The 72,089-nt window shown below is 43.6% G+C and overlaps 1 protein-coding gene across 1 annotated transcript; it reads right to left on the minus strand.

The window, feature by feature from the left end:
• Positions 1–4,250: 4,250 nt before the first annotated feature.
• On the minus strand, positions 4,251–40,567 carry LOC138792890 (solute carrier family 22 member 4-like). The gene is made up of 10 exons (XM_069970952.1): positions 39,877–40,567; positions 26,262–26,365; positions 20,769–20,923; positions 15,683–15,854; positions 13,979–14,105; positions 13,798–13,898; positions 10,555–10,769; positions 8,250–8,432; positions 6,816–6,951; positions 4,251–5,033 (listed from the first exon to the last, which is right to left on the minus strand). The coding sequence occupies exons 1-10, from the start codon at positions 40,267–40,269 to the stop codon at positions 4,943–4,945; spliced, it is 1,677 nt and encodes a 558-aa protein (XP_069827053.1). The 5' UTR covers positions 40,270–40,567; the 3' UTR covers positions 4,251–4,942.
• Between the last annotated feature and the right edge of the window lie 31,522 nt (positions 40,568–72,089).

Consider the following 72,089-nt stretch of genomic DNA (forward strand, 5'->3'; position numbering starts at 1 on the left):
CGTAAATAAAGATTATAAAAAAAAAAGGTGGTATGCTTCAAGCCCAAGGGGGTAGAAGGTGAGCGTAATACCTCCCTCCCTTTTCATCATCCTCACTATCTAGATATCCCACGAGGCGCTGTAGCCTTTCTTTTTCTCTCCTTTGTTTACCTTTACTATGATGTACCATGAGATGTATATGATTATTTTTTAAACACATGATTCGCCCAGTTATCAATTTTTTCACAATGATCGGATAATGGATTATTAATTGATGTATACACACTTACAGACGTATTTAAAGGGAATCTGTCAGCTGTAATTCATGTTTCAAACTTCTAAAACTGTTAGATTGCTGCTATGACAAGGAGACACATGGTATCTTTCATATATCTATCCAGGATGTAGAGACATACTTTTATTATCTGGTACAAAGAGTCAAAGAGGCTTTTCCAAACTCCTGATCTGCTGCAAGCTGGAATGCCTCCTCTCTCCTCCTCCCTGCTTGATTGACACCTGGAAGCGAAGTCCAGCGCAGGCTCAGGTATGGGAGGGGGAAGGAGGAGGTGTTACAGCTTGCTGCTCTTCAGGAGCTCAGGAAAGCCTCTTTGCTCTTTCTTACTATATAAGAAAAGCATTTTTCTACATCCTAGGATCACAGACAGATATATGAAAAGTAACAAGTGTCTTCTGGATATAACAGCTATTTAACACTGTCAGCAGTTTGGAATGTGAATTGCAGCTAATAGACTCCCTTTAATGGTGCGTTCACACCTACAGGATCTGCAGCTGATTTTCTGCAGCAGATTTCAGTTAAATAACTGAACACAGCATCAAATCTGATGCTGTGTTCAGTTATTTAACTGAAATCTGCTGCAGAAAATCAGCTGCAGATCCTGTAGGTGTGAACGCACCCTAAGAGTGTTGTGGGTACTAGCCATTTATGCTCAAAAAAAGGCCAGGACCTAGCCGAAACGTTGCATCGCTAGGTGAAATAAAAGAGCCACGGATTTATTCTCAATGAAGTGCCGTCTCAGCTTGTGTTCATTGCATTTCCAGTGAAAGCGGTCCACTCCGGTGAGGCGCACACCAACAAGAGGGTTTTTTTGATCTGTGTAAAGTACTGCTGTCCTGTTCATGTCAACTCTGAAGATCTAAAGTGTACACCTTCTAGTACAGTGTCAATTCAAAGTGCCCTTAAAATCACTCAACACACAGCCATTATTGTGAGTACACCCCCAAGTGAAAATGGCCAAATTGTGCCCATTTAGCCATTTTTCCTCCCAGGTGTCATGTGACTCGTTATTGTTACAAGGTCTCAGGTGTGAATGGGGAGCAGGTGTGTTAAATTTGCTGTTATCACTCTCATGCTCTCTCGTAACCAGAAGTTCAATGAGGCACTTCATGGAAAACAACTCTGGGGATTTGAAAAAAAAAAAAAAATCTACATAATGATAAAGGCCAAGGGAGTAAGAAGATTGCCAACACACTGAAACTGAGCAGCAGCACGGTGGCCGAGACCATACAGCGGTTTAAGGCTCCGAACAAGCAGGCCTTGCCTATTACACTATAAATCTATAGAGGCGAAGTTTGTAACAGATCCACTGATTGATAGAATGATAGAAAAGTTCTATTGTGTATGTGTATTTGGTGGAAAAGGAGGAGGTTCATTTTAAAACGTTTACCGGAGCATAAAGCTGGTATCAATTTCACATAATCCATAGGCTTTATTCAATGCCGGTCTTTCTTTATAAGTTAAAAAAAATGTTTGGATAATAATTGTCCTATATGTAAGAAACCAGGAACTGCCTTTGTCCATATGATGTGTCTTGTTCTGGTATGCAGAATTTTTGGGAGATGGTGTATGACTCAGACATTACTCAGAGTGTAGGCTTGGAATTACCTAACACACCATGCTTGCCAGTATTAGGGGAGTCTACAAACAAAAAAAACCTCTGGCAATGGCCGACTCTGATTAACCTGTCCTTTTCAATAAGACTTGGTTGGCCTGGGACATGTTTAGGTACGCTCTAGGCTTGATAAGTTGGTTAGCTTGACTCCAGGACTTGAGTTAAATGGGTACTCTGGGCTAGCAGTACTTTTAGTGTGTGGCCAGGGAGGGGGTGGATATAGAAGGCGCCGCTCACTTACCTCCCCTGTTCCAGTGCCGGGTCCCGGATTGCGCCGCTCTGTTCTCCCATCCCGCGGGGCGCTTCCTGGTCTTAGCTCCGGCTCCGGCTCTCAAGGCAGCTCAGCCATCCAGCGGTCCTGGTGGGGTCCCGCCTGGGCCCCTGAATGGTTGAGCTGCATTGAGACATCACCTCTCAAGCCGCAGCTCAGACCAAGAAGCGCCGGCCGGCCGGGAGAATGGGGCGGCGCGATCCGCGACCTGGTGCTGTAACCGGGGAGATAAGTGACCGCCTTTCTATATCAACCCCCTCCCCGGCCACAGACAAAAAATAATTGCCTAGAGTACCCCTTTGAGATGTACCCCTCTCTTCTCTCTCTTCTCTTTCCCTTCACCTCCTTCTGCTTCTTTCCTTTCCTTTTTACTCTGTCTCTTATAGGATTGGCCGTTCCTTACCGCTCCTAAGGTTTATGTGATTGGTTAATTTTCAGACTGATGCCTATTATTTTATATGTTGCGAGGTTATAGACTATTTTCCCAACCAATGTCTTCACTTATCGTACTGTGGATCTTTACTGAGACGTACTCTCCAGTTATAAGCCCTTGTTTGCTCTGTTTTCCATGCTGTGGACTTGTTGTCTTCTTTTTTGCCTATTAGGATTTGCTGCACACTATTCACTTTGTTACAATTTATGCTATGAATCCTGTACTTCATTGGTTTGTTCCATTACGCAAATAAGTCCATTTCCTCTATTTGTTGTTAATAAAAGAGATTTAACATAAAACCTTTAGTAAGACAACAAAGAAAATTTTGAGAATGTTACTTTACACATGGCTTCTGATCATTAGTAAATGGATTGACCAGAGCATCTTTGGTGCTGGCCCTGTAAGGGCAACTTTATTTCGGCCCTTTAAGAGCAAATTCGGTGCCAGAAGTTCAAGAGCAAATTCGGTACCAGCTCTTTAAGAGTGATTTCAGTACTGCCACTTCTGATTCGTCTCTAAAGAGACAGGCTGCTCAGCCAATCACTGGCAGCTGTGTTCTCCCATCTCGGTCAGTGATACAACAACATTACAACATTGTTATTTCGGTAAGGTAGCGCTCTGGTCATTCAGGAGCTCACTGCATCATAATCCTGGCCACTTATTTTAATGTTTAGGCTCTGCTTATCCTGTGTCCACAAGTCAATGTTAAAAAAAGAACATTCTGAATGCAGCATGGCAGCCGGCAGTGTAATATCGTTTAACATCGCTGTTAAACCAAGTGTGAACATAGCCTAACACTGATTTTTCCTTTGTAATTAGTTTTTTACTGATTTGGATAGGAATTGTTTGTTACTTGTGTATTGAAATATTCATGTTTCAATGTTTATCCTCTGTACTGTAATACCATTTTCTACATGATTCCTGTTGACATGGATTTTAACTTGCACTTTATACATGTGTATGTAGCTAGAAGCATTTTATAAGGTTTATGTTACTGGGGAAAAAAAGCTTAACTTCTGGAGCCCACCTTTTTGGGGATGCATTTCCCCCAAATATATACTATTATAAATTAAAAAAGTGTGTGTGTGTTTATATTTTTTTTCTTACAGCAGGTGTGTGCAAATTTCTCATGTTGCTGGGACTTGCTCTTTATAAGGGCATATTCACATGCAAATAATTTTAGTTTACAGTCAGTATGTGTAGAACTGATTTTTAGTTGCATAAATAACACAAGGCCACGACCACATAACACCTTTTATTTGGACGTTTGAAGGACGCTTTTTTTGGACAGACGTCATTTTGTGCCCAAATAACGGTCATTATTTCAAAACAACTTCTGGTATACGTGGAATAAGGGCTGTTTGGTTTGACGTAAAAAAATTTTTTATATGGGTGCAAAATGACGGCTGTAAAAAAAAAACCATCAAACAGCCAAAAAAAAGGTATTGTTCATACTGTATAATGCGCCTATTGTTTCTATAGTAACAACAAAGTTTGTGATAGCAGAGACCCCACTCCATAGAGACAGTTTTAGAGTAATGTACAAGCATGTACAAGCAAGGAGTGCCTGTCTCCTAAGCTTCACCCAGGAGAAGTGAGCAAGCAATAATATAACTTGAGACTTTTCAGACAATGGTAAAAATTTAAACAAACACGGTTTACTTATATAGAAAATCATTTTCTTTATTATCGTTCATTGAACAGAACTGATTTTGGTCACAGTTTGTCTCAACCTAATATAGGCTGTACAGTAGAAAAACCCTTCATCATCTTTCAGCACCTGTGAGCCAAGAACACAAGACAATTGTGCTTTTCAGCTTTCAGGATTCTGCAGTCAGGAATGACTGCTGTAGAAAAGCTAACTTTTAAGCTATGTTCACACAATGTCTTTGAAGCAAAAATACAGGCGTTTTACTTATTACAACTGTAATTTGCATATTACAGCTTTATTCTTGCTTCAAAATATGGCCAAGAAAGGACGTTGTGTGAACGTGGGTGACAAACAAAGAGCTGAAAGATCTGAACGTCAACATAATCTCAATGACCAGAATTCCATCATGTATGAGAAATTAGTGACAAAATCACACAAAGGAAACTTACAAACACAAAAACCCATAATAAACTGAATGAGAAATTTTTTATCAACTTCCAGCACAGCCATGTCAATACGAATTTAGGAAGATAATAGGTAGCCACCAATACATCATGGCACTGCTGTGTATAAGAAAAGCTGTCCATTGGTGGTAAAATACTGTATGGAGGCATTGGTACTGTCTATCTTTCTTAAAGGCACAGTGCACTTAGCAGTACACATGATCCCATACTTTATTATAAAAATAGGCAAGAATGTCATAACTTTGTGGTGATTAATATGGAGCCATTTTTTAGTTCTTCCAACGTTTCTTGAAATTTTTTAGGGGACTTCTTTTTGCAACACAAGCTGTAAGGCAAAATATACACCATTTAGTAAGGATGATAAGTAATAAACATTTTTTATAGTAGTGTTGTCTCATGAAGGCAACCTGATTTTTACCTGATCACTATTGTTTTCACAGGTTATACATTTGCCCTATAGCCTATTGAAGTCAACTGTTGTCCATATAATACATATGTGCAAGTCGGCAAAAGCAAGACGCAAATCACAGAGACACACAGTTATAAAGAGGTATGCAGGATTAGAAAATACATAGCTTCTCTTGCATAAACAGCACCACCCCTGTCCCCCAGGATGTATGTGTTATTACATTACAGCTCTATTCACTTCCTTGAAACGGAGCTGCAAAATCACACCCAAACTGAGGACAAGAGAGGCCCTGTTTCTAGAAGAAAGTGGCTATGTTTCCTAATCTTAAAAAACCCCTGAATTGGTTGAGGTCTGAGTGCTCAGCTTCTCTACGAGATTCGCTTGATTATAAGTCTATGGGGCAGTCGCCTGCCACTAGATGGAAATCTTAGCGAGCCAGAGAGTGAAGCACTTAAAGTGAACCTGACATGAAAGCCAGCTGCTGATTCAGCTGAGATTTCCTCACTTAGGCCATGTTCCCACGTAGTAAGACACTGGCCGTGACCCTTCACTGTCGCTGAATTCAGTTGCCCGCATCTGAATTCCCCACTGCACACAATGGAGCGTTCGGCCAGAGCCGAACGCTCTATTGTGTGCACTGACATATCAGTGTTTTGCACCGCCGCCATGGATCCTGTCCAGAGTGTATATTATGTGAATACACTTCAGCCGGGATTCAATAGAGGGCAGCACAATGTCAGGTTGATATTAATCAAGGCCGTTGTTTCAAATCGGCAACAAAGGCCGTGATTAATATGAACCTTACGTTGTGTGAACATAGCCTTTAATCTGGAAGTTTGGGTCTCCATGGATACGAACACTTGCGTGCCACCCCCATTCTGATTCAATGGGGGTCGTGCTTTATGGCCTCTTTGTGTGTGTTTGTATCCATGGAGACCCAAACTTCCGGATTAAGAGATCTGGCAGTGGGCCATCATGACAGGTACACTTTAACCGCTTACTTTTTTTTCCTTATTCTTCCTAACACTAGGTGGGGGTCTAAACATTTAGACCTTGACCAATCAATACATGCCTCTACAGCATGTCAAAAGTTTTCTCTTATGGTGGACACTTTAAAGTGATTCATTTACCAGGACAGGTGACGTAAGTAAAAATAAGTCTGCAGACACTCTTTTTGAGGAGCAACTAAAATAAAACTAGGGGCCCATTTATTGTTTGATTGTTTGCTGACATTGTGTGCTGCATGATTTGTAACAGATTTAACAACCTGCAAGCAAGTTTATTCAGTCTGTCACAGGAAATACTATGTTTGACCAGTCAAGGTTTGAGTGGTCAGACACTCGCCAGGAGAAGCACTCGGCTTCACTCGCCGGCTTGCGGCTATCTCCGTCTCACTGCAGGAAATGGTCTCCATAATTTTTTAAAGCAACAGTACCCATAAAAAATACAGTGGGGTAGATTTACTAAAAGAATCATTCTAAGACATTGTAGAGGCAGGCCATGCTGTCTGAGGATGCAAAATCTGTCTCAATGGCTCATGCTGTTCGAAGAGAAGCAAGACTTTAATGGTTGGTTCTTGGGAAAGGTGTAGGCCCCAGTTACCCAACATTATCTAAATTTGACTCCAACTGACACGTTATAAAAGCTGTTCTTTCTTAATATACTGTAGCATTAATAAAACAAAGTTTTTTGGTTTACCATTTTATATTCTGTGTCTGGTCCATAGTTTCAGGTAGAGCTCTACCAAAAGTTTCTGGGAAAAACAGTACAAGAAGTCCCATAGTTACTGTCAAGCTTCCCATGAGGATGTAAGGCAGTATCCTGTTATAGGCACCTGGGCAAAACAATATATAGGGTATTAGGTTTTAAAGTTTATGCATTTACATGTTACATTAAATAACCTTGAAGGGACAGGCCACTTTATCACTGATTTTATAAAAGCGTAGTATTTTTAATGTTGTGCAATTAGCTTACGTAGACATCCTCCTGCTGTGCTGTTTTACTATACAAGAGGTACCGCACCAGTGCTGTCTCATCCTGCTTTGTGTGAATGTAGCGGTCCTGTCCATCAGCGTACTGAGACAAAAGCATAATCACATGCTCTTCCATGCTTAGATATAATATGAACGGGACTACCGCATTTACAGAACAGGACAGTCTGGGAGGAGGGCTTCTCCAAAAGCTAAAGTATGATTATAAAAAAAATCTATGATAAAGTGAACAACCCCTTTAAAACCTTCTTCAGAAATTTTGGCCTGAAAAATGCCCCTAAACCTTCATCTTTCTGACCTCTATGATGCAGTTGGTCTAATGTTTATCCCCCCCCCCCAATAGGGTGAATTAGTATATGTGTTTATGTGGATTTTTTTTATTATGTAATTCATGGAATTCTATTTTAGATTGTGAGCGAAAAGATTTAAAAAAAATCTTTAGGGTACAAACCCACTTGACGTATTTGCTGCGTGAATCAGTCTTAAAAATAAGCAGGCAAAACGCAGGTTGGCTTTATACGATTGTTCTGCGCTAAAATACGCAATTGCGTATTTTTGAAGCGTGAAGCTTGTTGTTAGCAAAGCATCAGTTGTTAACAACCTGTGCGAAAAACGCATGTAGCTTCACGCTTCAAAAATACGCAATTGCGAATTTTAACTCAGAACAATTGTATAAAGCCAACCTGCGTTTTGCCTGCTTATTTTTAAGACTGATTCACGCAGCAAATACGTCAAGTGGGTTTGTACCCTTAAAGTGAATTTACCATCAGGTAAATTCACTTTAATTTGACCCTCGGATAGATCTGCACCGGCACGGGGAAGCAGGTGCCGCGGTCCACTTATTGAACACCACAACTGGGTGTAAAAATGCTATAGCCAGAGCATGCCGTGTTTTGCAATGGAAACACAGCTTATAGCTGATAAGCTTTGCTATGACTATGACCACAAAGTTTTTTTTTAATCAGTACTGTGGTTGGTATTGGTAGCCACAAAGAATCATGGAAAGGTTTTTAAAAAAAATCCATGGGTCAAATTAAAGCAAATGTACCTGATGGTACATTCACTTTAAATGATAAACTGAATTGGAGAAAACTGCTCATCCTGCATAAAGCTTTTACATTTAGGATTTTGACAAGCTTACCAAGGTAAACAAAGTATGGAGAGATGACGCTTCCAACTCGAGAAGACATAGAACCAATACCCACACCCATATTCCGTATGACTGTGGGATAAAGTTCCGCTGTGTATACATATGCCATAGAGAAGGCTGCTGTAATTCCAAATTTTCCCACCATCACCAAAATGGTAGACAAGATATTAAGACCTGAAAAGATATCACTCATGGTATATCATATTATAAAACAAAAAGGCTATGCAAACACACCACAAATAATATATGTAACACTATAATCCAATGTAAGTGAATGTGGTAATGACAAACATTATTGGGCTGATTCCAACTAAAGAGAAGTGACTTTTCATCAAGATTTGTCCACCAAAATTTCTTTTCTTTCAGATCAACTGGTTTCATAGAGTTATATAGATTTATAATTTACCTTTATTTAAAAATCTCAAGTCTTCCCATGCTTATCTGCTAAAAGAATTTTTTTTTCCAGATTGACACAATGCTCTCTGCTTCCAACTCTTTCTGGACAGGAACTGTCCAGAGCAGGTGAGGTTTTCTGTGGGAATTTGCTGCTGCTCTAGACAGTTCCTGTCTCGGACAGAGATGTCAGCAGAGAACACTGTCTGGCTGGGTTCACACTACGTATATTTCAGTCAGTATTGTGGTCCTCATATTGCAAACAAAACCAGGAGTGGATTGAAAACAGAGAAAGGATCTGTTCACACAATGTTGAAATTGAGTGGATGGCTGCCATTTAATGGCAAATATTTGCTGTTATTTTAAAACAACGGCTGTAATATTGAAATAATACAGTTATTTACCCATCCACTCAATTTCAACATCGTGTGTACAGAGCCTTTCTGTGTTTTCAATCCACTCCTGGTTGAGGTTGCAATATGAGGACCACAATACTGACTGAAATATACGTAGTGTGAACCCAGCCTAAGACTGAAAAGAAAACACCACTTCCTGCAGGACATACAGCAGCTGATAAGTACTGGAAATTTTTAAACAAGTAAATTACAAATCAATATAATTTTCTGAAACCAGCTTATGTGAAAGAAAAAGCCTTTAGCTCGATTATTTTAAGAAAATACGCTTAGCCAACCTAATGATGCAAATATTAATTTAATTCTATTAAATGTTCCTATGACAACATTCAACTTGCTCAGTTGCCCCTAGCAACCAATCAAATTCCACCTTTCATTCCTCACAGACTCTGGTAAATAAAAGGTGGAATCTGATTGGTTGCTACTGAGCCAGTTTCACTTTACACCATGTTTGATAAATCTCCCCCATTGTCTTAGCCTGTGAGTCCTCAGGCTAAGTGAATCGCACTGTCAATTCACTTCGTTCTGCAAAGCAAATTTCTGCCGATTCGTCAAAGGAATTCGCCAAAAAAATAAATGGTAGTCACACATGCTGTCTGGAGCGTCACTGGGCGGGAGAAAGGGATTAACCATAACCCCTTGTGCCGGTCCAATCAGCTGCAGGCACCTCTGTGATGTCAGCACCTCCCCTCTATATAAGGCGGTTTGGTCGGCTGTGTGTAGAGGAGAGAGCAGGATGGCAGTGGGCAGTTAGAGCAGAGCAGGGAGAAACTAACAGAGTGATATATGGACAGAGAGGAGAGGAATGGTGGAAATTGGATGATTGACTGGCTGATTGATTTTTGACTTTTTTACAACATACTGTAACAAATTCGCCCTTCTGTAATAGTCGCAGTATTGTAGCTACTATAGTGTTGGCTGTTTTAAAGAAAATAGTTAAGATTCGATTCACAAATCTCAATAAGTTTGACCAAAAATTTGTGAAGCTCGCGAAATGAATTTCCATCTGCTTTGCTTTTCTCTAGTATTAATATTAAAAAAATATGAACATTTTGCTCATTGAAGCTCTATCATTTATACATTGTGATAGCCCTCTTAGGTAATGGAGTACATAATGTACAGTCCTATGCAATTTCACAATGTGTTGTAGCAAACAGACTCAGCTCTGCTACATCTGTTTGCCTATGCCCATCCCATTTATAATAAACAGGTCACCGTCTTACAGGCACGCCAAGCCAAAAAGATGGTCACGTACTGTTCACCACATTTATTACATGCTGTTTCTGTATACTCTAATAGAGGATGTGGCTTTGCAAGACAAGGAAGACTATACCCAATGATCTAAATGGTGCAAATTATGGCTGCTAGAAAGTGTAAAATGCACCAGATTTAGTGAACGGTCTGAACCCCTGTCACACATCTGACACATTGTTAGACTGTCATTCAATAGCAGGTATTATGTACATTGTCCTTATAAATGAAATACTTACTTTGTGGTACAAGTTGTATAAGGAGCAGCACAATTCCACCAAGAAGCATTGTTCCACACATCGCATAGCGCCTGGGTACATGTCCAAGGAGCTGCCATGCTATAATATATGATGGCACTTCAATCACAGCCAAAAGAAAGCAGTTCAGAAATGGATCCCCGTGTAAATTTGGAGTATTCAGGGAAACTCCAAAATATCCAATGGATACAATCAACCTGGAAAAGAAGCATTATTGTATATCACCAGGGGATGTGCATTAAAAAGGGTGTTAAATATACAGTATAACATAAACAATAAAATAAGCAAGCACATAAAACGTTAGCTTAATAAGTAGCAGACTGGTAGAGAACAGGTCCCGCCCATCTATGATTGATTTATCCTAATAAAGCTGGTTTACCAGGCAAGAGACAGTGCAGGCTGCCACTTGGATGTTATGCAAAGAAAGACACATATATATGGCTGTATTTATAGATTAATCTAAACTTACTGTCTTTTATCTACAGTGACTTTTGTATATTGTATGACATAATGTATACATTTAGTGTGATCTCCTGTAATATTTTTTGTGCTATATCTAGAACAGTTAGATAAATGAAGACTGGTGCAGTTGAATCTCCCATTGGTAATAACTAGAGTTAGGGTAGCTTCACACGTACCGTATCACTGCTGTTTTTACGCACGTAAAACACAAGAAAATCACAGATCCGCCTTTGCGATTTTAGATGCAAAAAAATCGCATGAATTGACCTTCGTATTATGTATATATAAAAAACGCAGCGTAAATTACGCACATAATACGCAGGTCAATTCATGCGATTTTTCTGCATCTAAAATCGCAGGGGCGGATCTGCGGTTTTCTTGAGTAAAATCAGCAGCAATACGGTACATGTGAAGCTACCCTTAGGGTGCGTTCACACGTACAGGATCTGCAGCAGATTTAATGGTGCAGATTTGAAGCTGCAGATTCAAAGCAAATCAATTCTGGGCCATCAAATCTGCTGCAGATCTGCTGCTGAACTTTGCAGATCTGCTGCAGCTTCAAATCTGCGCCATCTGCGCAGCTGCAGATCCTGTACGTGTGAACGCACCCTCAAGAGCAACTGGAGCAAGCTTGAGGACAATTGTTTGGCATTTGAATACCGATGATTGAAGAGGTTCAGTGTAGGACTGGGGTTTCTGAGGCCCACCAGGGGAAATGATCCAATAAAGAACCAGTGAGAAACGACATGTCAGTCAGTGTTAGTGCAGGCTCTAAAGTTGGGGGCCCTCTGGTGGGCCAGTCCGACACTGAAGAGGTTGGATGCAGCCCTAAGGAGTCCTGGAAAACATGGATTTAGCCATAGGCTATGTTCACACAATGATTTTCAATGGCCATTATTTGATACTCACAAGCACAGCCGTTATGTTGAGTTTTACATAATGGCTGTTATTTAAAATGCTTACATTACATTATTCTGGGTTAGGTTTCACATGACTGCTTTTTCACACCCTTTTGGGTGTGGCTTTTTTAGAGTTCGATTCAAAATTGTGCAAATTGTGGTGAAAGAATGGTGAAAAAAAACTATGCGTTAAATAACACCCACTGTTCACTAAATAACGGCCGCAAATCAATGACAAGAACATTAATTTGACGGCTGTTGTGGACAGCGACTTCAATGAAAACAACGGCCATTATTTTAAATTAAAATGGCAGCCATTATTTTACAGTGTGTGAACATGGTAATATGCTATATCTACGTTTTCCTGGACTCCCTAGCGCTCCATCCAACTTTTTCAGCCTTCGCTCTCCGCTGCTCTCCGATCAAAGAAATGACATGTCAATTCTTTGAGCAAAGAGCAGCGGACAGTGGAGGCGCATAAAAGAGCGGCGGAGAGTGGAGACACCCAAGACATCAAATTGAGATAGTGAGGCAGGCGGGATTCCGAGCGGAGTACACGGCGGGGGTTCCGCCTTGCTCAGTGTGAACAGGCCCTAATGGTCAGTTAAGAATATAAAAGAGAGAGGTATAAGGGTATGTTCACACAAATTCCCTGGTATACATCTAGGAGAATGGGATGCAGACATATTCCACATCATGTCCCTACCATCCCCATTCATATCCATGTGCCGAATCTTACAGCAGCATATACTGTTCGGACACTTTAAAGTGTGGTTAACAGTATACAACAGTATACGCTCACAAATGCACCAAATATAGTAACTTTAATACTACATTCATCACACTGAGAGAAGTTGATCCAGCGGGATATGCATTCAAATTCTGTTCTCCAGGGTTGTCGATTAGAGATGAGCGAACCTTGAGCATGCTCGAGTCCATCCGAACCCGAACGATCGGCATTTGATTAGCGGTGGCTGCTGAAGTTGGATAAAGCCCTAAGGCTATGTGGAAAACATGGATATAGTCATTGGCTGTATCCATGTTTTCCAGCCAACCTTAGAGCTTTATCCAACTTCAGCAGCCCCCGCTAATCAAATGCCGATCGTTCGGGTTCGGATGGATTCGAACCCGAACCCGGTTCGCCCATCTCTATTGCCGATATATACCACAAAAGTTGGTTCTTTATTAGGCCTGAATCTTAATTGATGGGTTGCTGACACCCAACACCCCCACTGATCAGCTGTTCGGGATAGTTACTGCACTGCACTACACAGTGAACGGAGCCAGAAGCATCAGTGTTTTTTATGTGTGTTTTGCACTATTTTTAGTTTCCAATAAAGAAGCATTTTTACTTAGCAATGCTCGGTTGGAGGAGTGCATGTTTTTGCAGTACCTCCACCGTAAGGCAAGTAGTTTACCTGTGCACCTGCACCATACAGCAGGATCACAATGATGTAAAGACAAGCTGTCCGAAAAACTGATTCTCAGCTGTTACCGATCATATTTTACAGGATGCTGGTTGGTGTTATAAGGCTGCTTTAGAATCTTTCTGAAACTGGGTCATGCACCTGTCTTCTGCCTGGGAAATGTGTTCTCTTATTAGGCACTAACAGCAATGGTTACATTATTTATGGGAGACTAGATGAATGCAATGTAAGGGTATATTTTGCTCTTTATGTTTCTTCATGTCATGTTTGTAGATTACAATATCTCTTACACACAGTATCTGAACATGTCGGACAGCAGAGGCAGCCGCAGCCTTAGCATTACTCACTATGACACAGCACTTCACAATGCAGCAAGCAGCAGAGGACTTTGTGACTATAGCCATGTAAACAGGATCCTCTCTGAAGATGGCACTCACCAAAACATGATAGTAAGAATTGTGATGACTCGTATGTTATGGGTCTTCAATAAATCCAAGATAGTATGCCGCCTGCTCTGTCGCTGTTTATTTTCATCCAGCTATGGAGAAATAATACAGTCTCATATCTATCTGACATGGAGCTATATGTCTGCAGCACAGTCACTATCACATACTTTACCTCAGCAGCTTTAAAGATGACGGCAGGTGCAGAAACTTTATTTTGTTTTGCAGCCCTTCTTATTATAGCTTCAGCTTCTTCTATCCGTCCCTGAGAGATCAACCACTGTGGAGATTCAGGAATAAACCTGGAAGACAACACAACAGGAGTATTTGGGTTTTCATACAAAATACCTTTTTGCTTCTTTCCTCTGACAGTACAACAAAATATTGTTATAGTTTAAATGGGGTGTTCCCTGCTGATGGTGTACTCCATCTGTAGTGTTCCAGCACAGGTGTGCCACTAACTTCTTATTGCACCAACCAAGGCAAAGTAACTTATCAGGCTCTCACAGATGGGTATGAAGGTGGAACGATGTGTTATGTGTATTTTCCCCACTAGGTGCCACTAAGTCCTTGTTACCCCCTACGCACAGCTGAAGGAAACAATGGGTTAAGTGTCTTATGTTGTTCTTATGTCCTATCACAGGTACAGGTATTTTCCCTCCTTTCTCTCTCCTATCACCGCTTTCCTTTCTTCTTCACACACAACCCCACCAATCACTAGGAAGCTTAGTTTCGCCCTATAAAAAGGAGGTTAGTTCCTGGTGGGGGGAATTCTCTAGTCAGTTGAGAGAGAGACACACACACCTAGAAAGACAGTTCCTGCTGCAGTGAAGCCAGGGCCTGGCTTAGGCCAGGACCCTTGTCAGGGACCAAGAGACTTAACTTATTTCCTTTTCTTATGCAAGCAACCACTAGCATGCTGTGCTAGAAGCACCAGGAGGAAAGTAAGTCCTGTGAGGATCACCTTGTCCACACCAGGGATACTCTCAACACTGTACAGGGCAGTGACCTGTATCCAGTAAGGCACTGACCCCTGTGGAACAAAGCTGCAACTAGCCTACATATATTTCACTGTATAACAAATGACTGTCCTGAAAGGCTTCGGGAATTCTGCTTCACCCAGGACCTAAGACCTTGTACTACCCTTAAGCCCCTATTTCACGGGGTTGTCTAGAGGAGCAAACGAGCGCTCTCATCGCTCGTTTTCTCCTCGTTCCCCGCTCACTGCCGCCGCTATTCAACGCGGCTGCAGCGAGCGGGTGAGTGCGGGAGGGGCGACGGGGCTGCCCGGGGGATCACTGATCGTCCGGGCAGCCCATAGGATAGAGCAGCGTCTGCTGCCGATGCTCCTATTCAACGGAGCGACGGCAGCAGATCGCTGCTATATCAGTCGCTTGTTTTTCAACATGTTGAAAAACAAGCGACTGCAAAGATCAGTCGACTGAACGATGTCGGCTGATCGTTGCACTCTATTCCACGGGACGATTATCGTTCGTAGCGGCCGATATCGGCCGAATACGAACGATATTCGTTCCGTTGAATAGGGCCTTTACAGGATGGGAAAGCCAACACTGTAGGGCATGAGGCAGTCAGAAACGTGAGTATGAGTTTTCTTTTCCTTCTCTTAACCACACAGCTACAGTACAATATCGCTAGCTAACCCCAACAAGGACCGTCTGGCCCGCTATGCTGCACATCAAAGTGAATGCAATACACAAAAACATCTGTGCAACTGATGAGCAATAGTATCTTCTGACTGCTCTCTATGGAAAAGGTTCACATGCTCTTTACAAGTAAAGTCATACTAGGAAAGAAGTAAGTAGTGATATAATGAACAAATGATTCCCCATTTATAAAGAATTGCCGCAGATGAACTCACCACCACAAGGGGATACATAGCAGTCCAGGAAGAGTCAGGGCCATCAGTAATGTCCTCCAGTCCCGGATGAAATAGGCAAACAAAGGCAGAATCATGTATCCAATCGCAAAGAATATACAAATGCCTAATGTTGAAAAGATGATCCGGGCAGACTTGCCAAGTATTTCTGATCCTATAAAAAATGGCAGTGAAACATAGTAAGTCTAAGAATGGTGGCTTAATTAAAAAAGCATTCTGTAGCTGAGGGATGAGCATATTATTATGGCTTTGATGAATATTCTATAGGAACATCATTAAGAAGAAGCTATATGATTCTCTTCTGGAATGGTAACCCTCCATAGTGCAGTTGTCAGGCAGTGTAGTATGAGTAAGCTATTTGTCTCAAATAATCGTGTTATTGAACTCAGCTGACTTGGCATTGTGCTTAAAGAAATGAGAATGACAATCTGGCAGCAGAAACCTAATGCCATTTCCGGGGTGAAACATCTGGTTATGGTTCTTTCACACTACTACCAACCTCCAAGATCCGAGTCCGATAGAGATCACGTCCTCATAGAATCATCCCCCATACAAGCTCTCATAGAAAACCAGGGACGGCTCACACACAGTGCAGAAACAACTCTCTTATGTATGGGGTAGGTTTTTAGGTACAGAAAATTCTGTAAATAGTATTTAGCCCATCTCAAGTTGAGAATTTTTTGTGTAGGAGAAATCAATGCAACATTATCATTTAGGCTATGTTCCCACTTCAGGAACATAGCGGGGAAAGGTGTCCATTACATAATATAGACGTCAAATATCAAAGATCATGATCATTATAATGATAATGAGACATCTGCCTGTGCCTAACATGTTCCCAAAGAGGGAACATAGCCTAAAGCAGAACTGTATTATATCCGTGTTATACAGTATATTTACTCTTTTTGTGCAATAATCCTGGCAGCCATGTCATCTGACGATTGTTTAAATGTCTGTATATATATATAGTGGGTGATGTTTAAGTGACTATTTACTTATTATTACTTGTGCTGAAATGCCCCATACTGGATTTAAAGGGTGTCATTAGAAAATTACCTGAAAATCACGTTTTTAGGTTAAACATATTTTTTAAGATTTTTTTTACTAATTTTATAAAAAAAATATCCAAAAATAGTAAAAGATGAAGAAAAAGAGCATGTTCCAGTATCTGGACTAATCAGTCAAAAAAATCTAGGTGATACATTCTTCATTTAGTTCCAGCACCCTGAAAAAAAACACAAATTTACCTACCGTGTGAAAACAAAAAAGCCTAGATTTAAAGGGTACCAGAATGTTCAGACATTTTTTCTCCTACACAGGCTTAATTTCAAATTTACACTTGTAATGTGTCCCATACTTTGTACACACACTCAAGAGGCTATAGTACATAAATGTATTATAAATGAACAGCGGTGGAACACTCATTGTAAACTAGCTCAGTTGTTTTTTACAGGTTTAACATCAGGCACTCTCCCTCTTCCTAGATAGAATTACAGCATTTTCTAACTGTAAGGGTTGTATTACACGCCCTGATATCCAGGGTAAGCAAGCACCCATGCTATGGTCTCCAAACTGCGGCCCTCCAGCTGTTGCGAAACCACAACTCCCATCATGCCTGGACAGCTAAAGCTTTGTATTCGGCTGCCCAGGCATGATGGGAAATGTAGTTTTGCAATAGCTGGAGGGCCGCAGTTTGGAGACCCATGTCTAGAGCCTATTATGCGGCTCGATTATCTTGCAGCAAGGGATTCCCAGGCATTGTTTAGGATGTCCATGCAGCCCTTGCTTTAAAGTGTACCTGTCGTTCAATTTTTTTTTGCAGAAATCAAAAGTACAGGCGATTTTTAGAAACTTTGTAATAAGGGAGGTAAGGCACCAAAACTACAGCTACATCACCAGGCTCTCACATCTGACGTCTGACCTCTCTGACCTCTGAATACCCGCTGTGTAATCCTATGTTCTCTGCTCTCTGCTGCCGACTAAACTCTTTTCTTTCCTCCTCCCCCCTCCCCTCTCCATAAAACAGACAGGGGCATGTCTGATGCAACAAGACATAATTTCCTGATAATGAGCAGTGGATGAGAGAGAGGAGGAAGGGGGGACCTGGGAAAAGTCTTTTATCGCAGATAATGCCATATTTGCCTAATAAACCCAATTACAAAGTATCTTAAAATTGCCTGGACTATTGATTTCTGGGGGGAAAAAATACGACAGTGACACTTCAACCCCTTAACGACCGCGGGCGTATATTTACGCCCTGCGGTCGGTAAGGGCGTTCAGAGCGGGGCCGCGCGGCGGCCGCGCTCTGAACCGCGGCGGTCCCGGGTGCCGCTTGTAGCCCGGGACCGCAGGTATTAGCGGGCACGGTCCGATCGCCGTGCCCGCTAATACAGTAATCGGATGCAGCTGTCAAAGTTGACAGCTGCATCCGATTACCGTTTGCAACGTCATCCCTGGTGTCTAGTGGGGAGATCGCGATCTCCGTTTCTGAAGCCGGCCGGGGGCCGCTCCAAGATGGCGCCGTCCCCGGCTCGGCACTCGTTTACTTCCGGCTGCAGCAGCCGGAAGTAAACGAGTGCCTATCTCATGGATCTCTGCAGCATATCTATGCTGCAGAGATCTCTATGAGAGATCAGTGCACTTATACTAGAAGTCCCCTAGGGGGGCTTCTAGTATAAGTGTAAAAGTAAAAAAAAAAGTGTCATTATAAATAAAAAGCCCCCTCCCCTAATAAAAGTCAGAATCACCCCCCTTTTCCCAGGTTATTAATAAAAGTAAATAAATAAATAAACATGTTTGCTATCGCCACGTGCGTAATCACCCGAACTATTAATTAATCACATTCCTGATCTCGTTCGGTAAACTGCGTAAGCGCTAAAAAATCCCAAAGTGCAAAATTGCGCATTTTTGGTCGCATCAAATCCAGAAAAATGTTAATAAAAAGAGATCAAAAAGTGGTATATGCGCAATCAAGGTACCGATAGAAAGAACATGTCATGGCGCAAAAAATGACACCTGACACAGCCCCTTAGACCAAAGGATAAAAGCGCTATAAGCCTGGGAATGGAGCGATTTTAAGGAACGTATATTTGTAAACAATGGTTTTAATTTTTTACAGGCCATGAGATACAAGAAAAGTTACACATGTTACATATCGTTTTAATCGTAACGACTTGTGGAACATATATAACAAGTCAGTTTTACCCCAGGGCGAATGGTGTAAAAACACATATCCACTAAAAACACAAAATGTGTTTTTTTTTTCAATTTCACCACACATTGAATTTTTTCCTGCTTTTGCAGTGTACTTTATGCAAAAATTCAGCCTGTCATTGCAAAGTACAATTAGTGGCGCAAAATGTAAGGGCTTATGTGGGTTTCTAGGTGAAAAAATGCAACTGCAATTTCCTTTTATGCACAAGGAGGAAAAAACAAAATCGCAAAAATCTAAATTGCCCCGGTCCTTAAAGGGTTAAAGGTAAAAATAATAAAAATTTACTTACCTGCCCACAATCCCCTGGTGTCCCTCCACCATGTCTATGGGATTTCCCAGCCACCGCAGCTGCAGCTCACTCTACTGGTCCCGTCTCTAAACTGACAGGCCGCTAAGCCAATCACAGGCGGAGACAGTGACAGCGGCCTTTCACTTTGGAAATGGGTGTGAAAGTGGCAAATGGTGGCTGCGGTGATATCACAGAAAAAAGGCAGAACACCGGGGGAGCCTGGGCAGGTAAGTATATGTCTTTATTATTTTCTATACTCTTGCATCAGCCGTCGGTTGCTTTAAACATGTTGAAAGACAACGATCGTCTAATAATTGACTTCTCAGCTAAGCATTGTCTTCATTACACAAAGTGATATTTCGGCCTGATTCGGCAGATTATCTCTCCATGTAATAGGGTCCAAAAACCTCTATAACCAACTCATGGCTTAGGGTTTGGGATTCCACCTAATGGAAACTGGTTTCCGATTACCATCCTAGCAGTGGCGTGTTGCAGTCTTTTTGCAAGGTGGCTGGAACGACATACTCCTGAACTCTTTATGGTAACCTCTCAACTGAATGCTTTTTTTGGCCTAGCCTAAACAGATGTAGAAATTCTAAAAGAATTAAAAAAAAAAGTCCTTCAAGCCATGGCAATCATTCATTGTAACCATTAGTCACGTCAGGAAATTAAGGGCATAGTTTGCCAATCTTGAGTAAGGTGATTTGGTAGGGCTATTGATATGGACACTCATTGCTTTGTGAGGTTACAGTCTTGTCTATAGTTTCTGCAAATGGTTTTTCTGACTGGTTTGGGGCTTCAGAGGATGGTAGAATAAATTTATGTAAATAATCTTTTTTAAAGAGCACCTTCGGGACTCTTTTGTTATCTTCACTGTTTCCTGTGTATTTCATAATGTGCATATTGTACTTCTGATAAACACTAATAACTATTTATTATTGTTTATTACATTCCTTTGAATATGTTTTTAGGTTCCACCATTTTATTTAGAGTTTTTTTAAACTGTGTTTACTAATTGCTGTTACTTCTTTTTCATGGTGCCCCCTAGTTCTTTTTGACTCCCTTTAAGAACTAGTGGTCACTGGTCACACATGCTCAGTGGCTCTTGTATACAGACAGTGGAGTGATTTCAGCTATTATGTAGGTCAACAAACAAGAAATAATGTACTAAGCAGATCAGAGGATTGCTCTGAGCGAGGAATCAAATGAGCAGCAGAAGCATGGTAACAAGTATGTAACAGCATATCTCAAGGCAGGAGCATTTTTTAAAAATTATTCTAACAAAGAACTTGTCATGTCTTGTTTAATTCCAGAAATGTGATATTTCATCGTTAGGTAACACCTTTTAGCAAGCACTACATGATGTACTTGTAGAATCTTGTGCAATAAAATATCATTATCTGTCTAGACTGCTGTCACAAGGAGCAGTGCTTCTAGTATTTCAGAGGTTTGAGGCGGCAAAATACTACCGACAGATCAAAATGCCTCCCCGTCCATGTACAAGGCATCCCCTTTCCACATTTAAAAAACATCATTTATAAAAGAAAAAAAAAATCTATCCATACCTAATATAAAGGCTGCCACGTAATTCGAGATCTGTCCCATCCCGACAATGAGGAAGAGAATGGCAAACATCTCCCAGCTGGTTGAGAATACTTGGATAATGCTGAAGCCGGTCTGTACAGCCATTGTTGCGAACAGTATCTTCTTTCTTCCAAAGCTATAGAGAATATATAAATCATGAAATAAAGGTTAATATTTTCTGTGGATAAGAATGACATTCTATGCAGCTATGATTACAACACCACCACCACGACTTCCCAGGAAGTATTATTTCAGCTATTATCATGTTTATTCCTGTATGCTATGCCTTGTGCTCTTCATGTGTGCCGCCATGTGATAAGCAGCCATGTGTTACACAAGGGTGGGACTCTTCAGACTTTTTAAAAATACGAGCCACACACACATATTTATATATATATATATATATATATATATATATATATATATATATATACCTTTAAGTGTGACAAATAGAATATTACAGTACATAATGTACATTACTAGAATGGTTGATAGCAGCCATGACTAAATGACTTCATCATTGTCGGCCACACATCTCCTATTTATGCTGGATGATGACTTTTAGACCTTAATAATTGATATGATCAGCTGAAAACAAGCATTTAGATTCTTTAGATGAATCCGTTGGCCCTTTTATACGGGTCAGTTATTAGGAACAAGCGATCCTTCAGCTGATAATCGGCCCATGTAAACTATTTTCACACATGTGGTCACAAAAATTAAAGGTTTCAGCCTCTCATTAGGGCTTATTTCAAGCACTTATCTTGGGCCAAAGGGGTAGTGACTCTACTTCAAGAGAGAGTCCGTCATAAAGACGTGTGGAGACTTACAGCCCATTGCTGCTCCACTGAGAATTCTGGGAAGAAAGGATATGCAAAATAGCTCTCACACCTCTTGAGAAAAGATGTCCCTTCAAGTAAAGTCTTGCTCAGCTAAGGAGCCTTAGAACATTGACTGGGGATTTTATGCCAAGCCAAACAATCTCTCCAGAAGGAAAGATTTCACATCTGCAGACAGCTGTTTCGGGTATTTTGCCCCTCATCAGTGCAGAGCAGGGTGTTGGTTGGCTAGTGAGAGGTCTATCAACGTGGGCCAAAGGGGTAGTGACTCTCCTTAAACAGAGAGTCCATCATAAAGACGTGTGGAGATTTACAGATCATTGCTGCGAGACTTGACTTGAAGGGACATCTCTTTGCTCAAGAATATCCTGTCTTCCCAGAATTCTCAGTGGAGCAGCAATGGTCTGTAAGTCTCAACACGTCTTTATGGCAGAATCTCTCTTTAAGGAGAGTCACTACCCCTTTGGTCCATGTCGATAGACCTCTCACTAGCCAGCCAACCCCCTGCTCTAAACTAATGAAGGGCAAAAACCCTGAAACAGCTTTCTGCAGATGGGAAATCTTTCTTCTGGAGAGATTGTTTGGCTTGGCATAAAATCCTCAGGCAATATTGTAAGGGTGGTATTCCACGGGCCGATGGGGCCTGATAAACAAGAGCCGATCTGCTAGATCGGCGCTCGTTTACTGTGCCTATTCCACGGCCCAAGATTATCGTTAAACAAGGGCTACAAGGACATCTTTACCGATGTCCTTGCAGCTCTTGCTTAACTAGTATACATACCTATTCATGGTGCAGAGCTCCTCTTCTTCTGCTTCTCTTGGGTCCCGCACGCTCCTCCAGCTTCAGGGCGGCCTGTGTCAGCTGACAAGCCGCTCAGCCAATCACTGGCCGGGACCGCCGCGGCCTGTGATTGGCTGAGCGGCCTGTCAGCTGACACAGGTCGCCCTGACGCTGGAGGAGCGCGCGGGACCAGGGAAGAAGCAGGAGAAGAGGAGCCCTGCACCATGAATAGGTAATGTATATTGTCAGTCGCCGGCCACGCACCGCTATTCCACGTAGTGGTACGCGGTCGGCGCCCGACAAATATAGGTCCGGACCTTTATCAACGATCATTGGCTGATCGTTGTCTCTAGTCCACGGAGCGATTATCGCTCCGTGGAATAGGGCCCTAAGACTCCTTGACTGAGCGAGACTTGACTTAAAGGGACATTTCTTTGCTCAAGAGGTGTGAGAGCTATTTTGCATATCCTTTCTTCCAAGCCCTTATCTTCTAAGACTTCATGGGTGAAGATCTTTTGCACTTTACTTCTTACTTCTAGTTCTGCTGCCTTTTTACAAATATTGTTTGTCTTTACCATTGGATCAGGGTGAGGTCTACTGGCACCATATTACTTCTAATGCAATCTACATAGTGATATGAGCAATACTAAAAATGAAGAAGGATGCATGCTAGGTCCAGTTTCATGCAAGCACATTACAGCTACAAGGACTCACAGCATTGTAGATTCCTATGATGCTGTCAGACTTGCTCACTAGATCAGTGGTCGGATCAGGATGTACAGGTGTAATATGGGAAATGAAATAAGCCTGTATTTCACTAAGGCATTTATTTTAAGTTAAAAAAAATCCGTCAGATATTACTTTAACGGGGTATTCCCATTAAGTTTTCCCCTATGGTAATAAAAAGATTTAGATATGTCTGCATAGATAACAGCATTTCATTGTGGCATTTTTTGCTACATTCTTCCCGTAGGCTTTTCTATAGGATTGTAATTAAGTAAAAACAAACACGAGAAAAGCTTGAAATGCATGTCCTTACAGAGGTTATCCCACGTTAGAAAAACATGGCCACTTTCTTCCAGAAACAACACCATGCTTGTCTCCAGTTCATTGGTCACATCAATGGAACTGTGTTGCAAAACCAGCATCCAGCCTGGAGACAAGAGTGGTGCTGTCTCTGGCAGAAAGTGGCCATGTTTTCCTAATGCTGGATAACTCCTTTAGGGTGCCTTCACACCTACCGGATCCATAGCGGATCTCACTTCTGCGGATTCGCAGTGAGATCAGCTGCGGATCCAGTACCATTGATGCCTATGTTAGCACATACTGGCAGCGAGATTGACATCCCGCTGTGACTATGTGCTTTAACCCCCTGGCGCCCACAGCCCCGCTGCTCGCATTAGCCCCGCCACCGGCATCCTCTATCCCCGCCTCCATCATTCCCGCCGCCCACATCCTTTACCCCGGCCCCCCATCAGCCCGGCCGCCGGCATCCTCCATTCCGGCCCCCCCATTAGCACCGCTGCCCGAATCCTCCATCACGGCCCCCCATCATCCCCCCACCCGCATCCTCCATCCCCGCCCCCATCAGCACCGCCGCCCGCATCCTCCATCCCGGCCCCCTATCAGCACCGCTGCCCGCATCCTGTAGCCCGTCGCCGAGAGCATACATTACCTGCTCCTCGGCGCGGCTGCAGTGAGGCTCCCGGGCCCGCTCAGCCGATCAGTGTTGCCGTGCGCTGATCGTCTGAGCGGGACCGGAGCCGGGAGCCTCACTGAAGCCGGGCCGCCGAGCAGGTAATGTATATGCTCTTGGCGGCGGGCTGCAGGATGCGGGCGGTAGGGATGGAGGATGCGGGCGGCGGGGAGGATGGAGGATTCCGGCGGCGGGGCTAATGCGAGCGGCGGGGCTGTGGGCTCCAGGGGGTTAAAGCACATAGTCACAGCGGGATGGCAATCCCGCTGCGGGTATGTGCTAACATAGGCATCAATGGTACTGGATCCGCAGCTGATCTCGCTGCAAATCCGCAGAAGTGAGATCCGCTATGGATCCGGTAGGTGTGAAGGCACCCTTAAAGGGTTTCTACACTTGAGATACTCTCTGTTGCTTTCTAAATATAACAGTGAGTGTCACATACACAGGAAATCTTTTATTCAAAGCTAGGAGTTTAGTGTGGAATTGCCGAGCTGTCATTTATCTATGAAACAATAAAACCTCACAAGGTTACAAGCTTCATTACACTAAGACTTTGAACCTGAGCACAAGTTAATGTTTCCTACACACTCTGATTACACTGCATTGCATTAAATCAGCAGTAATAGGGTCTACAAGGTTTTACAGGGCTTTTCTAGTGAGAGACTACCCCTATCAGATGATTTTGGCATAGGAGGTGCAGCCAGACAGACATTTCTCCAGTAATGTAGTATTACATATTATGCAGGAACAATATCAGTCCACCAGGTAGGGCATTTGGAAAGGGGTTGTCAAGTGAAGAGTGAGGACGGTGTCTTTATGGCCTTGTTCACACTGCCTAATATCCTAATGTCATAATAGCAAAGCCACATGCTAAGCCAAAACCCATCATGTGTGTCCCTAAGCTGTGGTGCACCCTGGTGCACACACCATTATACCATCAGTCTGTGTTCTGCATTAAGAGCTTTGCCTTTGCTAATCAGTAATCTGAGAAATGAGGAAGTAATATGAATGAGGGAAACCACCGGCTTTATGAACTTGAATTTGTAAAATACACCATTAAGATGCCTCATAAAATCCTTCATTACTAAAAGGTATAAATGAATTGCACATTTCATAATAAACTCAAGCTGACATTATTATATGCATAGTAATGTGAATTGACTTAGCGCCAGGGAGCCTAACTGACTACAGGTTATATCTTGGGGACCTTGGGGACATCTCGGCCAGAATGAAAATAAAACAACATACATAGCTGATATGTATGGGAAGACTGGAGATTTTTTTAGTAGAAGTAAATTACAAATCTATATAAGTTTCTTATATCAGTTGATGTGAAAAAAAAAAAAAAAAAAAAAGATTTTCGCTGGACAACCCCTTTATAGCTAAGCATATGCATTAGATAGCTGTCGGCTGAATACTTGTTCAGCCCCTAAAAAGACAAAAATGGATTTAAGCCATAGGCTGTATCTATGTTTTCCAGGACTCCCTAGTGCTGCATCCAACTTCTTCGGCCACCGGTAGTCAAATGCTGAGATTTCCGGGTTTGGACAAACTCGAGCATGCCCAAGTCACTCTCATCACTAGTTAGGGCCATATTACACAGCCCGAATAAAGAGGAGGAAGCAAGCGCCACCCTGTCAGGTCAGTTCTCGTTCCCTCCTCGTTTCCTGCTTGCCGCCTGTGCTATTATACGCACAGACAGCAGGCGAGAGCAGCTGGTGGGGGCCGCATAAGCTGCGGGAGGAGCTGCCCAGACGATCCTTAGATCATCTGTCTGGCCCATTGAAGAGAGAGGCAGTTTGCTGCCGTCTTTCCTATTATGCAGAGCGACGTGCAGCAAATCGTCGCTATCGTGATTGGGATTTTTCAACCTGTCAGCTGACATTGTGCATGGCGGCTGATCGTGGTCTTTTACCAGGTCGGTAATCTTTTGGTGTAATAGGGCCCTTACTTCTTTGGTAGGGGGGCTGGTGTCACACAAAGTAGTTTTTGGAAACATGTAACAATTTCAAAAGGAATGGGGAATGGAAGGGACTTATACTTTTGCCTTGTGCTAGATGCACGTGCGTTTTGGCTCAACTATATCATGGTATACCGCGCCCTCCATTGATACTCATAAAACAATCACTATTGGAGGGGAGGGATATAACCACATTACCTGTCTGAGAGCTGTCCAGAAATAAATGACCCCGTAAGAACACCAGCAAAAAACAAAGATGTTGTCAGCGGCCCCTTCCAGTCATTGTCACAGACTATATCCCACTGTAAAATAAAATGGCAAATGAACTAAAATATGATTTGATTGTGTCATATACTTTTACAGTTTAACAATTTTTACTACTTTGCTGACAGATCAGGTAAGAGACAATTAAACTGGATTCTCACATACAGGGGGAGATTTATCAAACTGGTGTAAAGTAGAATTGTCTTATCAGATTCCACTTTTCATTCCTCACAGATTCTTTGAAAAAAGAATGGTGGAATATGATCGGTTGCTAGTGGCAACTAAGACAATTCTACTTTACACCAGTCTGATAAATCTCCCCCATAGTCTGTAAGCCGAGTCAAACTAACTAAAGAAAGAAAAAGAATGAAGGAGAGATGAACCAGCCATAACAATATATTACAATGCATCTGGAATAATAGAATATAAAGTAAATATTGCTAGAAGTCATAATCTTCATATTGTTTAGCAGCCATGACCATACAGTAATATAATATGTTTATTGTGTACTTTTTGGAATTATTTATTTTTTGGTATTATTTAGAGATATATGGATCACGCATAGAAATTTGTCTTACCTATGTTAAAGCATTCCTGTCATTTAGGCTATGTTTACAAATAGTATTGCAGTCAGTATTGGAGCCAAAATCTTTGCATTTATATATACTGACCAAAATACTATATGTGTGAAAGTAGCCAGTAACTATAGTAACTATATGTGTGAAAGGCCAGTTTTACACATACAGGATCGCAGTGGGTTTCACACTACGAGTTCCACAGAGAAATCCGCTGCAATCCTGTGTCCTGTCATTTTCTATAGGCCTACATACGCAAAGTGGATTTTTCATTACCCTACAAGTATGTAAAGCCCTGTCCCACTTAACCCGGCCCTGCCCGGACCAGTGGCTGCGGCGGTGTAGCGTACTGATTGGCTGACAGGACATCAGGGAGTCGGGGTCCTGAGCAGCAAGCAGGAGCGCGGCCAGGTAATGTATTAGCCGTGTAGGGTCAGGTTACGTGGGATGGGGCTTTACATACTCGCAGCAGAATGAAAAATCCACTGCGCGTATGTAAGCCTATAGAAAATGACAGCGGATGAATGAAAATTGCAGCGGATTCTGTACATGTGAAACTGGCCTTAAAGTGAATCTGCTAGATGAATTTCACATTCCAAACTGCTGATACTGTCAGATGCTGTTAGAGCAAGAATACACATGGCACATTACCTGACAGCAAGCGGGTAAGAGCAAGGGGGGCACGGGGAGCTGCCCGGATGGTGTGACAGTCTGCTGGTCTGCACCGGTTCCTGTTTTATTTCAACATGTTGGCTGATCGTTGCTTTTTAATAGGAGCTATTACACCAAGCGATTATCAGCCGTAACGGATGATAATCAGCCAAACACAGCCAGTAATCACTTGGTGTAATAGGGCTTTTAGTTATAGCCGGGTGACGACCACAGCTGTGCGATTTACTCTCCAGTTGGCCACCCGATCTGGCTCATAACAGGAAATGGGCTCCACAGACATACAATAGATATCATCTCATACTATCCGTCAGATTGGGCTGCCAGCCAGGTAATGAAGCGCAGTTACACCCTTCACCCGGCTATAAGGACAGCAATGTTTTAATGAGATTATATATCTATATACATAATGAAGTATTACATGCTGTAGGCCACCCTAATCTAGTCCTGCTTAAACCTGCCCAAGCTTGGAACATGTTTCTAAAACTTTTCCAGCTATTCAACAGTCAACAAATACAACAAAGGATATGTGTATAGGGAGCTTTGGGTCTACACCTGCTAGTTGAGCTAAAGATGTACTGATGAGGACATAGTTATAACACAAAGCTTTGTGCTCCCAATATAACCGTATGTGGTACAACCGTATGTGTCCCACTGTTGCAAAGAGAAAATATTCCATTAATTTCTTTAGAAGAGTTGTGATTCTTATCTCTATTTTCCAAGTACAGAATGTTCCAAAGTTTTCAATGAATTTGACAATCCTTTACGGTGACCGCATATTTTATATAAAAGAAAATGGAATGACGAATAAAGAAAAATCTAGAATAAATATTTACACAGCACAACACAGAAGACTGGTGGCTATATTAACAGACTGAGTTATCCATATTGCATATCAGTTTGTGCCATGCTTGACACACTGGTGTCTAAACTAAGAGAATGTATGAGGTTAATGAAGCATTCCCATCTCAGCATGTTATCCCCTATCACACCAGGAAAGAACATGCTGATCTAAAGAACGAAGGTAAAACATTCCATATTGTGCAGTGTCTCAGCAACGTCTAAGCATTCTGATACGTGTTCTCAGATAACAACAGAGCATACTGAGCTATTTTGTCTGGTAAAATTCCAAATACAAAGTCAGTAGGGTCCAAAGGGCAGTAATGCTGTCCACCATCCAGTGGATTTGGCACCACCATTATTTTCATTGTTAGACTCCTATGACGAGCCCAGCCTAAGAAAGCACAAAGACAGAACTAGTAATTGTAAACGGAAATATCTGAAAACCATATAGTAAATACTAAAGACATGTTTACAATCAGTTTATGAACAATGGAAAAGATTTATTAAAGGGAACCTGTCAGGTCTTTCATGCCACTTTAACCGCAGGCAGCAAGACACAAGTACAGAAACTATACTTTGCAGCAGCCAGTATTCAGCAAAGTGGCCAAGTCCTATTCTGCCTTAGAAACTGGGAGAAGAGACAAGCGGCATGGGACGGAAGATGCCGCAATAGGAGCAGGGGTGGGGGTGGGGGGTTGTTGTTGGGGTCTTCTGTGGTAGGTATCACTTTTTCCAATTTTTACAAAAGCCCCAGAATATTGTTTTTGTACTAGAATGCCCCTTTAATAAATCTTAGTAAAGTGCTTCCTAAAAATGCTACCAAATGGGTATGAGGTTGTGTAGTACCATGATACTGCCTGAAGATGTCACTGCTGTGATGTTCCTGTACAGTAATGCCCCTATTACACGAGTCGTTTGGAGGAGCAAACGAGCGCTATTAGCGCTCGTTTGCTCCTCATTCCCCGCTCGCTGCTGCCGCTATTCAACGCGGCGTCAGCGAGCGGGTGAGTGCGGGAGGGGCGGCGGGGAGCTGCTGGGGGGGCTGCCTGGGGGATCGCTGATCGTCCGGGCAGCCCATAGGATATAGCAGAATCTGCTGCCGATGCTCCTATTCAATGGAGCGACGGCAGCAGAGCGCTGCTATATCAGTCGCTTGTTTTGCAACATGTTGAAAAACAAGCGACTGCAACGATCAGCCGACATGAACGATGTCGGCTGATCGTTGCACTCTATTCCACGGGACGAATATCTTTCGTAGCGGCCGATATCGGCCGAATACGAACGATATTGCTCCTCTAAACGACCCGTGGAATAGGGCCTTAAGCCACATTGCTAATAGACAAGGCCACAAGTAGTCCCTGCAGTGGCGATCTATCATGCACAGCTGAATGGTTACCATTCTGTTCTGCCAGTTATTTCCTATATTGCATTGTGCTTCCACTAGACCGCTTTCACAGATAATTGTCAAATCAAGGGGTAGCCAGGACAGTCAGTCCATTTTAGAAAATATATTGTAATTTTGATGAATTCACATGGCAGATGGTCCTTCTTTGGAGAACCACAAAAAAAAAGTATACACTTGAAATTGACCTAAAACAGTGATAAAGTAGGCTATATATGGTTTAATATTTAATGGGCATAAGTCAAATATGCAGTGGCATACACCCATATACCATGCTGCCAGTATGCTGGTGTAGCTTTACGTGTATATTACATGTGTGAATAATATTTGTATGGTCAGCATAAATTACTAATATTATGCTATTATTACTTTGGTTTTAGTGGTTTTCTTAGCTCAGACAACTGTTTTAACTTTTTTTTCAGGAGCTGATTTTATATCACTGCTTCTCAAACTGTGAGGCACCCACCATTTAGGGTCCTATTCCACGGGCCGATAGGGGTCCGATCAATAATGTAAACGAGCGCTGATCTGTTAGATCGGCGCTCATTTACTGGGCCTATTACATGGCCCGATAATCGTTTAGCGAGGGCTGCAGGCTCAGTGCACTTTCAACAACACTATGGGGGACATTTATTAAGTCCGACGTTTTTTACGCCGGACTTATAAATGTCCCCGCATCTCCAGGGCTACGGAGATTTATGTAGAGGCGGATTGCCTCTACATAAATCCTGTGCGCGTCGATGCGCACAGCCGAAAACCTACGCCACCTGAAAGGTGGAGTAGGTTTTCGGCATATCTTTTAGTTTAAAAAATTATAAATCGCGACGTACCCGGCGGAAAGTGGCGATTTGCGAATATTTTATTCGCAAAACAACCATTTGCAAATAAAATATTCGCATATCTCGCCTTTCCGCAAAACAGTACTCCTTTTTGTGTTAATACATGTCGCCCTATGTCAGCGAGTATAGCAGAGAGAGTATGTGCTATGCTGTAACTGGCCAGATAAGTAATGGCAAAGAAGTCCTGTGAGTATACTACTGTACTATACAGCTGAGCTCTCATACTATACAGAATGAGAAATTGCTGTGCACTCTTGAGACATGCTTATAACATTCCCTAACATTCCCTATAACATTCCCCCTCTACTATCCTGTTTTGGTCACAATACGGACACATATCTGCAAACACAGCCTTAGTTTATGGTTTATGAATCCTGGGGATTACGCTATTGCTAGATTCATATATAGTGTAAAATAACAGTGCCAGTCTAGCAATGTCAGCTGGGATCATGGTTACATAACATGTAATGTGATTACACAATGTACTGTAAATGTGGTTACACAATAACAGTATCCATAAGTGGAAGCGACTGTCACTATATGCTCTCTAGCAGGCTTTTATTGTTTCCAGTGTCTACATGCCTAGTCACGGTCTCCTCCTTTCAGACATTGGACACTGTGACTGCCTTTGAGTTTTTTTAGTTACATACATACAAGTATATAAAGGATAAGGTGACAGAATACACGGTTCTGCGTCACCATAAAGATTATAAATCCTGAAAGCACAGGAGGAGCTTATTCTTTTTTATAATGATAATTTATTAAGTTATATTATTCACTTTACCCTCCCCCATTGTCCCTGCATGCTTTCAATGAATGGAAGCATTTCTTTTTTCCATTAAACGCAACATGGCACAAAATTGTTTCCAATACAGATTTAAAAGCATCACATATGAATATTGTACATATAAAAGCACAGTATAGTCCCCGTTTGTGTCATGGTACAAACCTCTTGGTGTTGACATACAAGAAGTTGAAAATCTTGGGCATTTACAACTAACTTTTGATACATTTTCCTCTTAGTCCATTGGCACAGCTGTACCAACAGTTTTTATCAGTTTATATAAATAGCAAGTTACCAGGGAAAGGGACATACTCAAAATGAATCACATCCCCAATGTGGCTGGATAATTACTGTCTATATAGCTGCTTCGCTCTCCCATCTACTAGCCAGAAAGAAGAGCTCATAGAAAGGGTTGTCCAACCCCACCACAGGGATAATATGGGGTTGTCCAGTTTCAGCACCAGGAACTATATTGATCAGGTATTTTTCGGATGGGATTCTAATGACAATCTAGTAGTGAAATAACCCAAAGAAACACCATATATATTGCAGTATAGCCAGGTGTATTCAGCATAGGAGCGCAGAAGAGTATGTTCATGTTTGTGCCATGATTATCATCTGTGTGATCGAATCGCGCTGGAACTTTGTTGTTTTAATCAATGATGTGCACATTTTATTATATTAGAATCTATTACATTTTTTATATTTCAAAGTTTTATCATCCTAGGAGCTGTAGAAAACCTTTGTTTCTACATCTACAAAAAGTAGACCTTGTTGGCATCACTATGGAGGGAGGCCTAAGAAAAAGGGTTTCAATGTGGTATTCCTGTATGGACATATGGAATATCCTCTGGGACCTGGATCTTAAGACTGAGAACCCCCAGTCCCCTCTGGTCTGATTGCAGCCAAAAACAAACAGCTTATGTTATACAGTTTATGTAACTACCATCAATGTTAATAGGAATTTCTTAAACTGTGTAAGATCATAAATCTACACTGTTTCCATATTAAAGCCGCACCAGAAATGTCCCAGATTGGAATATTGTTTTAAAGATAACAGGGAACAACTGATCATGGCTATAGTGTTAGACCAAGAGAAGTTCCACTGGGTTGGCAATATGTTATACACACTCAGAAAGAAATCACTAAAACAAGCAATACGTCTGAATACAAACAACCAAATCAAATAAGGTATAAAGTGTCTGCACCTAAGGCTAAGATGACTATTATCCCTGCAGCTCCTTACATCCGCATGTCAGAAGTCAGCACACATCAATGTTAAGATTGATGGACTAAGAAAGAACAAAAGTATAGGATTACTGTATCCAGTATTCAGGGCCGGCGTTATGGGGGGGGGGGCAAAGAGGGCAATTGCCCAGGGCCCCCTGCCCGAGTTACAGTGAGCGTTAGGTGCAGGAGTGCACAGACAGCGTCCTGCAGCGTCTGGCAGTGATCCCTGGCTGCAGCTGATGGCTGCTATCAGGGGTTACACAGTGGCCGCAGGACGCTCTGCTCCCTCAGTGTGTAGCTTCCCCCTCCCTTCTGCACCATGTGATTTCCTCCGTCTTCCTGGTGAGGCTGGTGTGGCAGTCGGGACGATAGAGGAGAGGTCTGCAGGGTGAGGATCACAGCCTCCTGCTTCTGCTGCTGCTGCCATGGACAAGGACAACTACAGCCAGCATGCTGTTAGAGGGGGTAAGTATACTGTATATGTAGTGTGCGTATGAATGCTATGTGTATAATGGATGTGTATAGTGTATGGACTGGATGGTTTGGATTTTTATAATGTTTTCATGGATGTGTGAGTGTGTGTGTATATATGTGTATATATATAGTATATGTGTGCATATATATAGTGTGTGTGTGTGTATATATATATATATATATATATACTGTATATAGTGTATATAGAGTCATTATGTGATGGTCACTCTATGGCAGTAATATTGGTCTGTTTATAGTGTATATAGATTTGTTATGTGGCGGTCATGGTGTGGTGCTAATATTGGCATGTATATTGTGTCATTATGGGGTGGTCACTCTATGGAGGTAATATTGGCCTATATATAGTAAAGTTTTCTTCAATTATGGTATGGAGGTAATATTTGGTCCTGATATAGTGATGTTTTTATTTTATTTTTTAAAACAATGCATATAAATAGTTTTTGTGTTTACACCACTAGTGACAGTCCTGACATGTAGCGGCGGTCCTGACATGTAGCAGCAGTCCTGACATGTAGCGGCAGTCCCAGCATGTAGCGGCAGTCCCAGCATGTAACCTTCTGAATTGACTCAATGTGACTAAGGGCCATAATACACGGAGCGAAAATTGTCCGAATCCAGCCGATATCGCTCTGTGTATATACAGTAGAGACAACAGTAATCAAATGATCATTGTCTTTTGGCAAGTGTAAAAATCATTGGCTGATGACATAATAAACATAATAAAGCTGTTACCAACCTGATCACGTTCCCCGGGGTGCTCAGGCCTTGTCTGTTTGTTACGGCCAGTGACTGGCTGAACCGCCGATCACTTCAGAGAGAGGACCAGAAGTGAGAGCTGGGACTGGGGGATCGCATATACAAGGACACCGGGGAACGTGATCAGGTAGTATATATCTTTATTGTTTATTATATACAGCAAGGGCTGCACACACATCACTAATGAGATAGAGATCTGATGGCGGCTTGTCTCTCTGAGAACAAAGAGGTTGGGCATTGATTTTTCATCAAGCCTAACCCCCTATGTCCACTGATATCATCTGTCAGAGGACTGTCCAGAGAGCCTCATACTGCTTACACTGATGGCCTAACCCACCATGAGCAGCAGATACTACTAACAAAAGTGTAAAATGTATGGGAACCTTAAATTGCTGCTACAATATTTCAGCATTTGGGGCCCCACCTTCAACTTTGCCCAGGGCCACATTTAGTCTAAAACCGGCCCTGCCAGTATTATTGGGTGGAATGTCTCCTTCATCTGAAGGCATTTAGTACTGACATGCATCTACAGTCAGCACAATAGGTGTCAAATGTTCAACATAAAGGATGTGCACTGTATGGAGATGCACTTTGACCTCTGTCACAGCTGCGACCGCTCTGTTGTCCCCAGCCACGGCTCTCCTTTCATCCCTCGCTGCAGCCACGCATTACCTCCAGCCTGGTGGTCCACTGCTTCCTCCTCCTTCCTTGGTTCTCTAGGGCGTGCATGCACCGGCTCTGCTTAAATTTAAAGGGACAGTGCATTCCTGATTGGTTTGCACCAAATCACCTGTACACCTGTCCTGCCATAGCTTTGTTAGAGCCTCTGCATGCTTCCCTTTGCATGTGGTCCCAAATCTCAGTTGTTCCTGCCCTTGCTCCTACCCGTGGTTCCTGCTTTTGTCCAGCCTGTGGTCACTGGAAACTTGTTAAGCACAAGTAATATTTTTGCAAAGAGCTACCTGTAACTCAGGTTTAACATAAGTCTGTATGCTGCTCCCCTGTTAGGTTATGGTCCTGGGGGCTGTACCCCTAGGAAGAATAATCATTATACAACTGAGCAGAAAGCAGGAGGTCTTGGAATTTTTCAAACCAAGGATAACTTACAATACCAATCTGGCTGATTTTTGCCTATCTATGACTATGAAACCTGAGTCATGGAGATCTGTTTTATAAGGCATACAGCTGGATGGACTGTCATCCTATATTTCCACAGCAGAAATTCAAGGCTGACCCTCAGAATCCCAGATGTGACGTTTACTGTGTCTTCACATGGATTAGTCTCATTGTCATTCAATGAAGCTAGTATGCATTTTCTACATGGAATTTGCAGAAAGCACCATGTTACCTATATCCACAGTATCACCACAACTCAGTGTGGGAATTTTCCTCTGGATGCAAACAGGGTTGCTGTTATCCCACTCACATGCATGGGATGTGGACTGTCACTGGGATGTAATTCTGGTTTCGAGGTGGAATTTATGTGAAAATCTAGGTCCTATCAGACTCATGTTAAATGAGGCCTAACATTGAGGTTGTGTTCACACAATGTAAAAATAAGTACAATAATGGCGGTTACAAAGCCTAAAAGTCACCTGAGAATGATCCTATTGTACTAATATTTGTGTATGGTGACTACATCCCTCTACAATGAATACTATCACCCTGAAACAATAGGAGAGGATGAAATGGCATCAACCATTAAGTAGAATGGTATACCACTGGTTATGTAGTGGATGTCTCCCATTGGTTATACTATTAGGCTCCCTGTACTTCCTGCTCTATGCATTACTGGATCTAATAATAATACTGATAAATATTTAATGTTACAACAGAGCATTAATAAACTAGTATTGTATACTACACCAATGCGTTCTAAATATTTATGTACTATACCAGTGTGACACATTATCTATACACTATCTAGTCTATTCGCTTTGGATACCCTTTTATATACCATTCAGCATATCCTAGACACATAACACAGTGTCTCCCCATCACACCTTGCCATGTCTCCCTAGTGATTTCCTCCAAGGCATTGTTATTTTAAATAGACTTCTCATATTCTTTGTGCAGGATGACCACTAGGTTCCATGTTATGCTTTATATTTCTTACAGCCTGCAGTGACCTTGGAGATACTGTCTGACCTCAAGGCTCATAGGATAAGGGCTTTGTAGAGGGTCCATTAGGTCCATTAGGACAGTGAGAAGTGTCTATTACATGAACAAGTACATGACTGTGCTTATTACCCTGTTATTGTGACATCACTGTACTGATGATACTCAATAGTGACATTAGTGTGCTTCATATCTATATTGTAGCTCCGATTATTATCCTTGTAACATGTAAACAATGTGAGGATTTATCACTGTTGTGTGGCATCATCCCAATAGTATGACATTCTACCAGTACTGTAACACCACTGTATGCATTCTTACTGTTTGTGACATTATAAGTGTACTGTGCCACCCCTGTAAGCTAACACGCACAGTACTGTGAGCTCAGTGTATACACTATACCTGTACTGTAACATCACTATGTGCACAATCCTTATATAGTGACATCACTATGTGCATTATACCACTAGTATGGCATGATACCAGTACTGTAACACCACTGTATGCATTCTTACTGTTTGTGACATTATAAGTGTACTGTGCCACCCCTGTAAGCTAACACGCACAGTACTGTGAGCTCAGTGTATACACTATACCTGTACTGTAACATCACTATGTGCACAATCCTTATATAGTGACATCACTATGTGCATTATACCACTAGTATGGCATGATACCAGTACTGTAACACCACTGTATGCATTACTACTGTTTGTGACATTATAAGTGTACTGTGCCACCCCTGTAAGCTAATGCTCAAAGTACTGTGCTCTCAGTGTATACACTATACCTGTTCTGTAACATCACTATGTGCACAATCCTTATATAGTGACATCACTATGTGCATTATACCACTAGTATAACATGATACCAGTACTGTAACACCACTGTATGCATTACTACTGATTATCCCAGTCCGTAATTGTGGTCTGGCAGCTACCTCCGTGATCCGTGCAAAACAGTCCGTTTTGCATCCCTTTTGTATCCGTGTCCGTTTTTTTCACGGATCTGTCTTACAGCATTTTAAATGATATTGATTACATCACATCCGTGTTTTTCACGGATGAACACGGATGTCACATCCGTGTACATCCATGAAGAACACGGATCTCATTGATTTCTATGGGGAATCCTTTCCGTGCATCCGTTCCGAGTAACGACATGTCCTATTTTCAACAGAACGGATCACGGATCCGTGAAATCACGGAACATCTGAATAGCCCCATAGAAAGCGATGGGCTGTAAAATTGTCCGTGCGCATGGATCCGTGAGTACGGACAACTTCCCGTAACGTGTGAATGCAGCCTAATGCTCAAAGTACTGTGCTCTCAGTGTATACACTATACCTGTTCTGTAACAGTACTGTGCTCTCAGTGTATACACTATACCTGTTCTGTAACATCACTATGTGCAGAATCCCTATACGGTGACATCACTGTGCACATCAATACTCTTTCATGATACATATCTAATGTTACAGACTATTACAAAACAGGAACAGGTTCTGAACAGCGTCTTGCCCAACTTGAGAACCAGTTTAGGAAATCCTGTCCTCAATGATTCATGAATATACTTTACTATAGAGTACTGTTACATAAACCACACAATGTCATGTTGCCTTAAGGTGTTGAAAGTCTCACTTACTATGCAGCATTTCCTAGCCACTATAGAGGGTCATATATATATACTGGGTAATGCCGTTCTATATAGTGAAGGTTTATGTTAGTGAACATAAACCCTACATTACAATTCTATACTAATTTCTCATAATCTAAACCCCTTTAATTGGCATCAGACGGGTCATAAATAAGACAACTCCTTTAGAAAAAAAAATGTTATTATCTATGCAAAAACTGCACCCCCAAACACCCGCCTACAGCATGCTGGGATTCTGGAAAAACATTCCATGGGATAAAAACACATGAGTGAATGGAAATTTCTATTTACTCATGAACACAAAATTAACATCTGGATACTGAATTTCTAACTAAAAAAAAAAAAGCCGTAGAACAAAATTGCAAATAAAACATTTGGCTAGGAGAACAGGGCAGAGATCTGCAGTCTTCCAACTATTCTCATAGAAAGCCATTTAGATGTTGTAGCTGTCATCACTCTCCAAGACCCAGGAGGTGCCCAGGTGTGCCATAGCCCCTTTGTTACCAATGTTTTGGGGGGTCCAAGGGCACAGATCTTTAATAATAAATCTTCCTTTAACATCAATCATGCTTCTTGTAGTAATAAGGATATATTCAGGAAGCCTATCCATGCATCACTCTATTACTGTATATAACCAGTGTCACCAATGCTGACTATGCAGTGTTAAGCATATAGTGCTATTCCCTGAATGCTTTTACATCAGGCAGTAAACTACATGAGAAACTAAATCCATGCAGCAGGTACGGACGTTATACAATGGCCAGGAGTTAGCACATTGCAGGAGAAGCCTTATACTGTGACACTAGATCTAGTTCTTTCTGCTGTGTAGGTGTCTGGTATGGCACAGTCCTGCCTGGCTCTAGTCCATAACATTACATTGTTTTTAGCCAATCACATTGCTTTGGCTAAGACATTTTGGGGAAAATTTGGCAGTGAAATGTCAGCCTGTTCATAGTAATAGATGTTACATCTCACACACAAGGTGCAGGCAGATCCCACATACTAGATACAAAGCACTTTACGGACTTGTATCATGGACAGAAACATGTAAGATGTAAGGCTCTGCCAGCAGGTTCTTACATCTTGTATGGCAGCCAAAATCTACAATTGCTGCCTAAAGGCCTGTCACTAGTAATGTGTCATCTGTGACTTATAGGGCTGGACAGGGGGAAGCCAACACAGTCAGATATCACAATGGTACAGACAGATAGAGAGAGAGAGACAGACAGATAGATAGGAGATAGATAGATAGATAGATAGATAGATAGATAGATAGATAGATAGATAGAGAGATAGATAGGAGACAGACAGACAGATAGATAGGAGATAGATAGATAGATAGATAGATAGATAGATAGAGAGAGAGAGAGAGATAGATAGATAGATAGAAGATAGATAGATAGATAGATAGATAGATAGATAGATAGATAGAGAGAGAGATAGATAGGAGACAGAGAGATAGATAGATAGATAGATAGATAGATAGATAGGAGATAAAGATAGATAGGAGATAGATAGATAGAAGATAGATAGATAGGAGATAGATAGATAGATAGATAGATAGATAGGAGATAGATAGATAGATAGATAGATAGATAGGAGATAGATAGATAGATAGATAGACAGATAGATAGATAGATAGATAGATAGATAGGAGATAGATAGATAGATAGATAGATAGGAGATAGATAGACAGATAGATAGATGGATAGATAGATAGATAGGAGATAGATAGATAGATAGATAGGAGATAGATAGATAGATAGATAGATAGATAGATAGATAGGAGATCGATAGATAGATAGGAGATAGATAGATAGGAGATAGATAGATAGATAGATAGATAGATAGATAGGAGATAGATAGATAGTGAGATAGATAGATAGATAGATAGATAGATAGATAGATAGATAGATAGGAGATAGATAGATAGATAGATAGATAGATAGATAGATAGGAGATAGATAGAGATAGATAGATAGATAGATAGATAGATAGATAGATAGATAGATAGATAGGAGATAGATAGATAGATAGATAGATAGATAGATAGATAGATAGATAGATAGGAGATAGATAGGAGACAGATAGATAGATAGATAGATAGATAGATAGATAGATAGATAGATACTAAGGTAGACATGTGCTATAGGTAGAAAGTAGTTGATAAATGACCTCTGACCTGGGTGACCACGGTGGAGTGGTAGAGGTCCCGGGCATAGTGCCAGCCGTCCCGGCACTTCTCCTTCTGGATGTCGCTGACATTGACGTGCACCCCCGGGATCAGCCCCCGGGCGGAGTAGTTGCTCAGGATGTCCAGCCGGTACCGCCAGCACCTGCTCTGCAGCCGCTGCCCGTCCCTCTCCTCCAGCGGGATGCTGACATTCCTCCAAGCCTGGCTCAGGTTGGCGCTGTCGGGCACCAGGCACCGGTGCTCGGGGGTGGCAGCCAGGAACATGACAGACATACCATTGAAGCCATTGGGGATGGTGCTGGCGCTGAGCAGGAAGAAGATGGTCAGCTGGAAGGGTCCCCAGTCCCCCAGGAAAGCGGTGGCCTCATCATAGTCGCTCATGGTGGAGGGTGGCAGCGCTAGGATTGCTGCCCGGGCACCAGTGTCACAGAGGCAGATGGACGCACTTCATGTTGTTAGGTGGTGAGTACCCGCCCCAGTAATCAGCGGGGTGGGGTTACATAAAGCCTGGCGATATTACACCCGCCCCAGCCTCCCGGTGTTCTGTCCTCGGGCGGTGGTGTTGCACGGGGGATTGGGGTAGAACATTCAGTAGTTACCCTCAGGATGCCCCCCACCCGGAGCTGCCGGTAGAGACTGGGCATAGCACGGAGCTCTCCCCCGCTCTCTCCCTCTTCTTCCTCGGGGAGGGTCCAGCTGGCACATACCCCACCCAGCTGTCCTCTCTAGACACAGGGCATTCACGTTACAAAACCGGCACCATGTAACACACCGCCCTCCCCGGGTTATGTGTGTACAGAGAGGACTGGGGAAATTACACAGAGGGCAGACTGCTGGTGATACATACTGATACAGGCACTGCTGGTGATATATAGTGATACTGTCACTGCTAGTGATATATAGTGATACAGACACTGCTGGTGATACAGATACTGCTGGTGATATATAGTGATACAATCACTGCTGGTGATATATAGTGATACAGACACTGCTGGTGATATATAGTGACACAGTCACTGCTGGTGATACAGACACTGCTGGTGATATATAGTGAGATAGTCACTGCTGGTGATACATACTGATACAGGCACTGCTGGTGATACATACTGATACAGTCACTGCTGGTGATACATACTGATACAGGCACTGCTGGTGATACAGACACTGCTGGTGATATATAGTGATGCAGTCACTGCTGGTGATACAGTCACTGCTGGTGATACAGTCACTGCTGGTGATATATAGTGACACAGTCACTGCTGGTGATATATAGTGATACAGACACTGCTGGTGATATATAGTGACACAGACACTGCTGGTGATATATAGTGATACAGACACTGCTGGTGATACATACTGATACAGGCACTGCTGGTGATACAGACACTGCTGGTGATACAGTCACTGCTGGTGATACAGTCACTGCTGGTGATACAGTCACTGCTGGTGATATATAGTGACACAGTCACTGCTGGTGATATATAGTGATACAGACACTGCTGGTGATACATACTGATACAGGCACTGCTGGTGATATATAGTGACACAGTCACTGCTGGTGATACAGACACTGCTGGTGATACAGACACTGCTGGTGATACAGTCACTGCTGGTGATACAGTCACTGCTGGTGATATATAGTGACACAGTCACTGCTGGTGATACAGACACTGCTGGTGATACAGACACTGCTGGTGATATATAGTGATACAGACACTGCTGGTGATATATAGTGATACAGACACTGCTGGTGATACAGACACTGCTGGTGATATATAGTGATACAGACACTGCTGGTGATATATAGTGATACAGACACTGCTGGTGATACAGACACTGCTGGTGATATATAGTGATACAGACACTGCTGGTGATACAGACACTGTTGGTGATACATAGTAATACAGTCACTGATGGTGATACAGACACTGATGGTGATATATAGTGATACAGGCACTGCTGGTGATATATAGTGATACAGACGCTGCTGGTGATATATAGTGATACAGTCACTGCTGGTGATACAGACGCTGCTGGTGATATATAGTAATACAGACACTGCTGGTGATATATAGTGATGCAGTCACTGCTGGTGATACAGTCACTGCTGGTGATACAGATACTGCTGGTGATACAGATACTGCTGGTGATACAGACACTGCTGGTGATATATAGTGATACAGGCACTGCTGGTGATACAGACACTCCTGGTGATATATAGTGATACAGTCACTGCTGGTGATACAGACACTGCTGGTGATATATAGTAATACAGACACTGCTGGTGATACATAAACTGGTGGTGATATATAGTGATACAGTCACTGCTGGTAGTATATAGTGATACAGACACTGCTGGTGATACAGACACTGCTGGTGATATATAGTGAGATAGTCACTGCTGGTGATATATAGTGATACAGACACTGCTGGTAATATATAGTGAGATACAGTAACTGCTGGTGATATATAGTGAGATACAGACACTGCTGGTGATATATAGTGAGATACAGACACTGTTGGTGATATATAGTGAGATACAGTCACTGCTGGTGATATATAGTGATACAGACACTGCTGGTGATATATCGTGATACAGACACTGCAGGTGATATATAGTGATACAGACACTGCTGGTGATACAGACACTGCTGGTGATATATCGTGATACAGACACTGCTGGTGATATATAGTGATAAAGTCACTGCTGGTGATACAAACACTGCTGGTGATATTCAGTGATACAGACACTGCTGGTGATATATAGTGATACAGACACTGCTGGTGATATATAGTGATACAGACACTGCTGGTGATATATAGTGATAAAGTCACTGCTGGTGATACAAACACTGCTGGTGATATTCAGTGATACAGACACTGCTGGTGATATATAGTGATACAGACACTGCTGGTGATATATAGTGATACAGGCACTGCTGGTGATACAGACACTGCTGGTGATACAGACACTGCTGGTGATATATAGTGAGATAGTCACTGCTGGTGATATATAGTGATACAGACACTGCTGGTGATATATAGTGAGATACAGTCACTGCTGGTGATATATAGTGATACAGTCACTGCTGGTGATATATAGTGATACAGACACTGCTGGTGAGATATAGTGATACAGACACTGCTGGTGATACAGACACTGCTGGTGATATATAGTGATACAGACACTGCTGGTGATATATAGTGATACAGACACTGCTGGTGATATATAGTGATAAAGTCACTGCTGGTGATACAAACACTGCTGGTGATATTCAGTGATACAGACACTGCTGGTGATATATAGTGATACAGACACTGCTGGTGATATATAGTGATACAGTCACTGCTGGTGATACAGACACTGCTGGTGATACAGACACTGCTGGTGATATATAGTGAGATAGTCACTGCTGGTGATATATAGTGATACAGACACTGCTGGTGATATATAGTGAGATACAGTCACTGCTGGTGATATATAGTGATACAGTCACTGCTGGTGATATATAGTGATACAGACACTGCTGGTGAGATATAGTGATACAGACACTGCTGGTGATACAGACACTGCTGGTGATATATAGTGATACAGACACTGCTGGTGATATATAGTGATACAGACACTGCTGGTGATACAGACACTGCTGATGATATATAGTGACACAGACACTGCTGGTGATATATAGTGATACAGACACTGCTGGTGATACAGACACTGCTGGTGATATATAGTGATACAGACACTGCTGGTGATACAGACACTGTTGGTGATACATAGTAATACAGTCACTGCTGGTGATACAGACACTGATGGTGATATATAGTGATACAGGCACTGCTGGTGATATATAGTAATACAGACACTGCTGGTGATATATAGTGATGCAGTCACTGCTGGTGATACAGTCACTGCTGGTGATACAGATACTGCTGGTGATACAGACACTGCTGGTGATACATAAACTGGTGGTGATATATAGTGATACAGTCACTGCTGGTAGTATATAGTGATACAGACACTGCTGGTGATACAGACACTGCTGGTGATACAGACACTGCTGGTGATATATAGTGAGATAGTCACTGCTGGTGATATATAGTGATACAGACACTGCTGGTAATATATAGTGAGATACAGTAACTGCTGGTGATATATAGTGATACAGTCACTGCTGGTGATATGTAGTGAGATACAGAAACTGCTGGTGATATATAGTGAGATACAGACACTGTTGGTGATATATAGTGAGATACAGTCACTGCTGGTGATATATAGTGGTACAGACACTGCTGGTGATATATAGTGATACAGACACTGCTGGTGAGATATAGTGATACAGACACTGCTGGTGATATATAGTAATGCAGACACTGCTGGTGATATATAGTAATGCAGACACTGCTGGTGATATATAGTGATGCAGTCACTGCTGGTGATACAGTCACTGCTGGTGATACAGATACTGCTGGTGATACAGATACTGCTGGTGATACAGACACTGCTGGTGATACAGACACTGCTGGTGATATATAGTGAGATAGTCACTGCTGGTGATATATAGTGATACAGACACTGCTGGTAATATATAGTGAGATACAGTAACTGCTGGTGATATATAGTGATACAGTCACTGCTGGTGATATATAGTAAGATACAGACACTGCTGGTGATATATAGTGAGATAAAGACACTGTTGGTGATATATAGTGAGATACAGTCACTGCTGGTGATATATAGTGATACAGACACTGCTGGTGATATATAGTGATACAGACACTGCTGGTGATACAGACACTGCTGGTGATATATAGTGATACAGACACTGCTGGTGATATATAGTGATACAGACACTGCTGGTGATATATAGTGATAAAGTCACTGCTGGTGATACAAACACTGCTGGTGATATTCAGTGATACAGACACTGCTGGTGATATATAGTGATACAGACACTGCTGGTGATATATAGTGATACAGTCACTGCTGGTGATACAGACACTGCTGGTGATACAGACACTGCTGGTGATATATAGTGAGATAGTCACTGCTGGTGATATATAGTGAAACAGACACTGCTGGTGATATATAGTGAGATACAGTCACTGCTGGTGATATAAAGTGATACAGTCACTGCTGGTGATATATAGTGATACAGACACTGCTGGTGAGATATAGTGATACAGACACTGCTGGTGATATATAGTGATACAGACACTGCTGGTGATACAGACACTGCTGGTGATATATAGTGATACAGACACTGCTGGTGATATATAGTGATACAGTCACTGCTGGTGATACAGACACTGCTGGTGATATGTAGTGATACAGTCACTGCTGGTGATACAGACACTGCTGGTGATATACAGTGATACAGACACTGCTAGTGATATATAGTGATACAGACACTGCTGGTGATATATAGTGATACAGTCACTGCTGGTGATACAGACACTGCTGGTGATATATAGTGATACAGGCACTGCTGGTGATACAGACACTGCTGGTGATATATAGTGATACAGTCACTGCTGGTGATACAGACACTGCTGGTGATATATTGTGATACAGTCACTGCTGGTGATACAGATACTGCTGGTGATACAGACACTGCTGGTGATACAGATACTGCTGGTGATACAGACACTGCTGGTGATACAGACACTGCTGGTGATATATAGTGATACAGTCACTGCTGGTGATACATAGTAATACAGTCACTGCTGGTGATACAGTACTGCTGGTGATACAGACACTGCTGGTGATACAGATACTGCTGGTGATACATACTGATACAGGCACTGCTGGTGATACAGACACTGCTGGTGATATATAGTGCTACAGACACTGCTGGTGATATATAGTGATACAGTCACTGCTGGTGATACAGACACTGCTGGTGATATATAGTGATACAGACACTGCTGGTGATACAGACACTGCTGGTGATACAGATACTGCTGGTGATACATACTGATACAGGCACTGCTGGTGATACAGACACTGCTGGTGATATATAGTGCTACAGACACTGCTGGTGATATATAGTGATACAGTCACTGCTGGTGATACAGACACTGCTGGTGATATATAGTGATATAGACACTGCTGGTGATACAGTCACTGCTGGTGATACAGATACTCCTGGTGATACAGACACTGCTGGTGATACAGATACTGCTGGTGATATATAGTGAAACAGACACTGCTGGTGATACAGACACTGCTGGTGATACATACTGATACAGACAGTGCTGGTGATATATAGTGATACAGAAACTGCTGGTAATACAGTTACTGCTGGTGATACAGATACTGCTGGTGATACAGACACTGCTGGTGATACAGATACTGCTGGTGATACAGACACTGCTGGTGATATATAGTGATGCAGTCACTGCTGGTGATACAGACACTGCTGGTGATACAGACACTGCTGGTGATATATAGTGATACAGTCACTGCTGGTGATACATAGTAATACAGTCACTGCTGGTGATACAGTACTGCTGGTGATACAGACACTGCTGGTGATACTGACACTGCTGGTGATACAGACACTGCTGGTGATACATAGTAATACATTCACTGCTGGTGATACAGACACTGCTGGTGATATGTAGTGATACAGTCACTGCTGGTGATATATAGTAATACAGTCACTGCTGGTGATACAGACACTGCTGGTGATATATAGTGATACAGACACTGCTGGTGATATATAGTGATACAGACACTGCTGGTGATACAGACACTGCTGATGATATATAGTGATACAGACACTGCTGGTGATATATAGTGATACAGACACTGCTGGTGATACAGACACTGCTGGTGATATATAGTGATACAGACACTGCTGGTGATACATAGTAATACAGTCACTGCTGGTGATACAGACACTGCTGGTGATATATAGTGATACAGACACTGCTGGTGATATATAGTGATACAGGCACTGCTGGTGAAACAGACACTGCTGGTGATACATACTGATACAGGCACTGCTGGTGATATATAGTGATACAGGCACTGCTGGTGATACAGACACTGCTGGTGATACAGACACTGCTAATGATAGATAGTAATACAGTCACTGCTTGTGATGCAGACACTGCTGGTGATATATAGTGATACAGTCACTGCTGGTGATATATAGTGATACAGTCACTGCTGGTGATATATAGTGATACAGTCACTGCTGGTGATATATAGTGATACAGACACTGCTGGTGATATATAGTGATACAGTCACTGCTGGTGATATATAGTGATACAGACACTGCTGGTGATACAGACACTGCTGGTGATATATAGTGATACAGTCACTGCTGGTGATAGTCACTGCTGGTGATATATAGTAATACAGACACTGCTGGTGATATATAGTGATGCAATCACTGCTGGTGATACAGTCACTGCTGGTGATACAGATACTGCTGGTGATACAGATACTGCTGGTGATACAGACACTGGTGGTGATATATAGTGATACAGTCACTGCTGTTAGTATATAGTGATACAGACACTGCTGGTGATACAGACACTGCTGGTGATGCAGACACTGCTGGTGATATATAGTGAGATAGTCACTGCTGGTGATATATAGTGATACAGACACTGCTGGTGATATATAGTGAGATACAGTAACTGCTGGTGATATATAGTAATACAGTCACTGCTGGTGATATATAGTGAGATACAGACACTGCTGGTGATATATAGTGAAATACAGACACTGTTGGTGATATATAGTGAGATACAGTCACTGCTGGTGATATATAGTGATACAGTCACTGCTGGTGATATATAGTGATACAGACACTGCTGGTGAGATATAGTGATTCAGACACTGCTGGTGATATATAGTGATACAGACACTGCTGGTGATACAGACACTGCTGGTGATATATAGTGAGATAGTCACTGCTGGTGATATATAGTGATACAGACTCTGCTGGTGATATATAGTGAGATACAGTCACTGCTGGTGATATATAGTGATACAGACACTGCTGGTGAGATATAGTGATTCAGACACTGCTGGTGGTATATAGTGATACAGACACTGCTGGTGATACAGACACTGCTGGTGATATATAGTGAGATAGTCACTGCTGGTGATATATAGTGATACAGACTCTGCTGGTGATATATAGTGAGATACAGTCACTGCTGGTGATATATAGTGATACAGTCACTGCTGGTGATATATAGTGATACAGACACTGCTGGTGAGATACAGTGATACAGACACTGCTGGTGATATATAGTGATACAGACACTGCTGGTGATACAGACACTGCTGGTGATATATAGTGATACAGACACTGCTGGTGATATATAGTGATACAGTCACTGCTGGTGATACAGACACTGCTGGTGATATGTAGTGATACAGTCACTGCTGGTGATACAGACACTGCTGGTGATATACAGTGATACAGACACTGCTGGTGATTGATATATAGTGATACAGACACTGCTGGTGATACAGACACTGCTGGTGATATATAGTGATACAGACACTGCTGGTGATATATAGTGATACAGTCACTGCTGGTGATACAGACACTGCTGGTGATATGTAGTGATACAGTCACTGCTGGTGATACAGACACTGCTGGTGATATACAGTGATACAGACACTGCTGGTGATATGTAGTGATACAGACACTGCTGGTGATATATAGTGATACAGTCACTGCTGGTGATACAGACACTGCTGGTGATATATAGTGATACAGGCACTGCTGGTGATACAGACACTGCTGGTGATATATAGTGATACAGTCACTGCTGGTGATACAGACACTGCTGGTGATATATAGTGATACAGACACTGCTGGTGATACAGACACTGCTGGTGATACAGATACTGCTTGTGATACAGACACTGCTGGTGATATATAGTGATACAGACACTGCTGGTGATACAGACACTGCTGGTGATACATAGTAATACAGTCACTGCTGGTGATACAGACACTGCTGGTGATATATAGTGATACAGGCACAGCTGGTGATACAGACACTGCTGGTGATATATAGTGAGATAGTCACTGCTGGTGATATATAGTGATACAGACACTGCTGGTGATATATAGTGATACAGTCACTGCTGGTGATATATAGTGATACAGACACTGCTGGTGATATATAGTGATACAGACACTGCTGGTGATATATAGTGATACAGTCACTGCTGGTGATACAGACACTGCTGGTGATATATAGCAATACAGTCACTGCTGGTGATACAGACAATGCTGGTGATATATAGTGATACAGTCACTGCTGGTGAGATATAGTGATACAGACACTGCTGGTGATATATAGTGATACAGTCACTGCTGGTGATACAGTCACTGCTGGTGATACAGACATTGCTGGTGATACATACTGATACAGGCACTGCTGGTGATACATAGTGATACAGTCACTGCTGGTGATACAGACACTGCTGGTGATATATAGTGATACAGTCACTGCTGGTGATACAGACACTGCTGGTGATACATACTGATACAGGCACTGCTGGCGATACTGTCACTGCTGGTGATACAGACACTGCTAATGATATATAGTAATAAAGTCACTGCTGGTGATAAATAGTGATACAGACACTGCTGGTGATATATAGTGATACAGGCACTGCTGGTGATATATAGTAATACAGTCACTGCTGGTGATATATAGTGATACTGTCACTGCCGGTGATACAGACACTGCTGGTGATATATAGTGATACAGACACTGCTGGTGATACAGACACTGCTGGTGATATATAGTGATACAGACACTGCTGGTGATACAGACACTGCTGGTGATATATAGTGATACAGGCACTGCTGGTGATACAGACACTGCTGGTGATATATAGTGATACAGACACTGCTGGTGATATATAGTGATACAGACACTGCTGGTGATATATAGTGATACAGTTACTGCTGGTGATACAGTCACTGCTGGTGATACAGACACTGCTGGTGATACATACTGATACAGGCACTGCTGGTGATACAACACAGTTTGCAGGAATCTATGACCTGCAAACTGCATTTGTTCTAGGGAATAGGTCAGCCACCTAGCAACAGCTTATGGGTGCCGGCGGCGCCTCCCGAAGTCCGTTGGATAATGACCGCGGCCGCGCTCCGTAGCGGCTGCGGTCACGTGGGGTAAGCTCGTGCTAGCGCGGGCTTACCTCAGAATTTTTCCCGGAAGGCTTGGTGACCTCACCTAATCACTCTAGAACCCATTGTTATTATGTTATATATATGTATATATTATTTTTCTTATTCACTCATAATAACAAGACCATAAATGCTTCATGAATTTATTTAACAATATAACTTGTGTTGTGAAGGACAAGATGTATTATCTCTCTATCCTTTTCTTCTTTTAAACAGTGTAAAGATTATTTATCTTCTTGAACAAGGCTTTCGTTCGTTTCGTGGAATGCAAACAAGTCTTCCTGACTACGGTTTATTTACTTCTTGGTCTCGGTCTGCCCCTGTTGTATATTCTGATTCTTGGTGAATCCTAGAATGAGGAGAACATGAATACAGTAAGTATCTTTCAGAGAGCACCTACCAGGATTAATCTGGGATTGGGAGGGTGGGCGCTGTTGCTAGGTGGCTGACCTATTCCCTAGAACAAATGCAGTTTGCAGGTCATAGATTCCTCCAAACTGTGTTTTGTTCTTTGGGAGGCAGCCACCTAGCACCTGCTGATGGGTAGATCAGCACACACCTGGTGGTTGCTCTCATAAATCTGATTCTGTCACAATCTGATGGGCGCCAGTAATGTTTTATGAATGTCCTTTCAGACTTCCATCTGGCCGATCTTAGGATTGTAATTAGGGGAACCACTTGTGCTGCCGCTCGAGAGGCAGCTGCACCTCTTAGGGAGTGTGCTTTGAATTTTTCGGTGTTGACCCCAGCGCTTTTCATGGCCTGGAGAATCCAGCCTCTGATAGTGTTGGAGGTTGCTTTTCTAACTGGGGGCCTTGAAGTTAAGAACAAATTGGTAATTTTTTGGCGTGTTGGAGCTGTCAAGTCCAGATATTGTTCCATTGTGGTGACCAGACATAGTGACTGGTCTTCTGAATCTTTGATTAGATCTAATTCAATAGGAGTACTGTCTATACTAGTAGTTTTTACCGGTCCTTTAAGAGTAATATGAAACCCATTAGGAGTGGGCGAGAGCCACGGTTCGTGAATGTGAATTAGGGTGAGTTCCATGGATCTGGCCGCTAATGCTAAGGCCAATAAACAAGCCAACTTGATGCCTGTCATTCATACAGACTTCTCTGTAAGTTTGGCTAAATACTTTAACAAACAGTCAACATCCCAAGTAGAATCATATCTTGGAACTATAGGTCTAGCCGCTACTGCACCTTTTAGGAGTCTAAAGTATAACTTATTAGTAGTAAGGTCTGGTATTATTACTGCTAATGCTGAACCTATTGTTTTTAGTGTGTTTGATGCAATACCTGATTGGAACTTTAAAGTTAGGTATTCCAAGGCTGACCACAAACTCGGTGGAGTTTGAGTATTGTCGCTACTTTCTGATCTCCATTTATGGAACTCCTGAATGATAGATCTATATCTGGATCACGTTTTTGGTCTGAGGGACCAATTTATGAGATTGTTTGCCTGTTCTGTGAGCTGTGGGTAAGCGAACAACTGACTGATGCCGCTATAGACATTAGCTGAGGAAGTTTTGTCAGAAGATCCTTCGGACCTTGTAAGCAGTCTGACGTCAGTCCTAAGGGTAGCTTCTTCTGTACAACCATGTTGTGGAGTTTTGGATACCACGGTCTGGAGGGCCATACCGGATATACCAGAACTAATTGTGAAATCTGTTCCTCCTCTATTTTCAGCAGTATCTGAGATAGTAATGTTGGAGGAGGGAAAGCATACAGATTCTGGAGGTCTAACCACGGGAAGGATAGGGAGTCTATACTCCATGCCCCTGGGGACCATACTCTGGCCACAAATTTCTGGCACTTTGCTGATGTCTCGGATGCAAAAAGGTCTATTTCCCTCTTGCCAAATTTCTGGTTGATCATTAGAAACTTCTCTTGTGTGAGTGAGGCAGTTGTCAGTGTCAGCTTCTGCCTGGACAAGGCATCCGCTATTTCGTTCGTGTGGCTGGGGACATATGTTGCTCTCAGGTCTATTCTGTTGTTGAATGCCCAGGTCCAGAATTCCAACGCCTCTAAGCATAGTGTCTTTGACCTCGTGCCCCCCATCTTGTTTACATACGCGATTGCAGTCTTGCTGTCCATTTGGAGAAGGACAGACTGCTGGTGGGGACGGCTCTGTATTAACTTTTGACACGCTAATCTCGCTGCCCAAAGTTCTAATACATTTATATGGAGGGACTTTTCTTTACCTGACCAGGTACCTCTTATAGCAGAGTGTGCTGAAAAAGCTCCCCATCCTACTAAGGATGCGTCTGTTGTAACTGTGACGTCTGGTGGCGGAGCTCTTATTGGACACGGTAGAGGGTTGTTTAATGAAATTATGTAACCCCATTCTTTTCGTATCTCTAATGGGAAGGTGACTGTTCTGTTCCACTGATAATTTTGTCTCAAAAGATTCCCTAACCAGATCTGTGTTCGTCTGCAGAGGGTGGGTGCTATTTTGAACCCTGGCTGCATTGCTACCACTTTCCCTATTAGACTTGCAGTCTCTCTAAACGTTACTGTTTTTTTCCTTAGGCTTCTTTTTAGCGTCTCTTTTATGTTGTCCCACTTGACGGTGGGAACGCTGATCTTGAATGGTGTGGTTTCTATTTGGAAGCCTAGGAATACTACCGTTCTGTACGGTTCTAATACTGACTTTTTTGTGTTTATGGTAAAGCCTGTTTGGTTTAAAAGAGAAAGTATGGTTTCCCTTTGAAGTATTAGGTGTTCCCTTTGTTTGTGAAAGATTAGTATGTCGTCCAAGTACACTATGCATACTAGGCGCTATGGCGATGGCATGGAAAGCGTCTTTGAGATCTATTTTTATTAAAAACATGTCTGTTTCCAGGAGTAGTCTTAACTCTGCAATGCTTTCCATTCTGAACCTCCTTCGTTTCAGAAATTTGTTCAAGGGTTTGACGTTTAGGACCGGTCTTACTGACCCGTCCGGTTTTATGACTGGAAAAAGGTGACTTATCCAGCCTTTCTGGCTTGAATCTGTCTTTGCTATTTTTCCCGCCTGTAACTCTGCTTCCATTACTTGGTCTAGCCTGGTGTCTGACCGAAAATGCGGTCTTCTTTTTTGAAAGGGAAACCTCACTAATGGTAATTGTAGGTTGTTTTTTATTACATTTATGACCCAACGGTCTGTAGTTATAGCCTGCCAAGCGCTTAAATACACCCGGGATGGGATTAAAGTTAATGTGCTCACCTGAGGCTGGTCTCTTTGTGGAGGATGTTCTTTAAAAACCTCCTCTGTGGTTGTAGTTTGCTCCTCTAGCGTAGAACTTTCGTGATTGTCCCTGGTTGTAATCACGGGCCTGTCCCTGGGACTTGTAAGACCGGCCATCCGAACAAAAGGGTCTCTTGGGGTAATGTATTGGTTTTTTAAGGTCTGAGAAGGATTTGCGGGCTCGATATCTGCCCTTGACTTCTTGTATGAAGTCTGGTCCAAACAGATTTGATGTTTCTAGGTTTGGGAATTCGTGGCTCTTTGGGGCTAAGTCAGACATGCCCGCTGCTGTTAACCAACGGGCTCTACGTATATTAGTGATGTAGTTAAATGTCTGCCCTATCATGAGAGTAATTTTCCGACGGACTTTGGGAGGCGGACGGACTTTGGGAGGCGCCGCCGGCACCCATCAGCTGGTGCTAGGTGGCTGCCTCCCGAAGAACAAATAGTGATACAGTCACTGCTGGTGATACAGACACTGCTGGTGATATATAGTGATACAGGCACTGCTAGTGATACAGACACTGCTGGTGATATATAGTGATACAGTCACTGCTGGTGATATATAGTGATACAGGCACTGCTGGTGATACAGACGCTGCTGGTGATATATAGTGATACAGTAACTGCTGGTGATACAGACGCTGCTGGTGATATATAGTGATACAGTCACTGCTGGTGATACAGACACTGCTGGTGATATATAGTGATACAGACACTGCTGGTGATATATAGTGATACAGACACTGCTGGTGATAAATAGTGATACAGGCACTGCTGGTGATATAGACACTGCTGGTGATATATAGAGATACAGTCACTGCTGGTGATATATATTGATACAGTCACTGCTGGTGATACAGACGCTGCTGGTGATATATAGTGATACAGTCACTGCTGGTGATACAGACGCTGCTGGTGATATATAGTGATACAGTCACTGCTGGTGATACAGACACTGCTGGTGATATATAGTGATACAGACACTGCTGGTGATAAATAGTGATACAGGCACTGCTGGTGATATATAGTGATACAGTCATTGCTGGTGATACATACTGATACAGGCACTGCTGGTGATACAGTCACTGCTGGTGATACAGATACTGCTGGTGATACAGACACTCCTGGTGATATATATTGATACAGGCACTGCTGGTGATACAGTCACTGCTGGTGATATATATTGATACAGTCACTGCTGGTGATACAGACACTGCTGGTGATATATAGTGATACAGACACTGCTGGTGATATATAGTGATACAGGCACTGCTGGTGATACAGTCACTGCTGGTGATACAGACACTGCTGATGATACAGATACTGCTGTTGATACATAGTAATGCAGTCACTGCTGGTGATCAGTGGCAGATTATAATGTGGGCGGTTCGGGCGGCCACCCAGGGCCCGAGGCTCCGGGGGGGCTCATGCCGCACCGCCCACATTATAATGCCGCTGCGGCCTGGCCCCCCCACGCCGCTGCGGTGACTCTCTTGTGACCGCAAGCATTGTTTTGCTTGCGGTCACAAGAGTCCGGCTCCGTCTGTCCCCGACCCCGGCTGATGTGCGGCTGCCGGTGGAGTCCTGTCCTATCCCCCGGCAGCGCCTGCATCAGAGAGCTCCCCATGCGCCTGTGGCTGTGACTTCCGGTGCACGGGGAGCTCTGTGATGCGCGCGCTGCCGGGGGATAGGACGGGACCCCTCCGGCAGCCGCACATCAGCGGGGGACAGACGGAGCCTGCAGGAGAGGAGAGGATCGACGGGGGAACGGACAACAGGTGAGTTTTTTTTTATGTTATCTGCTGTGCACAGGGCAGGGGGGGGGGAGAAGAGGGGGAACATCTATAAGGTGGGGGGGGGAGAAGAGGGGGAACATCTATAAGGTGGGGGGGGAGAAGAGGGGGAACATCTATAAGGTGGGGGGGGAGAAGAGGGGGAACATCTATAAGGTGGGGGGGGGAGAAGAGGGGGAACATCTATAAGGTGGGGGGGAGAAGAGGGGGAACATCTATAAGGTGGGGGGGAGAAGAGGGGGAACATCTATAAGGTGGGGGGGGAGAAGAGGGAGAACATCTATAAGGTGGGGGGGGAGAGGGGGAACATCTATAAGGTGGGGGGGGAGAAGAGGGGGAACATCTATAAGGTGGAGGGGGAAAAGAGGGGGAACATCTATAAGGTGGGGGGGGGGAGAAGAGGGGGAACATCTATAAGGTGGGGGGGGGAGAAGAGGGGGAACATCTATAAGGTGGGGGTGGGGGGAGAGGGGGACCATCTATAAGGTGGGGGTGGGGGGAGAGGGGGACCATCTATAAGGTGGGGGTGGGGGAGAGGGGGACCATCTATAAGGTGGGGGGAGAGGGACCATCTATAAGGTGGGGGTGGGGGGAGAAGAGGGGGAACATCTATAAGGTGGGGGGGAGAAGAGGGGGAACATCTATAAGGTGGGGGGGGGAAGAGGGGGAACATCTATAAGGTGGGGGAGAGAGGAGGAACATCTATAAGGTGGGGGGGAGAAGAGGGGGACCATCTATAAGGTGAGGGGAGAGGGGGACCATCTATAAGGTGGGGGTGGGGGGAGAGGGGGACCATCCATAAGGTGGGGGTGGGGGAGAGGGGGACCATCTATAAGGTGGGGGTGGGGGGAGAGGGGGATTATCCCCCGGCCAGCTGCTGCTTTCCTCCATGAAAGCCTTCAGCCCGTCCCCCCACGGACCAGAGCTGCTTCCACACGCTCCTCCTCCCAGACAGGGATACTGAGGCTGAGGAGTGCATCTGCAAGCAAGCTGTCTGGCACGTGGTGCGCTGTTTGCACCTTGCTGGCTGCAATATCAAGAAGAATCAGCTGCAGATACACCATCAAGTTCCATAATTGTTTATGTACACTTTCCCAGTGGCCTGATATGTTTAATTGTTGTGTAATCCAGGGTGGCTGTGGGGCCCTATACAAAGCATATACATATGGGAGAGGTTTATGCATATATGAGGATATTGTAAACACATTAGAGGGGTATAATATACCCTCATATATACCACTCTCATATGTACACATTGATAAGGTTAAATTTATATGTTTACCCGTCTCTATGTAGAGAAGCCGAAAACCCAGGTAAAGGATGGTTTTTAAATTATATCTAGAGGTGGAACCTGCAGTATTACCAGCTCGTTACTTATACGTCATGGACACAGATAAGACAATGTATCATGATTATAAGCCTGGAGAAAATGGCCCAAGTTTTATTATGGTAATCACATTTTATAGACAGATAAAATATAGGGTGGTAACAAATGCTAATAAAGCATAGATGAGGCGGTGCTAGTGATTTAGATATTCAGTCATGCGCAATGGCATCTATATTAGTATTCATTATTATTATTCAAAAAGGTCAAAAAGGTTAAAACAATACATTCTGTACAAAGATACTTTTTCATGAATCCAAGAGCACAATGTAGTTGTTTTCCATAAATTGTTTATAGATAAGAGTCTCTGGGTCCTTGGGGATTGTGTCTACAAATGATAACTTTCCAGGAGTTAATCTCATTGACGTGCTTCCAGCATTCCTCTTCTTCATCCAGAACATCTCTCTGTCACCCTCTGATCACGCTCTGATCACTCTCTGATCATCTCCAGTCTCTTCATAGGGCAGTCTATATAGGTGTAGTCATATAGGTACGGTGCAAGTAGGTAAAATCCCAATACCTGGCTTTATCAGTCCCCCATTTGACATCCGTGAAGCCTTGGACTGGAATCACTGTGGTTGGTACATAGCCAGAGGTTCCAAAGATACTGTCTGAGCCGTGGGTTGCTCAGGGGTCACATCTTCTCCATAGGGTGAACCCATCCTCCAAGTACTTGTCCAGCATCCAACCTCCAGAAATGTCCAGGCGACACAGATTCAAGAGAACCGATAAGAGAAAGAAAACATAATCACGTTAGTCACCTATATGATGGTAGACCTTCTTTTTGCTTTGTTGAGGTTTTATATGAGAGAGAATACACATAAACAGTTTTACTGGCAAACAGATCAGTATTCTGCATAAGACCACTTGGATGAGACCCTGAAGGACTCCCATTAGTTTATAGGCATCACCATAGTATAGACAAAAATAGTACTATATGTTTTATTGAGAGTTATAGATGGCGGAACAAACTTACAGCAGATGTCGTAGGTAGATCTGCAATAACCGAAAGAAAATACTAAACAATGGCTGAGTCTGTACAGTATACATCAATATACAGCTTAGTTACAACAAAACAAATAAAAGCTTATTATCAATACCCAAACTAATATATATATATATATATATATATATATATATATATATATATATGACAAACACCTCTCAGGATTTTATAATATCCAAAATAACCAAACCTTATTGTCTTATTACTGTATATAACAGACGTGACTCTATCACAAGGACTCTACCACTTCAGCATCATGTGGGTATTGGAAAGTCACAACAACTAACTTTAAAAAGTTTCTGAAAAAGAAAAGTTTAGATGTGAGCAAATCTTATCTCATGGCAAAAGCAAAAATGAAAAGTTGATTGATACATAAACCAAAAACAGCACAACAGATAAATGCAATAAAATCTCCACAATGTGACCTACTATGTAACCACTAGATTCACTTATAATAACCAGATAGTGAATTCACACTCGTCAGTACCGGATTCTCAAAATTTCCACTTCTTTTTAGTCTTTTTACTTCATTTTGTACCTAGAAAACGTCTTTATGATTAGATCACACGGGTCTTATGACTGGTCACATGGTCACATCTCTTCCTGTAAATAATCATATAGTATAATACATACACCAATAATATGAAGTAACTGGGCGCTTATTACCGATATAATATTTGGATCCTACTGAATTGTCTCTTGTCTCACTGAGATCATCACATATTACACATAAAATAACCACCATAGAAATAAAAGCAAAGTGTAAACGATACATCACCTAAGGTTTCAAAGCCTTTTTATGAGAATAATATATCATATGTTCCTTTTGGTAATAGTAGCATTGGTATGGATCCTTTATCCTTAAACCTATCTTTTGACTGACAGGCCTCTTTACGGACACTTGGATTCTTGGCCTCAGTTATATCGCTTCTTTTAGGGCCACTAGTATCACCTCAGACATTGGCTTTGTCGTCTCCCATAGCTTTGGCTGACCTGTAAAGAAGACACCAGTACAGACAAGGACATACCTATATAGGCCACCTGTAAGGACATACCTATATAGGCCACCTGTGGCAGCTGGATGACGTCCACTTACATTCCCTGAAACAGGCAGGAAGATGACAGACTATGCAGACAGGCACTTTATGGTGTTACTTACAGTAGGTTATGACAGGTGTAGATAATACAGCCGTACACAACCCTCTCTGCTATATTTGTTGTCCCCTGGGCCGCCCAATCTGAGGATACTACACCACATTACACATGGCTTCCTTCTGCTGGTTTTGTCAGATAACTTACAGTGAGATACAAGGCGGTTGGCAAACACAGTGCGTTACTTACTTACTGTCTGCATGCCATCTTTACCCTGTACCTCCTCTCCATCCGCTGGTCTCTCAGCTTGTTGCTGATCGTCCCTGGAAAAGACTTAAAAACAAACAGATCCACATCTCCCCATCCACCTGTACACTATGTACGGTTACCTCAGGAAAAGACTGGAAACATCTCCCCATTCCCTTGTACGCTTTGTACAGTTACCTTGGGAAGAGCACAGAAACAGCATTGGCAGCTTCATCCATCATCCATCACCCTTTTTGCTTCAGGGTTTGTCTGCGTGAACGTTGCGTCAGCCGCTCTATAGTGGCTTTTCTTCTTTTTTTTTTTTTAACAGTTTTTTTCTTTCTACAAGTGTTTTTGGTAAGCCCAGGGACCAAACAAATCTCTAATTTGCCAATTAACCCATAATAGTGGGCTTCATATAGACATCTGCACAGTTACCTCCAACCATCCTACATGTCTCAGTGATTATCCTCATCTCCAGCTTATGGCAGGAGCGGTTTCTGTAGTGGAACGTCACGCTGCATGGCGGTCACCATATATCCTTGCGTCTTGTGTCATCCATCTCTGAAAAGTCTGGGATAATCTACAATGAAAACTTTTAAACTTTCATTAATATTTGGGCTTTCAATTACATTTTCATCTTTCACAATTTAAAATATCAAACACAATAAGTAATAAAAACATCCTTATTTAAAAAAAAAAAAAATTGTACGATGTTTAAAAAAAAAAATTTAAAACATCAAAATGGGCTACTCCCATTCACCTCTATCCCCTCCCCCATTTGAATCTACATCAAGAGGCAACAGAGATGCTGGATTCAATGCACTTAACACAAAATACAGTAAAACCTTGGTTTCCGAACACCTCGGAGTTCGAACAATTTGGTTTTCGAACTAAATTTCCCCCTGAAGTTTTGCTCGGTATCCGAACATTGCTCGGTATCCGAACAAAACCAGGGGGATAACTGTCAGCTGAACTGATGTTCAGCTGACAGTTAGAGGTGTTGGGAACACTGAGAGGCAGGAGCGGGCGGCTATTTAAACTTGCCGCCGTGCTCCTGCTCCAATCAGCTGCGGGGGACACCCTGTAAAGAAGTGGGGAATCCCATCATAATGATGGGAATCCCCGCTTCTTTACAGGGTGTCCCCGGCAGCTGAGAGGAGCAGGAGCATGGCGGCAAGTTTAAATAGCCGCCCGCTCCTGCCTCTCACTGCGGGGACAGGCTGTAAAGAAGCCGTCTCCCAGCGCTGTCCTCCTGTCTCTCCCCACCAGCCCCTCCGCCCCCCCGCCGGCCCGGAGCGCTGTACACCCCTATAGACTGCGGCGCGCCCGCAGCCCCGCTCACCAGCTTCTTGCTTCGCTGCTCCCCGCCGCCTCTGCAGGGTAAGAGAGAGTCTGCAGAGGCGGCGGGGAGCAGCGGGAGCAAGAAGCTGGTGAGCGGGGCTGCGGGCGCGCCGCAGTCTATAGGGGTGTACAGCGCTCCGGGCCGGCGGGGGGGGCGGAGGGGCTGGTGGGGAGAGACAGGAGGACAGCGCTGGGAGACGGCTTCTTTACAGCCTGTCCCCGCAGTGAGAGGCAGGAGCGGGCGGCTATTTAAACTTGCCGCCGTGCTCCTGCTCCTCTCAGCTGCCGGGGACACCGTGTAAAGAAGTGGGGAATCCCATCATTATGATGGGATTCCCCACTTCTTTACAGGGTGTCCCCCGCAGCTGATTGGAGCAGGAGCACGGCGGCAAGTTTAAATAACCGCCCGCTCCTGCCTCTCACTGTTGCGGGGGATGTGGAGTGTTTTTGCACTCTGTGGGCCGGGTGCTCTGCACCTGACCCACGGAGTGTAAAAACCAATTAATCACATTTACATTGTTCCCTATGGGAACTTACAGCTCGGTTTTCGAACTGCTCGGTTATGGAACAGCCTTCCAGAACCAATTATGTTCGAAAACCGAGGTACCACTGTATATACATATTGGGGGGCATAAGGAGTGCAGACTGGAGCCATGGATATGAGTTTGGCTTTACTAGGGATTATCAATATATAAAGTCATGAGCTAGTTTGCTATAATCATCAGAAAACTGTTAACCCTAAAATAAAAACATTAAAAAAATAAAACATGTTACAATCGGCTAGTCCCATATAACCTTCTTGTGCTATAAATCAAATAAAACACACCTTAAAGATGAAATATAAAACATACAGTATATAGAATAATTCTTTTTATCAGAATTCTTTTTGTCAGAACCTTCAGTTTAATTTGTACCATTATTAGCTGAAATGAATCCATTCCTCTAGTAAACGTCTCTTATCAGTAAGCAGAACGCTCTGGGCCTCACTTCTAACCTTGAGCAGGAAGTTTTGGAAGTTTTTTTTTTTTTTTTTTTTTCTAAACATCCTTGAAGTTACAGAAGATATCAGCGCTGTGCCAGGGGCGTAGCTAGGGGTTCAGCCTAGGGGGGGCGAGCAAGTCTGAGTGGGCCCCCAACCGATTATGTTACTCAAAGGGAACCTCGCTTGACAACAATGCTTTCTAAATAATAAAGGGTATATTCTGCTCCATTACTCATAGTGAATTAAGAGCAGTGTTAGAGGCTTCTACATTTACATATATAGACACATAAAATGAAACAGTGACTTACAAGGGGTGTCTTCTCATCGGAGTCGCTCACTATCCCAATGTCATGGATGTATGGGCAGTATAACAGGTTCACCTGAGATCTGTAGTTAAAACTGTAAAAAAAAGTTAAATCCATTATGCAAAGACTATTATTTTCCCTATACACTGACTGACCCATATACCATAGAGGTAGATAATTTGCATTCTGCCTAAGACAGGTGCATCACTCACAGGGAGGTACCGCAGGCTCAATCACTAGCTAACTCGGGCAGCCACTACAGGCTGCTGCACCCTGCTCTCTGTGATCCGAATCACAGCTTTCTGATTTAAACATACTTGTCCCTTATCCTGTAAGAGACTGGGGTGGAGGGGTCGGACCTCTGCCCCCATTCCCCCAGGATCTCCAGATCAGCCCCCAGCTCCTCTATGAAGCTTCCAGAGAGAACTGGGCCAAATAGGGTTAAATCAGAAAACCACTGTTTTCCACATGTCCAGCTCCCCCTGGTTTCCACATGTCCAGCTCCCCCTGGTTTCCACATGTCCAGCTCCCCCTGGTTTCCACATGTCCAGCTCCCCCTGGTTTCCACATGTCCAGCTCCCCCTGGTTTCCACATGTCCAGCTCCCCCTGGTTTCCACATGTCCAGCTCCCCCTTGTTTCCAACATGTCCAGCTCCCCCTGTTTACCAGCTCCCCCTGTTTCCACATGTCCAGCTCCCCCTGTTTACCAGCTCCCTCTGTTTCCACATGTCCAGCTCCCCCTGGTTTCCACATGTCCAGCTCCCCCTGGTTTCCACATGTCCAGCTCCCCCTGGTTTCCACATGTCCAGCTCCCCCTGGTTTCCACATGTCCAGCTCCCCCTGGTTTCCACATGTCCAGCTCCCCCTGGTTTCCACATGTCCAGCTCCCCCTGGTTTCCACATGTCCAGCTCCCCCTGGTTTCCACATGTCCAGCTCCCCCTGGTTTCCACATGTCCAGCTCCCCCTGTTTCCACATGTCCAGCTCCCCCTGTTTCCACATGTCCAGCTCTCCCCGTGTCCACATGTCCAGCTCCCCCTGTGTCCACATGTCCAGCTCCCCGTTTCTACATGTCCAGCTCCCCCTCTTTACCAGCTCCCCCTATGTCCACATGTCCAGCTCCCCCTGTGTCCACATGTCCAGCTCCCCCTGCTTCCACATGTCCAGCTCCCCCTGCGTCCACATGTCCAGCTCCCCCTGTTTCCACATGTCCAGCTCCCCCTGTGTCCACATGTCCAGCTCCCCCTGCGTCCACATGTCCAGCTCCCCCTGTGTCCACATGTCCAGCTCCCCCTGTGTCCACATGTCCAGCTCCCCCTGTGTCCACATGTCCAGCTCCCCCTGTGTCCACATGTCCAGCTCCCCCTGTGTCCACATGTCCAGCTCCCCCTGTGTCCACATGTCCAGCTCCCCCTGTGTCCACATGTCCAGCTCCCCCTGTTTCCACATGTCCAGCTCCCCCTGTTTCCACATGTCCAGCTCCCCCTGTTTCTACATGTCCAGCTCCCCCTGTGTCCACATGTCCAGCTCCCCCTCTTTACCAGCTCCCCCTGTGTCCACATGTCCAGCTCCCCCTATGTCCACATGTCCAGCTCCCCCTGTTTCCACATGTCCAGCTCCCCCTGTTTCCACATGTCCAGCTCCCCCTGTTTCTACATGTCCAGCTCCCCCTGTGTCCACAAGTCCAGCTCCCCCTCTTTACCAGCTCCCCCTGTGTCCACATGTCCAGCTCCCCCTATGTCCACATGTCCAGCTCCCCCTGTTTCCACATGTCCAGCTCCCCCTGTTTCCACATGTCCAGCTCCCCCTGTGTCCACATGTCCAGCTCCCCCTGTGTCCACATGTCCAGCTCCCCGTTTCTACATGTCCAGCTCCCCCTCTTTACCAGCTCCCCCTATGTCCACATGTCCAGCTCCCCCTGTTTCCACATGTCCAGCTCCCCGTTTCCACATGTCCAGCTCCCCCTGTTTCCACATGTCCAGCTCCCCCTGTTTCCACATGTCCAGCTCCCCCTGTGTCCACATGTCCAGCTCCCCGTTTCTACATGTCCAGCTCCCCCTGTGTCCACATGTCCAGCTCCCCCTATGTCCACATGTCCAGCTCCCCCTGTTTCCACATGTCCAGCTCCCCCTGCTTCCACATGTCCAGCTCCCCCTGCGTCCACATGTCCAGCTCCCCCTATGTCCACATGTCCAGCTCCCCCTGTTTCCACATGTCCAGCTCCCCCTGTGTCCACATGTCCAGCTCCCCCTGTTTCCACATGTCCAGCTCCCCCTGCTTCCACATGTCCAGCTCCCCCTGCGTCCACATGTCCAGCTCCCCCTGTTTCCACATGTCCAGCTCCCCCTCTTTACCAGCTCCCCCTGTGTCCACATGTCCAGCTCCCCCTATGTCCACATGTCCAGCTCCCCCTGTGTCCACATGTCCAGCTCCCCCTGTGTCCACATGTCCAGCTCCCCCTGTGTCCACATGTCCAGCTCCCCCCGTGTCCACCTCCCCCTGTGTCCACATGTCCAGCTCCCCCTGCATCCACATGTCCAGCTCTAGTCTATTCCTAAAGATACAGACTGCCTGTGCAGTCTGTATCTTATGCTTTTACCTATAGCTGTGTAGCGGAGCAGTAAGGCCGGGGGCGGCCATCTTGATGACGTCAGTGGTGCGTTCCAGCGCTGGAACGCAAGGGACGTCATCAACATGGCGCCCGGCTTTACTGCACCGCTACAGAGGACTGGGTAAAGTATAAGATACAGACTGCACAGGCAGTCTGTATCTTCAGAAATAAACTTCATGAAGATACAGACTGCCTTTGCAGTCTGTATCTTATACTTTACCCAGTCCTCTGTAGCGGTGCAGTAAAGCCGGGCGCCATCTTGATGACGTCCCTTGCGTTCCAGCGTTGGAACGCACCACTGTGACGTCATCAAGATGGCCGCCCCCGGCCGTACTTCTCCGCTATACAGGATTAGGTAAAAGCATAAGATACAGACTGCACAGGCAGTCTGTATCTTCAGGAATAGACTTAGGGAGCAAAAATTCAATAGCGATCTGAGTGGGCCCCTGCCAGAGTGGGCCCGGGGGCGGCCGCCCCCCCTGCCCCCCATCAAATTTCGCTACTGCGCTGTGCTCTTATACACCAGACTGTAACCTTGGACAGTGGCACACATACTTATAACTTAGTAGGAAAAAAAAACAATTTGCATAGAACTTATTAGGATAGATGTGTACACATACGGTATATACACATATATATAAAGACTTATTAAATAAAGTTACATAGAAATATATATTACAGTAGTAAGTTACTACTCCGGGCTCTTAATAAGTGCACAAAATTCTGTGTTTGATCTTTACCAATTATCACTTTTCTTTTGACATTCCTAATAAACGTGCTTTTTCCCTCTGACTCCTACTGACACTCCTGTATAACAATCTTATACAATAATAGGTCTACTAGACCTGATTCCTTCAAACAGTCTTTATACTTTTCCTTTCAACAAACCTTTGTCTAACTTTCTTCACCATCAGGTAATAATATTCATTAATAAATGTGCAAAACAGTTGTTAGACTCTATCGGAGAGTCCTGTGCCCGCCCCCTCAGTGACATTAAGCAGTATGGGCCGGGGACAGAAATGCCAGGAGTTAAAATGGCCACCGGACTAGATAACATGGATATAAGGGTGTTGGCTTAGGGCATGGTTTTGAGACGTCACAATTATAATACAGACGTGGATGATATGGGGAGTGGTTGGCTTTCAATCGCCATCTTTGAGGGCTGATTACAGAAAAAATGGCGTACACAAATAAGCAAATGTTTCACGGTCGGGACAACAGAAAATGATCAACATTTTTTAACACGTAACATACTTCTAGAGGGGACACCAGCTTAAACTGGCTGAAATACAACAGTATATAATGTAGGAGCGTACATTACATTATACTAACAGCTCTGATTCTTTTTTTTTATTTTTTTCCTAATGCTGCTTGCATGTGATCTGCAGCCCTCAGAGCTGGTTGATGGCCTTGTACAAAACATAACAAATAACACACATTATGTACTTTGTATGCTGCTTCACTACGCAGCATTAATTAACCTCTTTTCAGCTCTCTCAGTACTGTATCTAGCAATGAGCTGGACTGTTCTCCTCGTCCATCTCCACTTACATGGCACTGTACACTATTTGAATTTAGGCTGCCCACTTCAAAAGGCATTGGTCTTACTATCAGGTCAGGGGCACTTTAAATCAAAGTAACTACTTCAACAGCTGACAAAGGGGAAGATTCCTGCAGAACAAAGGGTCTATATGCCACCATTGGAGATAGGTTGGCTTTTTGCAGGATCTGGGGTTTGTATACAGATATAAACTGGGTACAATGGCGTAACATAATGATGTGGCTTGGGTCTGCCACACACACTACAATATTCTGTCTTATCTAGATATTGCTGGTCACCGGCACATGTCCACCCAGCTGGACCTGTGCTTCCCACCCATTATCCTGAATGTTTTCCTTCTGTCTGACCCTCTGGCTCTCATCTCTCTACTCCACACCCTCCTCTCTTAGAACTCTAATCCTTAATTCCCCCTTAGGGATAGTACTTAGATTGACCCTAAGGTTCCTGGAAATTCCAAGGACCCATTTGCCCTGCATGTTACATGTAGGTCTGGTTACCTACCTACAAGGCAAAAATAAGTGTGCACAGGAGTGTAAGGGGTTTCCCAGGTGTTGGTCAGAGAGCCAGAGGCTGGTGGGGCTCTGGCATGTATCTGCCTTCATATCAAACCTCCTAAAGATCTGTTCTAGATCTTGTACTGCATCTTCTCATGCCCATCGCTAACTATATCTTCCTTAGCTTCACATCAGCTTCACAATAACTTCTTGTGGAGACTGGGGATCCCTTCTTTTAGTGAATAACTGTCTCATCCTTGCTCGGCTAATCCCTAGGTAGCGTATTGGGGACTAAAACCTAAACCTTAGGTCTTGCCAAGTACAGCTACTATAGACCCAGACGCTTATAGTGACACACTATAGCGACGCTTTATAGCAGCCTACTGTCCCTCGTTGCTAATTCCTCCTAGGGGGCAAGGGGGTAAGTCACAGGTCTTCTGACCTGCTCTCTACCACAGTACAAGCACAAATAATGGGATCAATACAAGTATTGTTCCCGCTGCTCGAGACAGATATCACTTATCAGGAACCCGTTCACTCCAAAATTTATATGCCTACTGTCTGTGACCTCGCAGCTGTTCTCGATGCCATGCTGTATTACAAGGGTTAAGAATTAATCACAGCCTCCCCGTAAGGACGCAGAAGTGAATAAGTTCGGCAATCCCTTTCCTTAATTCAGCATAAATACAGCAACAGCTTATCTCAATCACACAACAGTTTGCGACGGCAATGCAGCACTTTAACCTTGTCCTATCCTGGGTTACAGAGTTCTTTGTCTAACAAATAGACTCAGCTTTACAAACATATAGAGAACACAGGTGACGGGAATCTGATTAGATCCGTTCCCCTGAGGCACAGATAGTACGTAAGAAAGGGAAAGTCTTTCTTACCTGGCCAGATATATCTGCGCGTCCGATGACGGATAAATCACCGCATCCCGTCAGTCTGCGTTCTGGTTGCAAGAGGCTGAGTCCCTGCCAAGGGCGCCAAATGATAAGGTTAAATTTATATGTTTACCCGTCTCTATGGAGAGAAGCCGAAAACCCAGGTAAAGGATGGTTTTTAAATTATATCTAGAGGTGGAACCTGCAGTATTACCAGCTCGTTACTTATACGTCATGGACACAGATAAGACAATGTATCATGATTATAAGCCTGGAGAAAATGGCCCAAGTTTTATTATGGTAATCACATTTTATAGACAGATAAAATATAGGGTGGTAACAAATGCTAATAAGCCATAGATGAGGCGGTGCTAGTGATTTAGATATTCAGTCATGCGCAATGGCATCTATATTAGTATTCATTATTATTATTCAAAAAGGTCAAAAAGGTTAAAACAATACATTCTGTACAAAGATACTTTTTCATGAATCCAAGAGCACAATGTAGTTGTTTTCCATAAATTGTTTATAGATAAGAGTCTCTGGGTCCTTGGGGATTGTGTCTACAAATGATAACTTTCCAGGAGTTAATCTCATTGACGTGCTTCCAGCATTCCTCTTCTTCATCCAGAACATCTCTCTGTCACCCTCTGATCACTCTCTGATCATCTCCAGTCTCTTCATAGGGCAGTCTATATAGGTGTAGTCATATAGGTACGGTGCAAGTAGGTAAAATCCCAATACCTGGCCTTATCAACATGTATACCTCTCCCATATGTATATACAGTAATATCCTCCTATATTATTATATACAGTATATATTAGGATAATAATGTATATACATTGGGGAGAGGTATTTGTGATGGTATTATATGCATATATGATGGTACAATATATACATTAGAGAGGTATAATATATATATATATACCCCTCATATATACCCCTCTCTAATGTGTATTTTGTACCCTCATATATGCATATAATACCATCACAAATACCTCTCCCCTATGTATATACATTATTATCCTAATATATACTGTATATAATAATATAGGAGGATATTACTGTATATACATATGGCAGAGGTATACATATATATATATATATGAGAGTGGTATATATGAGGGTATATTACCCCTCTAATGTGTATATAATACCCTCATATGCATATATACCTCTTCCATATGTATACAGGCTCGGACTGGGCCACCGGGGGGCCGGGGAAACCCCCGGTGGGCCCCGAGCTGGAGTGGGCCCCCCCGCTCCTCCCTTTTTAACTGGAAGCGATCGCAACAATCGCTTCCAGTTAAATGTAAGCAGTGTTGTGATTGACAGGGCGGGAAGCCTACGGCTTCCCGCCCTGTCAATCACTCTTGTGACCGCAAGCAGAGATTTGCTTGCGATCACAAGAGTTACGCAAGCTCCGATGTGAAGTCGCGCCGGCGCCATCACTGACCTCAGTGTGCGCGGCGGCGGCTAGGACTTCCGGGTCATGGAGCGCATACCGGAAGTCCCAGCCACCGCGGCGCACACTGAGGTCAGTGATGGCGCCGGCGGGACTTAACATCGGAGCTGCTGTCAGAGAAGAGGACACCGGCGACCGACGGGGGAGCGTGTGGTTAGGTGAGTTGTATTGTGTTTTTTTTTATTTTTTATCAGAGGGGGCAAGATAAGGGGGGGGCTGTATACAGGGGGGAGGACAACATAAGGGGGGCTGTATACAGGGGAGGACAACATAGGGGGGCTGTATACAGGGGGAGGACAACATAAGGGGCTATATACAGGGGGAGAACAACATAAGGGGGGCTATATACAGGGGGAGGACAACATAAGGGGGGCTGTATACAGGGGAGGACAACATAGGGGGGGCTGTATACAGGGGGAGGACAACATAAGGGGGGCTATATACAGGGGGAGGACAACATAAGGGGGGGCTGTATACAGGGGGAGGACAACATAAGGGGCTATATACAGGGGGAGGACAACATAAGGGGCTATATACAGGGGGAGGACAACATAAGGGGGGCTATATACAGGGGAGGACAACATAAGGGGCTATATACAGGGGAGGACAACATAAGGGGGTATATACAGGGGGAGGACAACATAAGGGGGTATATACAGGGGCAGGACAACATAAGGGGGTCTGTATACAGGGGGAGGACAACATAAGGGGGGCTGTATACAGGGGGAGAACAACATAAGGGGGGCTGTATACAGGGGGAGGACAACAGAAGGGGGTCTGTATACAGGGGGAGAACAACATAAGGGGGGCTGTATACAGGGGGAGGACAACATAAGGGGGTATATACAGGGGCAGGACAAAAGGGGGTATGTATACAGGGGGAGGACAACAAGGGGGTATGTATTCAGGGAAGGACAACATAAGGGGGGCTGTATACAGGGAAGGACAACATAAGGGGGGCTGTATACAGGGAAGGACAACATAAGGGGGGCTGTATACAGGGAAGGACAACATAAGGGGGGCTGTATACAGGGAAGGACAACATAAGGGGGGCTGTATACAGGGAAGGACAACATAAGGGGGGCTGTATACAGGGAAGGACAACATAAGGGGCTGTATACAGGGGGAGGACAACATAAGGGTGGTATATACAGGGGGAGGACAACATAAGGGGGGCTGTATACAGGGGGAGGACAACATAAGGGGGGCTGTATACAGGGGGAGGACAACATAAGGGGGGCTGTATACAGGGAAGGACAACATAAGGGGGGCTGTATACAGGGAAGGACAACATAAGGGGGGCTGTATACAGGGAAGGACAACATAAGGGGCTGTATACAGGGGGAGGACAACATAAGGGGCTATATACAGGGGCAGGATAACATAAAGGGGTCTGTATACAGGGGGAGAACAACATAAGGGGGGCTATATACAGGGGGAGGACAACATAAGGGGGTATATACAGGGGCAGGACAACATAAGGGGGGCTGTATACAGGGAAGGAAAACATAAGGGGGGCTGTATACAGGGGGAGGACAACACAAGGGGGGCTGTATACAGGGAAGGACAACATAAGGGGCTGTATACAGGGGGAGGACAACATAAGGGGCTATAAACAGGGGGAGGACAACATAAGGGGCTGTATACAGGGGGAGGACAACATAAGGGGCTGTATACAGGGGAGGACAACATAAGGGGCTGTATACAGGGGAAGGAAAACTTAAGGGGGCTATATGGGGCAAGGACAACATAAGGTGGCTATACGGGGGAATAGACAACATAAGGGGCTATATGGGGGGTAGGGATGGACAACATAAGGGGGCTATCTATATGGGGGGATGGATAACACAAGCCGGCCAGTTATAAGGGGGATAACACAGGGAGCCGTCTATAAGGGACACTGGATGGGGGCAATTTATAAGGAGGACAACACTGAGGAGGCATCTATAAAGGGCACTACACAGAGGGGGACAACAATGTATAAGGGTAACTATACTGGGTGCGGTGTGTATACAATAGGGCATGCACAGAGAGGGGCATCTACTTTAGTGGACTACACAGAGGGGTCATCTATAAGGGGACTACACAGAGGGGGCCATATACTATAGGGCAGGAATAGGGAACCTTGGATCTCCAGCTGTTGCAGTTGTTGCAGGCATGATGGGAGTTGTAGTTTTGCAACAGCTGGAGAGCCAAGGTTCCCTACCCCTGATAATAGGGAATGCACAGAGGTTGTCATCTACTATAAAGGGATTACACAGAGGGGGATCTCTACTATAGTAGAGGCACACAGGGACACAGGGCCATCTATATGGAGGACTGAACAAGGGGCCATCTACAAGGTGTGTGCACAATATATATATATATATATATATATATATATATATATATATGAACACACACACAATAGTCAGGGCTAACCACTGAGAGAAGGTGTAAAGAGGCCAATACAGATGTGCAGTTTGTAGAGAGATGAGGATGGTGACAGAGTGAGGAGCCTAATATATTTCTCTGGCAGATTCTGTGGATTCGTGGCTCGGAGAAGTTCTCATAACGGCCTAGGGCAGATGGAGAAGTAGATGAAAAGGGAAGAACTCCGATCAGAGAAGACGTCCCCTGTGAGTCACTAAATCTATGTGCACCGTAATGTATATGGTGTAGAGCTGGGGCTACCTCTATATGACTGTATGAGGGGATATTGATCTTTGTTCAGAGGATTTTATTCAGTAGCAGCTGTGGTGTTAGTCAGTATGTGGTGGTGTTAGTCAGTATGTGGGGGTATTATTTGTTACTTGTAATCTGGTGCGGTGTTCATTGGTCTTAGTATACCAGATTTGGTCAGTAACAATATGGTGGTGATGGTTGTGGTGTGGCGGTAATATTTCCCCCTTGTGTACTGGTAATTTTGGTCTCAGTATACAGGATTTGGTCAGTAACAGTATAGCGGTAATATGTATGGTGATACTATTTCCCTCCTTTATACTGGTTTATTGGTAATATCGGTCTTGATATAAGGATTTGGTCAGTTACTGTATAGCGGTAATATGTGTGGGGATATTTGCTCTTTATATACTGGTGTTATTGGTAGCATACAGTGTTATCATGCAAAGAAAATTGTCTTATAGCGCGATTACACCGGCCAATAATCGGTAACAAGTGCTCCTAGGAAGTCTATTCAGCCGATGATCGGCCCATGTAAAAGTGCCAGAGATTGGCTGACATGCAAGCAAATGTCCCATAGTCGGCTGATTTGATCTTTTGTGCGGCTAAGATCATTGCTGTCGGCTGCACATCCCTATATATTCCTGCCCTGCTGATTAGCAATCATTTGCAGCCCTATGCTGCCCCATATCACGCCGTGTTAATGTACCCTTATTAATGTTACCATAGATAAGTGCGGTGGCAGAAGGGTGGGCCCCAAGAATGATTTCCCCTGGTGGGCCCAAGGCACTCCAGTCCGACACTGTATGTATATACAGTAATATCCTCATATATACTGTATATAATAATATAGGAGGATATTACTGTATATACATATGGGAGAGGTATACATGTATACATATGAGAGTGGTATATATGAGGGTTTATTATACCCCTCTA

Source organism: Dendropsophus ebraccatus, chromosome 1 (genome assembly GCF_027789765.1).
Source record: "Dendropsophus ebraccatus isolate aDenEbr1 chromosome 1, aDenEbr1.pat, whole genome shotgun sequence".
In the NCBI taxonomy this organism is placed as follows: domain Eukaryota; kingdom Metazoa; phylum Chordata; class Amphibia; order Anura; family Hylidae; genus Dendropsophus; species Dendropsophus ebraccatus.

What these genes read in the sequence shown, in the direction of transcription:
- LOC138792890 (XM_069970952.1), bottom strand. Translation starts at nt 40,269, where the DNA reads ATGAGCGACTATGATGAGGCCACCGCTTTCCTGGGGGACTGGGGACCC. An exon ending in ACTCCACCGTGGTCACCCAG is followed by an intron (nt 26,366 to 39,876) that starts GTCAGAGGTCAT and finishes TTTATTTTACAG; the next exon opens with TGGGATATAGTCTGTGACAA. An exon ending in TATACAACTTGTACCACAAA is followed by an intron (nt 8,433 to 10,554) that starts GTAAGTATTTCA and finishes ATATCTTTTCAG; the next exon opens with GTCTTAATATCTTGTCTACC.